This window comes from Amphiura filiformis, chromosome 12 (assembly GCF_039555335.1).
Source record: "Amphiura filiformis chromosome 12, Afil_fr2py, whole genome shotgun sequence".
NCBI lineage: Eukaryota > Metazoa > Echinodermata > Ophiuroidea > Amphilepidida > Amphiuridae > Amphiura > Amphiura filiformis.
In genome coordinates this window covers 42,753,046-42,824,681 of record NC_092639.1, presented here as the reverse complement: position 1 = coordinate 42,824,681, position 71,636 = coordinate 42,753,046, and the positions used below count along the sequence as shown (strand labels likewise).

The window sequence follows — 71,636 nt, the reverse complement described above, 5'->3', positions numbered from 1 at the left end:
TTAGAAAATCGATATCCCGACTGATGATGATGATGATGATGATGATGATGATGATGATGATGATGACGATGTGTCATTAAATTACTATTACCCACAAACATCAGATATATGTATACATAACTTTACCTTAATCATAGCATTCATATCATACGGGTGATCAAAGTAATTCGGATCAATAGATAGCGGTGTCATTGGATCAGTACTGGCTAGTTTGACATCGCCAGTACTCTTTGGATGTAAGAAGGTAGGGAAGATGGTGAATCCTTCCTTTAACAGACGCTCCTCGTGTGGCATGTCTTGAGATAGGATGGGGTAGAACCTGACAAAGAAGATTTATGAAAAAAACTAGTTTTTTGGTTGGCAAATGATAGTGTTCTTGTTCATTACGAACTTCAGCGTTACATCCCGTGATCATGTGTTCTGAATGACATGAAATCACAAAAGAGATTTCGGGCTCTTAATTTCTTCCGTAAGTTTTAAAGTACATGCGGTTCTATTGTAAAACATAAATCGCAATGAGGTATACAGCGTATTTGGCTATGGTGAGAGAACAGGACAGCGTCTGCGGAGAAATGATTGGTTGGAGGAAAAGAACCAGAAAACAAAATCTGAGCAAATTTTCAGAACATAAATGTGCTTCTTGAGTACGCGAACCAAGAATTTCACACCACAAACACAACAATCATATCAAATATAGAGCGCCCTTACGTACTTTCGATCTTTTAGAACGTGAACCTTGACGTCCTCATATTGCCCAAATGGAAAGAATCCTTCGTTGTAGATGAATTGCATATCAGGAGAATCCACCTCTGGCTGTAAAATATAGGACATGATTAAATCAATTTAGTCCTCCCCTCGTCTCCTCAAATATAACTTGACAATAGATATTTAGATACTATACTATAATTATCCTTGTTCTGTTACGTATTCCTTTTCTTATCCATGCTCGTGCAACTCTGCTGAAATAGAAGACATTGGACTATTCCGTTTAACATCCATACACCCCATATGGAAGCTCGGCTTAATCTCCCACACGGGGGTGTAAAGATTCTAAATAGAGTCACCCATTCAGGTAACACCATTTGAAATCCACACTCCCTGTGTAGAATATCATAAGTTATATCTTCCATAGAGCTGTATGGATTGTAAATGGAAGAGCCCATTCCTGCCTACCTCTTCCAGCCCAGTTTTAATGAAGCCAGCTGCCTCTCCACCATTTGTATCAACAGGGGACTGAAAATTAACAAATTAATGAAAAATCAATATAGTTCTTTAATCTTATCCCAGTGTTTGGCACATAGTTAATTCTAACCTGGAAGAGTGCTGTCATACGATTACAAAAGGGAAACCGATAATACTTTCTGCAAGTTTTAAATTTTCAGTTTGTAACCAAGGATAGAGAACAAATATATTGGCAAGACCTTCATCCGAGAGATTAGCTACTAGAGTGGGAAATCACGTGACCAAAACCATAACTAAACCAGAAACTTGAAAAGGCCAAGTGTGGACAAGCTCAAGTTATACTGTCCCATACCAAGCAGAAATTTGCAGTTGTTTAGTTTAATAAAATGTAGCCGATGACAGACTAGCTACATGCAAAGCCATAGCCAGGGGAGAGTGGGTCTACTATGGATATTATAGGCATCCGACTCGTATCCGAAAGGTCAGGGGTTCGAGTCCCGTACGTCTCGGCACTTTCACTTGCATTTTTTAGTTTGGTTGTGCGACGATCAGGATTTTGTTTAAATGCTGTCCAGTTTAACGGTATTTTGAGGTAAATTATCCAGTAAGCTCTCGTTCCCCAATGTGTTCTTGTGCAGGATGCGTAGCCTCATTACCTAATAATAAGACACATAGGCATATAGGATGTATAAAACGGAGGAGGAGCCACTCACATTTGACAGTGTGTTTACTTCAGATCCAGGTTCGACAGATACCATCATCTGAGTAGCTATATGGTCCTGAAAACAAAAGAAATGTGGACTATGAAATAACTATTTTTCATTTCAATATTTTACAATCTTACTACTACAATGAAACATAATTGATTTCAATATTGAGATTCTATTTGGCAAGAAAATTGATCCCCTCGGTAAAAATTAAAGTCATGCAAACTTTGTTGGGCGAGAATGTGATTGGTGTTTCCAGCACGTCCCCATAATGGTTATTTTACACGCATCTGCTAAAACAATAGGTGTCATTAACATGACTTAGTTCGATATCCGGGTTTATACCTGTAGGTTCTGTCCGACAGGTAGATCAGCCACACATTCAATACCAAACTCTTCCAGATGACTCTTGGGTCCTACACCAGACAACAACAGGAGCTGAATAGGGATAGGAAGAGACAAATTGTAATGCTGAAATGAAGCTAGCAGTGCTGATGTTCACAATAATAAAGTTGTAGTTGTTGTTGCTGCGGTTGTTCTTGTACTTTTCAAAAACTGTATTAATAAGACTAAGTAAACAGTTAAAACAGTTATTTCTCGCTTGTGCAAAGGGCTTGTTTTATGTCAAGGCTAATCAAAGCATTAACGGCAGTAATTTATTAATAAGTAATGCTGACAAGTTGTCGCCATAGTGGTTTATCTCTCAGCTCTCTACATATTCTGGTCAGACAGAATTATGTTCAGGAAGGGCATTCCATATCGTGGCAGAAAAGAAGTTCGATATCGAGTTGTTGATGAATATTCTGGTAGAATCAACAGCTCAAGCCATTTGACGTACCTGAGGTGAGTTAACGGCTCCACCAGACACAATGACCTCCTTGTTGACAGCGACACGTTTCTCACCATCGTCAGTACGAAAGCAAACTCCAACAGCTTTCTTGTCTTTGATGTCAATCTGTTGATGGGCAAATCACACAAAGAATGGTTTTTTGCTTTTGAAATTCTTGAATTATACACAATCATAACAATGGGAAGGGGCAATTCTCATGCGTTATAGAACCACCCAGATACAGACCTCGATATCTTGGATGTAAAGCTTAAAGATGAATTGGTAACTAAAATAAATTGTTGCCTTTATTTGAATGTAATAGTATTAAGGGTATAATATATATATACCTTAGTAACATGCGCATTACATAATACGGTAAAATTGTTTCGTTTCATTGCAGGATGGACGTATGCCCTGGCTGTGCTGGCTCGCTTTCCATCAGCGTCAATACTTGCTGGTAAATCCCCAAAACCAATCTGATAAGAACGAATGATGAAATAACATATTAAGCACTTTAATAGATTTAAATGTATGCCTAAGAGAACCGTCCATTAATCGTTGGTGAGATGCGGCATTAATTCAGAAATCAGTAGTTATAGTAAAATGAAAATGAATTTGTATAAATAAAATTAATTATTTAATTAAATGTAACTGATAGCTTTCAACTTAAGATTACTTACAATATCCCCGCTCATAACGTCAACATTCTTGTATCCAAGTTCGATTCCTAATATTCGATGGATGATTTAATAGAAATAAAAATAAAAATGTCTAATTTAAAAACTTGAATTGCATTATAATGATAATGGTGTTCGCATGCTAGTAAATTAGCACATAATAGCATGTAACAGAAAAGCACTATTTTTAATGATAACTGAAAACAACGTTTTATTTTATAGCTAAGAGTTAGAAAATTGTGAAAAGGCCGTTTTTGGAATTTTAAATTTAGCTCTTTTCAGCAATAAGTTGGATTCTGACGGTGAACAAACATTTTCATATTTGTCCTTATTATTATGAAAATAATAGTATCATAGTATTAAAAAGGGGTGTCACGATTATAATGAACTTGTTCACTATGTTATGTATTTCATCCGACCTGTACTAACAACCATTTAAGATGGCTGTACACCAATTTTCACTTTAAAAGTTACTTTACTCTACCAGCTTCTATAAAAGCTGAAGACACCATAGTAGGGCGATGAGGTTTAGACACCGTTACTGGCCCACCAACGTTATGGAATTCAGAACCGGCAAAGCTGGAACTGTCAATAAGAAAAACGTAAACGTTTATAATATATGACCTGTAGATGGAATAGGACAGTTTAATAGTTTGCGTGCATTTTGTCGTTGCGATAAACGTTATTGCCCAATTGAGTAGTTTGTCGCAGCGACATACACAGTACAGATTTTGCCGCAGCTGTACCACCATAGGTTTTCAGCATACATTCTAGAAATAACTTTTTCTTAGTATTAGTTACAAAATTAATTTTCAGAACAACATACTAAAACTTGTACCATTAATTAGAATTGTCAACAGAGAACATTCATACCTCACCTATCTGCTAATGTAAAAGTTTTGGTGGCCAAGAAAAGAGTCGTTCACAGAAGACCACCCCTTGTCAACAGAGAAAGTAAATAGGTGGTGGCTCTTAAAATTTACTTGTAAGAGCCTAACCCATAATTTAACTAGAATTACTTATTTCAATTTTTGCCAGCATTATTTAGTTTTTCCAGTTATTACAACTTTCTGTCCCTTACGCCATTTTAAGGAGTCATTATAAAGACACGTAAAGTTGGGTGAATGACCTTTGACAAAATCGGGGTTTTTTTTTTCAAAAAAAGGCTTCTATACGTGTACGTGAACAAAATGCAGGTTGGCACTGAAATAGCCATTGATATACTGTATTATATACAATTCTATACAATAATCAATTGAAATAATTATAACAGGGTCTTAACCAATTTCCATCAACTTATAATTATTTTTGGTCTAAGGGTATAATAATCAGATGATTGGAATTATTCTTTCATAGAATTATTTGGAGGAGTAATTTGTTTAAAGTGTTTATTCGGTTTACATTCATATCATAATGATTGCACATGCGCATAAAAATGTTTTCATGTTTAAATCATTTCTAATATTCAATACTTGGTGGACAAGGGAATTCAGTCAATTAAAAAAATCATGTGGCAAAAGCTAAATATTGAGTCTATAATTATACGGACCCCTTTGGCCACTTGTTGAATCAGCGTTTGTAAAACTTTTTACTCAATGAATTTGAAGCAAAAAGTTATTTTAAGTTAATTAAGTGCGTTCAACAAATTAGTGCTGATTGATTTATAATCATAATATTGATAATGTTGGTTCTCATAAGGGGATTCAGGCATATCCCATGATGTTAGCACAGATTAGTGCAAAGGATATAACGGTAAGTGACATCCCTGCGCTTACCTTATTCCATTTTCGGCTTTGAGGAAATACGGCAAAACGTCTTTCCAGCTCCAGCCGTCGCATCCTAACATGGTCCACGAATCATAGTCAGCGGCTGAACATCGCGTGAACAACATGGAGTTATTACTACTGCACCCACCGAGTACCTATAGGGGACATGTGTGACGTAAGTCTTAGATAAAGTTCCAAATGTCTTACTTTCATACAGAGCCAAAGCTTAAACGCGTATCTAGTGTATAAGATTTCACACCACCAAATGGTATATATGGTTGTGCGCCCTTGAATTTCACTTCTCAGAAAAACCCATTGATTGTGAATTTAAGCATTAAAATAAGCAGAAATTTGCATAATTTTAGCCAAATTTGGATTGGTCATGATTAGTAATATTAATTCCTGCAAGTGTACCACAGATGGGAGAGATCGAATAACTTTTAATGATTTTAAGCAGCCTTTTCTTTACAGAAACACCGGCATGGTTTTGCCTGCAAAATAGACATCGTAGACTTTGAGGGCCAGTCGTAAAAAATAATGACGGTCAACCTATATTTTTTCCCAGCCAGAGGGATCAGGCAAGGGCTGATTTCAACCATCATAGCTGTCGCTTAAAACTGAGTCGCTCCTGTGAAGAAAAAATGACGTTTTCTTAAGGCAAATTTAGCACATATCTCTGATCTCTGGGACTCTGATTTGGTGGTGTGAGATCATAAAGCACGGATGTCTGAAATCTAGTGTATGCCTAAGCACGGTACGTAAATGAGACTTACTGTTTACTGTCACTTTACATTGTATTGATCCCAGCAAACACAAAACGTTTTCGACATCATTCGCAAAAGGTTATAAAAGATTGTCAGAACACGTTTAAATGTCGGGTTATATAAAGGGTACCTTAATGGTATAAAACGTTTTCATAACATTAAATAACATTTGTTGGTAATTTACTGCACAGCAAACACAAATATTTTACAGAAAACATTTAAATGTCGGGTTATATAAAGGGTATAAAAAGGTTTTAATAACATTCCAAAAACATTTGTGAAAACTTGGTACAAATCATTCTAAACAGAATGTTATTTTGGGGTTGAAAAAATATTTTGCAAAAAATGTTTGGCCAAAATATTTACAATAACGTTTTTAAAATGGTTTCACGACCCGACATTTAAATGTTATTAAAACGTTTTGTAAAAACATTTTAAGAACATTTCTGTGTTTGCTGGGTGCAAATATTTTAACATAATGTTATTTAAGTGTTGACAAAATATTTGGCCAAAAATGTTTGCAAAAATAGTTTTGAATAACATTTCGAAAACATTTTTAAAATATTGTTGTAGTGTGTTTTCATACAAAAACGATTTCATGACCTTTATATAACCCGACATTTTAATGTTATTAAAACGTTTTTACATGAACCAAAACCCAAAATATAACTTATTTAAAACGTTTTAAAAACGTTTTTGTGTTTGCTGGGATGTCACATGATATGAGTTTGCTCCTGTCGAGTATATATTAGGGAGTTTTCGATTTCCACGACGGATGATTCAGCGACGGTAAACCCTCAAACGTTGTAGTCGTAGATTTTGTAATGCGTCGTCGTCCAAAATCTACAACACGCAAAGAGTCTGACAACCGTCGTGGTGACGACGATAAAGTTTGGTGTTTTATCGTTGCTAAACCATCCGTCGTGGAAATCGAAAACTCCCTATTGTCTCATGCATCACATCGTGATTCAGATCAGCTGAAAAATCTTCATGACTTCATGATGAGGCGAATAAGAAGTCGCCGAACTGACATTTGAACTAGCCAGTATCGATAGCTGTGTCGACAGTGGTCGTGAGTTAATGTAATTATTATTCTCATTAATGGAGCAAATATTTTAGAACGAAATATTTAAATGTGAATTATTATGCTTTATTTGCCTGTTAGAATTTAGCGTATTTGTCACGTTCCCAGGGGCAAATTTTCCACTGGGTTGTCAAAGGTGAGAGATACAACTTACCCGGGTGTGGATTTTTGTTTTACCAAATTCTGCTGGAACAAGTATGCAAGTTTGCCTATTATGTGCTAGACAATTTGTTATAAATATAATTATTTGTTATAAATATGATTATTATCATTAAATATTAATAACTTTAAAGTTATTTAAAAATAAATGCTAGTATTTTGTGCCATTTCGATATTTCAAACCTGTGGGATTACTTTCTTTTTAGAGTATTTTTATTGATATGTACTTCGGTTTTCGTTTGTAGGTTTGTTTTGTACAGGCAGTCTCATGCCACAATCAATATTTGTATCCCGGGATTTGTATATAGACGATTTCCGTAATTGACCACTTCGTCGCCGTTGGCGGCGTTTGGCTATGCTAACTCCAGTTTAGCGGAGCAGAAACACTGAAAGCGAGGTCAAAGATCAAATTACATACTCCCAATTATGCAAAGTTAATTTGCTAAATAACTATAAGGACTATCTAGCTGAAACTTGGTACATAATGTAGTATAAGTAAAATAGAAGTATATTACGTTTAGCATTTTGCTAATTTTAATCTGCATAATTAATTAGAGTTCATTTTATTTTTTCAAGAAATTAACCCTAATTAATAATTTCAAACAAAAACATCATGTACAACCAAATTGTAGGCTTAAACAGCTAAAAGTGATATCATGCTAATGTATAATGCTTTTGAGACGTTCTCAACTTTAATTTCCCCTCTTTTACAAAATTATTCACTTTTATTCTAATTTTTAAAGCTTTTCGGATATAAAATGCATCTATTAATGACAAAATTGGTGGTGCTATTTAGTTACTGGAAATTACTCTTTCAAGCTTTTAATACAAATAACATGAATAATTCCTTTTATTGTTTGATAAAATATGTTTATAAAATTCCTTGTTGCTTGTTTCACCTATTCAAGCTGTTTTAATGGCAGTATTAATCACCTAAACCTTGCAAATAAAGAAATATGCAGACGATGGTGGACTACATTATTCACTGTGGCAACAGCCAATATCGTAAACAAAACAGACAATATGACGGCAACACTGCCTGGACATTGGACGCCCCGTGCTGAGTTGTGTTTTTAGCTCTATTGGCCCCGTTACAGAAAAAAAATGCACAAAATATATTTCTCAGTGAATGTATAAATTTTCACATAAAAATAAATATTTTTGGATTCAAAATAAATGTGAAGAAAAAAAAATTATAGCCGGGAGTGAGCGGGACTCAATCTCGGGACCCTATGCACCGCAGGCGAGACCCGTTACCATTAGACCAAGCGAACCGTGATACACAATGGGGGAAATTTTAGGTATATATCATAAACATACCGTGCGTTATTCATACAAAACATTCAAAAAACAGTACTTACAATGAGGTTCACTGGCGAACCTCAACGGATTTAGACTGATAAAATAGTGCTTAATAACATACGTACAGTTTTGGAATAATTTGAGACATTTTTGTGTTTACGTGTAAAACCAATGACAACGTCAAAATTCAGCCAATCTTGGCCGGCCCCCCCCTGGAAATATGATTTAGGATAAATAGCGCCATCTATAGTTTGCATTTAGTTAATAATGAAGCCAATTCTATATACATCAAACAGTCGTGTTTTAAATTCTTGTGCAAAAACATATCGTTTCTACTTTGTTTTTCATTGTTTCACACACTATTAGACGATAAGCGAGTGTTTAAGATAGCTTACTGTACCTTGCCACGAGGCCATGTGACATCTTCGTATGCGAGATAGGAATTCTCTTGTATCTTGCACTGGAATACAAAATAAATTTTAATATACTTAATCATCAACAACAGGTCTTAGTGCAGTTATGTCGACGGCAAATTCACCGTTACCTTTCCAGCCATAAACCCGCTTAGTGAAGATTAAACCGATATATGCAGTACTAAACCATTATAGTAATCTATTGTCCAATGCAAATTTATTACCACGTGATAATATTTACCCAATGGGCGATCGAATTGTCCGCTACAGTCGACTAATCCAATGATTATCGATAAGTGTCGCTATTAACATGTACGGACGGAGCTCCACTGACCGAGTTTTGGGGTATTTTTCACTGGTTTGCTGTCATTTACTCATCAAGGCGGTCCCCCGTTATTATAAGGACTATGCTAATGATTTCAAGATTGACATGTAGAGAATAAACCATACTTGATTCACAGAAAGTATTCACTAAATTTGTACCTATTACGGTTTCGTGACACCAATCTTCCAAATACGACCAAGCCAGGGCTGCCCGGTGAAGCAAAATGTGCATTGGAATAACACGGGAGCTTGGACAGATGGTAGGATTTCTTTCTCATACAAATGTATGGTATCCCGTTATTAAAGCTTGTACCGGGTTGAAAATTCAGATATTTTGAAAAGAATAAGGGGTGGTGCAATAATTATGTGTACCCCCGGGGGGGGGGGTGAATTATAGGGGGGCAAAGATCTTTTGGCAGGCCGGAAGGGGGGGGCAAGCATTTTTGGCAGGTCAAAGGGGGGTCAAGCGATTTTTGGCAGGTCGAAAGGGGGGGCAAGCAATTTTGGCACAGATATTTTGGGTACCGTTTCTATATTACGCCCCAAAAAGGCGTAGGAACACATTATATGCAAAATTTCCTGCTCGCTGTGCTCGCATTATATGATAAGACAAGTTAAAGTTTTAAATTCGGGTTCCCCAAAATCTTGCATGTGTAAGGGGGGGAAAGATTTTTGGCACGTCAAAAGGGGGCAAAGGTTTTTGGCACGTCGAAAGGGGGGGGCAAAGATTTTTGGCATGGCCAAAGGGGGGGCAAGCGTTTTTGGCAGACCAGGGGTACACATAATTATTGCACCACCCCTAAGTAATTGAAACATAGAGCAAGTACTAAAATCATAGCGTTTATACTTTATGATATATGACGCTAACTAGTTCATCGCCTATACAATGAATCTACAAAACAGCGCTACCAGTAGGGTTCAATTGCCTATTGTGAGTGCCCCTGTGTTGTGTGCATACATGTAGTTATAATAACTGCATGATGTTATACTTGAAACGTTAGTATATACATAAATCAATTTAAACTATGTTTGATTCAAATTCATGCGTGATTCTGTGTTATTAGCATTCATAACATTATTTAAAACAAATTTAAATATGGTGACATTGCAGTCTCGAACACACTTCAACATGTTCATGACTTATGTTTGTATTATATTCTTTAACATTAACATATTATAGATAATTACGAATATAATACATTAACGATCCAGTTCACCAACATGAAAGCATTATTTGTTACGAGAACAGAACTATTGTCAGAGTAGTTTGTTAAAATAGTTGGTATACCTTTAACTTCCTAGCGTGGATCAAGCTTAGGCTCTGTGCTATCAGAGCTGTGCTATAGACAGCACGAACTGACACATGTCAATAGTTCATATACAATGTAATGTACATGTATAATGTACATGGACATGAACATGGTAAATAGTACATTCAAAATCATGCTATGTATGATTTGTCATTATTACATGACTGTATTGTATAGCTGCAGGCCCGGACCATGACATTAAAAGTTGAACCCAAAATTGCTATGAGTTTTTACAAAATACATGTTTCAGATTTCTTTTAATCAAGCCGAGGAATAGCCCTATGTTCAGCTGTATGTTGAGCCCAGTTTTGTAAAAATCGGCAATTTGACCTTGACTTTAAACCAGTTTAATATGTTTAAATATTCATCCTAGGCTACAGGCTACAGCAACATGATTGACAATTTGACATTTGGACACCATAGGACTATGTGCCAAGAAATTCACCAGATTTCACCAAACACAGAACGCCTTACCTTATAATCCCAATCTATCTTAGTTCTCTGTAATGAAATCCCTTTTGACGGGGTATGTGTGTCGATCCAGTCAAGATCCGACGGTCCTGCTTCAAGAAGTAACACGCTACGATTAGGATCCTCAGATAATCGGGAAGCTACGACGCATCCTGCGCTACCACCACCACAAACAATATAATCGTAGGAATCTTGCAAATTAGTCATTATCGGGAGTGTAAATGTGTTATTCTCAATTTTCTGTTTTGACCTGTCGCTACCAGCAGTTTACTGTTTTAGAGGTTTTTAGCTCAGCTTAGCTCAGAGCTGGCCTATATTGTTCATAAATCCACCGATTTATACACGCCTGGTATTACACCGCAAAGCATAAATTCCATGTAATTTTGTGCATTGGTGAGCGTGACCGTATAATTCGCACGTATTATGAGTTATCATGGTAAATGGTAATAGTAATGTTTATCCACTAAGGGAGTGTTCAGAAATACTCTGGTGTAGGGGGGGGGGGAGCTGGAAAATATTAGGAGTTCTGAATAGGGGGGGGGGTGTTGTTCAAAAGGTTTTGGGTGTATGCAGAGGGGGGTTAAAAAGTTTTTTGGCAAGTAGGGGGCTGCAAATGTTCCAATAAAACCAGAACAAAATTACATTTGATCAGGTGTTTTATGTATTTTGATAAGTCATTCAATATAGTCATTATGAAGTGGTAGAAATTGTCTTAATATCTGTAACTTAATTTTGAGGTTTGTGTCAGTTCCTTCTGGTCTCCTCTTTAAGGGGAGGCATAGGACTTGAAGCTGATTTTCTAAATTAAACACTCAATCACATCCAAATTTGGATAGGTTATGTATATTTACCTTGCGATTCATTTTAATACGTTTTTATCTGCGCTGCGTCGTTCGTTGCCATGGCAACGGCGGCCATATTGGAGTTTTCAAGGTTGTTGAACGCGCAGTTTTTAAACACTTTCTGAAATTATTTTTACTTCATTTTTGGCATGCATGTACTTCAAAGTACTTTTGACAATTCTATGAAGAGAAAAATGAAAAGTATGTTCCGCTTCGCGTACCGGGACGCGCATTTTCCAGAATTACGCAATTCGTCGAAAAATCCCACACAAATGCGTCGTTTCCGAAAAGTAAACAAAAATCATGAAATTGCTCTTCATAGCCTTGCAGATAAATGTATTTTCAACTTTCAGGCCAAATTTTAAGTCAATCGGATGAGTGGTTGTGGGTAAAAAACTGCGCGCAAGGTTTGAAATAACGCGAAACGACAAGTGGCTATAAAGGCATTTTATGTTTAGAAACACTAAATATGTAAATTCAGACGAAATTATGCAAATGAGATTGATACAAAACTTGTTTCTGTTAACCACAACAATTTTAGCCATTAAAGAATAAAAAAATTTGCACCAAAAATATGTTAAATTGTATATCTTATAATATTTAGCTAATTTTCTTAAATATCGCACCTTGAAAAACAATAAAATACAAAAGAAATACAACGCACGCATTAGTATAGGAGAAAAATAATTTCGCCTAATTTCTTTCGGTTAAAACAGTCATAACTTTTGATCTAAATGTCCGATTAAAGTCAAATAAAAAACATATTAAGGCTCAAAATATGCACAATTTGAAATTCAAAAGAAACTAAAATGGTCAAAATAGCCATTTTTCCACTTTCCATGTCCTATGTGCAATATATCTTTGCTCTTCTTTAGTGTTGAAAATTTTTACAATAATGTTGCATTACAGTTGCATTACATTTATAGGCGGAGGAAGCTTGGAGAACCGGGGTACACGCCCTCCCTAATTTTTTTCCATGGGGAACATATCCCCTAAAAAATCCTAATAGAAGAAAAAAACTTTTTTAACACATCGCAAAGCACAGGCCCGTAGGGGGGGGGGTGCGGCCGCACCTCCCGAAATTTGCAAAAGTATACAAAAAGTCTCAAAATTGTAGAATTCGCGAACGTAGCGAGCCAGAAAAAAAGTCAAAATTTTGGGAAGAAAGTCCACTTTTCACAAAATCGCACCCCTTGGAAAAAAATCCACTTTTTTCAAAATCAGCACCCCATACTGCAGTTACTGTCCGTTTTCCTATACACAATACACAGTGCTCTCACCATTGACGCGTGACCTCTACAAACAGTGTATGTTATAGGTATATGGGCATTGCCTGAGTTAACATCACTGTGTGAAAAATAACCGGCCAATATTTTAACTATTCTCCAAACTTCTAGCAAATATATTTCTCTAACATGACCTAAAATTACAGCTAGGTTAGATGTTCAGAAGGGGTCGCACTTTCGTAGAATATGAGTGAGGGCAAAGCATAGCTAGCTCATAGCTAGCCAACTCCCCGTGTTAAATATTGAATGGAGATTTGACCGAAAATATTGAGCTATATTGGTAACGGACCGCTCCGTTCTGAAGGATGCCACAAAAAAACGGTACAAGCTACATTTAAACTATTCTAAATAGGTTCTAGAAAATATAGTTTTGTAACATGTCCTAAATTTTTAGCTAATTTAGATGTTTGGAGAGGGTCGCACTTTTGTGTTTTAGGAAGGATATGTAAACGACAGATAACACCAAAAATATGAAGAAATTATTTCCAAACCGTGTTAAGTCAACAATCATTATGTTGCTCATTTTGAAGAATGCTGGTTAACAAAAAGCAGGCCATTGTCTCATTTCGTGAACAAAGGTACACATACCATTGTTTCCTTTCGTTTCCTTTATAATCGGTTACCCAACTGAAGCTATAATACCAGCTTTATTGCGATGTCGCACATGTAAAACAGACACTTGTGCACAACCAGAGAAGATCTGATTTAATCAGTTGAGCTGCTTCAATGAGTGTTATCTTGGTTTAATAGCTTTTAATGGGGTTTAAGTCCTGCAAAGGTCGAGATGAATTCTACTGTACACATGACTGCATCATGCCTCCAAAGAAATTCTGCGTTCGGGCCTGGAAAAGCACCATGTTTGGGAATCCCCTCTTCTAAAATGTTCATTGTGCTGCACAATTGGGGAAATCCCCAAGATTGAAAAGTGAATATGGCATCGTGTTGGGAAAACTCCACAGGAGTGGTGTAATGTGAAAGGTTAATGTTTATAATTATTCTTGGGGATTTAACAGATTACATCATATGTTGTGAAGTTGTGAATGAAGTAATTCAGGGAGGTAAATAACATGTTAACTGAGTGGGCATTTGCCCACCCAGTAAATTATTTTACCCACCCAGTAAATTCAACTTGCCCATTGCCCAAAAATGCCCACCCAGTAAATTATTTTTCCCACAAAAAATTGGGCACCATATTATAATAATTACCATCTAATTTGACTGCTTTTATTTACGTAGGAGTAATGGTGAGTGATAATTAGTATAAGATTTCTAAATAACCAAAGTGAAATATAATATGATATACAATTGTTGCTACAAAAGTTGCTACATGAATATTCTAAAAATAGGCAGAAGATGCATGTATTTAAGGGGAGGGTAAGGTCCACTTTTTACAACAATGAGCCAAATTGTACGCAAAAACAGGTCTACATTTCCGAAAAATCCAAACTCCTGGATACCATTAATTATCGCTGCCCACCCAGTAAATTATTTTCCATTATTTGAGGGCAAAAATAAATTAAATTGCCCACCCAGTAAATTATCCTTATTTACCTCCCTGAAGTAATTGGCTATTAATAGAATGGGACTTTTGTGTTCGGTGTATAAGCAAATGTATAAACATAATTCTAGACAGTTCCGTGTTGCTGTGGACTAGCTGGTGTGCGGCCAGTCTATTTCCTTCAAAGAAATATTTTATGTAATCAAGGTACTACTATTTAGCCAGTGATATCGGTGAAGATCTAGAATACGTTAATGTGTGCGGACCTCTTCCAAGAGAAGAATATATTTTTCTGCCGACTTACTGCAGTCTGGTTTATGAAACAACACATCTGTCAATGTAAGTGGAAACAGGGGGACAACTGCTGAATGCAGGCCTGTTTTCCGTTAGAAATCGTGTGGTAGGAGAAAATAGCACCATTTTGGAGATAGTCAACTGTGCGAGGATTTTATGCAAAGAATATTAAAGTCTTCAGTGGACTTTGCTGAACAGTGATCTTCGCAGAAGTGAATTATTATACATTGAGCAATAGAACTTTACAATCAACAACAAGAAGAAGGCTGCTGGAGAAATTGATTGTATTGAGTGTATGATTGATTGTACGTGTTTATGTTGACTTGCACAATTGTTAAACCATACTTTTCTTTTGATTAAAAGATTCAGATATTGTTCAGTTAATTAATCAGTGTGTTTTGTTGTGCATTCTGAAGTGAATTTGGGAAAAGGTGTTTTTGGCCTTGAGTCATTAAGCGACTCGTAACAATACAAACTCATAATCGATAGATTTTCACATGTTCTTGTTTATTAGCTTTCCAAGTGGACTACTGATAAAACAATATCATGTTTGGTTTATTATATAATTCATTCGTGGCTCGATTTCTGCTATTTCACCTAGGACGGTATCACCAACTCAACCGTCTCCAGCGAATTCAATATTGTGCTATCCGTCTTATTGTCAAGAAAGGATAGACATAGTATGCCACTGATCCTTATTACTTCACTGGCTGCCCATCGAATAACGTATAAGTGTAATATATCACCGTGTTTGACACTGAAAATCACACTGAAAACCATTTTCAGCGTTACTCTAGCCATTTCCATTGTTACTCTGGGTATTTTCAGTGTGGCTATTGTCTAGGTATTATTTTTCATAACAATAGCATGACCCATTTCAGCGTGACTAGGACCACTTCAGTGGGATTAATGAATGACCACTCATTTTCAAAAGTGTTGCGGTCAATTTTCAGTGTAACTATAGACATTAATCTGTTAACAAAAGAACTCTTTTCAGTGCTATTTCAGTTGTTCTATTGTATAATTTTTCAGCGTTACAGTTTCAGTGTGATTTTCAGTCTCAATATGATCAATATCTCATATGAGACCACTTTCATTTACTGAATACATATTCACAGTGCTATCATACGTAAACATGGATTGTCACAAAAAACGGGGTGAAAGGGTTGCGCCAATGCGTTATTTAACATGCTTAAAAACGACATCAAAGATATTCAAAGCTAGATGGGAACAAAACCAGTTTCTCATTGTTGGTCAAACACCGCTTATTCGTTCTGTAGATTATGTTCGTAATATTGGTATTGTCATGCATGAAGGGAGTTTATTTTGTTATTATTACAAAAACACCTCATTCTTAAAATGAAGGTGAAATCCATCTTGCCCCTGTTATTTGCCTCCATTGATGATCAAATCAGCCCCCTTCTCTCCAATCATAATACATGGTGCGTTTGTATTCCCGGAAGTCACATTGGGCATGATGGACGCATCAATAACACGAAGACCTTCAATTCCTCGCACCCTGTGGAAATGGGAAAATGGAAAGGATATTGGTTATCAACGACAATCTAAAACGAAAATGTGAAGCTTATTATTTAAGAAGTTTGCTTCAAAAAGATTATCCTTTTGATTTTTGTTACTTCAAGGGTGAAGAACTGCTCTCTCACTGTGTCTCAGATTCTGTCTCTGCCTGCAGTCGCTCCCCTCTCCATTCCCCTCGCTTTTTCAAACCCACTATAGGGGGTCATAACAAAATAAACTGACTCCGGGTCACTGATATATTCATGGCCCCTCCAAAGAAAATGACACCCCTTCGCAACCTTAATTAAGTTACTAGACATAATGACGAGTAGTGGCGTGCATATGCCTCTCAGGTTCTTATCAAGCCTACATACCCACCCCCACACTCCAATACACTTGCCTGAGTTGAGGGTCAACCACAGCAGTAGAGTCATCCTTAGCGCCCATTTTACAAGAGGACGTAGGATGGAATAATGTATAGGCATAATGACGTGCATAGGCCTCTAGGTTTTCATCAGACCATTCATCATGTTTACTGTCAGGCATCTTCAGACAATTCAATTTACACCTGCAAGGAAGGGTACGGTATTAAACTTTTGGGAAAATTGCGTTCCAATCGACCAGTTTGTTAAATCGAATATGATAAATTTGAATCGTTTGTTTGCCAAGCAGTATTTAGAGAGCATGGCTCTCAAAGAGACCTCCACACTGGTCCCGCAGGGTCGAGTAGGGGGCAACAATCAAGGGTCGCAACTCACTGGCTGAGAACCCCGGACATATTATGCAGTTGGTTTCATTCAAGTGGATAAACATTATCCCTATTAAATACTTACTCAAATGGTGTCATAGCTTTGGTATTAAACTTTTGGGAAAATTGCGTTCCAATCGACCAGTTTGTTAAATCGAATATGATAAATTTGAATCGTTTGTTTGCCAAGCAGTATTTAGAGAGCATGACCTTCAAAGAGACCTCCACACTGGTCCCGCAGGGTCGAGTAGGGGCAACAATCAAGGGTCGCAACTCACTGGCTGAGAACCCCGGACATGCAGTTGCTTTCATTCAAGTGGATAAACATTATCCCTATTAAATACTTACTCAAATGGTGTCATAGCTTTGGTTTCCAAAATTTCTTTAGCAACACGAATTCCCTAAATATGATTAAAGAAGAAATATTTTGTAAGTTTTGTTCATCCAGTTATCAAATACTTAATTTTATGAGCAACTCAAGCAAACCAAGTCGTTTTCTTTTTTGGGGGTGGGGGGGGGTTGAGTATTTGGGACAATTGTTTCATGTGAACCTGTATTATTACAGTTTAAATAGCAGTTACGGCTTATTTTCTAAGCAAATAATATTCGCCAAAGGGTTCGCCTCATTGTTCTACTTAAAATAATTATGTTGTCGGTGTTATATGAGCTAATAGATATGCAACAACCGCTAAAAACAATACATTTATTTTCTAAACGTAACTTTACCTTTAGCATAGCCTTCATATCATAAGGGTGATCAAAGTAGTTTGGATCAATAATTGGCGGTGCCATCGGATCAGCGCTGGATAGTTTGATCTCACCAGTGCTTTTCGGGTGTAAAAAGGTAGGAGCGATAGTGAATCCTTTCATTTCCATACGCTCTTTGCGTGGCATGTCTTGAGATAGGATAGGGTAGAACCTGAAAAACAGAGTATTATACTTTCTTACAAAAATATTTCATGGCATTATAAATGAGGAAAATGTTAGTCTATATTTCGACTTTGACAAATACTTCCCAACGCTATTATTATTAATATTATTACGTACTTTGGATCCTTTAGCGCTAGAAACTTATCTTCATCGATTCCATATGGATAGAACCCTCCAACGTAGTGGAATTGCATATCAGGAGAATCCATTTCTGGCTGTAAAATGACAAGAGCATGATTAAATCAAGTGGGCCTGCACATGATATTATTTAATAATAGGTATTAACATTATGCTCTTTATAACCCATTCGATCTAGGGACCTACCGCTATGCAACCAAAACCTTTTTAAAAAAACGTATACAATGTAGATGACTTTCCAACATCCATAATAGTACCTCTTCCAGCCCAGTTTTAATGAAACCAGCAGCTTCCACGCCATTTGTATTCATGGGAGTCTGAAAGTTTCAAAGCGAAACAAAGCAATGTTAGCATTTTATAGGCCTAGTAGTTCTTGACTTGTGATTGCTAGATAGCTATGAGAGTACATTTTAATGACAGAAAGTCATGTGATCCTGGATATAGTACGTGTCGATGCATAAAACTACGTGGTGAAAGTTAGACAGACGTAACAGTGTGGAACAAGCTCATTTATTCCAAGCTATACAATTCCATGACTCTGCAAAATTATCAGTTTCAAAAGATTGTGACACAGGCTATCTATCTATAGTTTTATACCTAATCGTCGTCATGGTTTTCGCATATTGACCCCCCGGGGGAAGGGGTACTTCCACTTTGGAGGTGACGCATTATGTAGGGCTGTTAAGACCCCCATTTTCAGCACCGCTGTCGCTCAAAGACCCCATATATTTTATAATCACATGCTCTGTCACCTAAAGATCCCTTATTTTCCTTTCGATCTGTCACCCAAAGACCCTTATATATATATATATACATTTGAACATTTGAAGTCAATTAAAACTAGAAATTCTATTTTCGAGGCCCTCACCTAAAGACCCAATATTTTAGAAAAGATCATATTCTTACCCAATGCCCTCATACTTTAGATCATAACGGTCCCAAATTCCCCTGTGCAGTACGCATTGTGATAAGTCGCGCACGGGCAGCGACAATGCAAAAGCGGCTATGCAACCGCGCACGAAATCGATAACATCACCCTCTGTTATAGTCATTAAACCGAAATGTGGGTACTTTTAATTGCAGATAGGATGTGTAAAAGAAGACACTCACATTTGACACTGTGTTTACTTGTGATCCGGGTTTGACAGATACTTTCATCTGAATAGCTAAATGATCCTGAAAACAATGTGGATAAAATTCATAATTACATTTCGGTTTTATATAAACTTACCTCTCAAGAACTTCAGTGGTCCTTCATTACCCGTCCCGAAAAAAAAATTCTATGCCGTCTCTAGCTAAATGTTAATGCAACATTACCATAATTATTTGAGTGGAAAACTGGTGTTTGTAAATTGAAAGAAATATTTATATCAATGCTATTATATTAACTATAACATTTAAAACATGATAATTCTTACAAAGATGTAATAGTTATTTGTCATGTGTTCTTGATCAGCACTTCCATTTAAGTTATATAGTTTGAAATGTTTAACAAAGTTTTCTATCCGGGGTTGTATACCTGTAGATTCTGTCCTACTGGTAGATCAGCCACGCATTCAATATCAAACTCTTGCAGATGACTCTTTGGGCCCACCCCAGACAACAACAACAGCTAAATAGAAAAATAAGAAAAATCGTAATTATGTAATTAAGATTTGTGACTGTTCAAAATATTCTTAGTGGGAGCGATTTTGATGAAAATTCTGGCATAATCGAAAGTTCAAAGCACTTGACGTACCTGAGGTGAATTGACGGTTCCACCAGACACAATGACCTCCTTGTTGACAGCGACACGTTTGTCACCATCGTCAGTACGAAAGAAAACTCCAACAGCTTTCTTATCTTGAATGTCAACCTGGACACAACAATTCACATTAGTAAACGGTTTTGGTTTTGCTTGAAGGCTTTTATAATGGCATGATTTTACCGATCCTATCTAGGACCAAATTTTTTTTAAATGCGAAAGATTTGAGAACTTGTGATTTACGGCCACTAACATAACTATCTTGTTTTCAATCTATACTTAAGTATTACCTTAGTAACATGCGCATTACATAATACAGTAAAATTGCTTCGTTTCATGGCAGGATGGACGTATGCCCTGGCAGTGCTGGCTCTCTTTCCATCAGCGTCAATACTTGCTGGTAAATCCCCGAAACCGATCTGATAAAAGCAATTGGCATAACATATTAAACCTTTGCATTAAAGTTAGCAACTATTTCAAACTGTTACGATTTATATGATCGTAGTTAGTTCACAGCATTTTGTGGCTTTTTATCGGGTTCGCTGTCAGACAAGTTTAGAACTGTCAAGCTTTCGTCAGGAGTAGCTCTGGCTTCTCCAGGAAAAAGTACCTAAGAATGAGACATAGAAGCGATTGTCACAAAGGGTGCGGCGTAAGTAAATGTTACTTTACTGAAGTTGGCAAAATGGATTAATATATCTACATTTTTGTTTTGATATTTTCATTTATCAGTTTGTTAGTTCAGTAATAAGTAAGTAAGCAATAACGAGCCTACTTACGATATCTCCGCTCATAACATCGACATTTTTGTATCCCAGTTCAAGTCCTAATAAGCAAAGGGAACAGAGAAACGTTATTGGAAATGAAATTAAAATGAATAAATAAATCATCCATACATTATCGTTGTTAAGATACGAATATAATACAGCAATTTTCACTTTGAAAGTCAATCTACCTGCTTCTATAAAGGCCGAAGACACCGTAGTAGGGCGATGAGGTTTGGATATCGTTACAGGCCCACCAACGTTATGGAATTCAGAACCGGCAAAACTGGGACTGTCAAGAAGAAAATCAAAAAGATTGCATGCATGTCAATAAACATGATCATGATTTATAATATGCGAGTAATATTATCGAAATGCAATTATCCTATAGGTTTTGCCTTTGATATACACGTTGTCGTCAAATTGCAAGTGTTTTTTGCAAACGTTGTGTCAATTTCCTTGCAGTATTTTTGCTATCTTACCTATTCTACAACTTGAACTAACGCTCTTGTCTGCTATATGTAATTGCACTCTAATTACATACAATAGTACTGAAAAGTCGCTGTGTATGTTAAAAAGTGTCAAATTGTTTAATCAAAGTGGGATTCACCTAAGAAAAGGTATATACTTATTATCAGTACAATATACTGTACTATAGGCTACTATTCATTCTCTTATTACCATATCCCATTTTCGGCTTTGAGGAAATACGGCAAAACATCTTTCCAGCTCCAGCCCTCACAACCCAACCTGACCCACGAATCATAGTCAGCGGCTGAACATCGCGTGAACACCATATAATTATGACTGCTACATCCACCGAGTACCTATAGAAGAAATCATAATTAGATATATGGAAGTCCAAAATGCCGTTGACAATCATAAACATAATGTTAAAACATTAGCTGGCAGTTATAGGCATGTAAATGTAACTTATTATTAGTTTCTCATTAATAGAATTATGAACATATCGATTGTTAAGGCCCGCAGCAGAACCGAGGGCATTAATAATGACCCCATTCATAAAGATCATGCGGTGATTTTATTTAATTAATATTCAACATTAAAGATATGTATTTTTCCAATCTCATGATTCGCCATGCTAAGTAGCCGTCCATCTGGCCAGCTCTTATAATCATAATCATACGCGCCGTTTAGATTGATGCGCGAGTTTTACCGCTTACCTTGCCACGACTCCATGTTAAATCTTCGTAAGCGAGATATGAATTCTCTTGTATCTTGCACTGAAATATATACATAAAGTTAATAATTATTATGAAGACAAAATCATTCTGACGTCAACACTACAATTAATAGGCATTTGAAGCATAAAATAGTGCGCTACGAACAGGCATAAACCCGTAAGCCTCAGTACACTTGACAGAAATTCGCTGGGTCAAGGCAGCCATGAAAACCATCTAGCAACAATCCATGACATGCAGCTAAACCATCACAACCAGGCTCAGCCCCCCGAGTTCTCGTACGGGTAACCGGGACAATAAGATTCTTCAGGAAAATAAGGACACGCATCATTATCTTCGATGAACTTCTGGTAAGAGCATTAAGAAAGACCATGATATATCACACAATATGTGCCATCTGGTACGTGCTTCTCATCCGCTGCCTTCAGCTTCCGACAAACTTGGTATCAACATGTAACGAAAATACACGTGCCCCTATGTAACCTTAAAAACAGTTGGAAAGATCCCGTTTCTTGATACACTCGTCGTTTATGGCAATGTCAAGCTGCTGGTGCATCGTAAGGGAACGCACATCAACCAAAATCTGAAATTGGGCGTGATAAGAACTTTGGTCAGGAAAGATAAGATCATCACAGAACACACAGAAAAGGAAGAGGGGGAAGCTAACTTCAAGACAGCGGGATTTTGAATATCGCGTGTTGAGATATGGTTGTTTGTATTCGTTTTTATGGTTAATATGAGTTTGTTTAAAATAAAATCATGTAATTCGTGCTTGATAATTATTTTTCTAACATATAAGACATAGTGTTGTGATTGCCGTACACTTCCTTTAACCTTTGGTTGTGATGCATTTCTGGTAGCTCGAGTTCTTACTGTTGCCCCGCATTCCCGCGCCGAAATTTTCGGCAGAGTGCTATACTATCGTAAGTGCAATAGAATGTTATAGCTGCCATTTGCAACATTTCAATAAAATAAAATGTACTTATTTTTTAACCAATAACACTAGAAAAAGTCTAGAAAAACACCCAACTACATGTAAAGGTGATATCTTGGGGTTAGCTTAGTGGCCATCAGGCAAGTAAAACTTTACAATGAGCATGATGAGGGGATTGTGCTGCAAACAATAGGCGTTTTACAAAAGGCAGCTATTACATTCTACTGCACTTACGATAGTGTAGCACTCTGCCGACGTCGTCATGGTTGTTTGTGCTCATTTGTCGTCAGGCTTCATAGAATTATTGGGACGTCATTGTTTAAAACCATGTGATTCGTGCTTGATAATGATTTTTCTAACATATAAGACATAATGTTGTGATTGCCGTTCACTTCCTTTAATAAATCGGCCATCACAGACCATGAAGTATGATCTTAGATTGGGAGCCTGGAGGAGGCTAAGGTGTTAGGCAAGGAAGCTGACAGATATAAACGATGGATTCAGATCAGGAAGACAACAGTGAACAGATACGAGGGGCAATACAATCTTATTCATGCATTTGAGGATCTTTTTGGAAACCGAAATGGCAACCGTTGAGCAACCAGTATCATTTGCAGTAAACAGAAGATCGTCACAACATTAATAGCTTTGTTTAGATGTGAAATTTCTTCTACTATCATAGTTTCTAAAAACATCTTCTACTTAAGGGGCTATCATTCTTCGGAGAAGGGTGGGTCCCAAATTTACAAAAAGTTGGCGTCAATAAAATTGCCCCCCCCACCGATACACCTCACTCCTAAACAGGCTCAAATTGTATTGAAATCAGTCTTTTTTGAATAAAATAAACACACTATCTGTAGTTATCTTGTCATTCCCAACATTTCGGTCATCAAACATTGTATGACCCCCCCTCCAGTATATTTGGGACCCCCACCCCTACCAAGGAAAATATGAATATGATAAGTATAGAGTTTTGATAGATGAGACAAACAAGAAGATGATCATGAGTAATTGTAGGTTGATATATTCATGGCTTTATTCTACACTAGGCAAAGCATCCCTGATTCCATGTTTCTGTGCTACGTGGCCAGTGGGCCAGGGTGAACTTGAACTGAACTTGAACTGAACTTGTAATTTAATATGTATGTGTGCAGTGTGTGTGTGTGCAGTACATATATGCTATAGTATCAAAACATTACACCCCTCCCTTCTTTCAGTTTGTTTTGCAAAGCAGTCTACTTTAATTAAAACGCGATAAGTATATTGTTTATAAGTTCATAATCCGTGGTCAAGCATTCCAAGTTTATCGTCCGTGATTATTATTTCAAAATCCATGTTCGCATTCCGTAATCGTAGTCATAACATATAAAAATCCATATTCGCATTCCGTAATCGTAGTCGTAACGTATCTAATATTTTCGCTACTCTGATTGTCCATATCATATAATATAATGCGTTGAAGTACCTCTAGTTTTACGTTTATGGAGCAATGTCGTAGTCATTCAGACGAATGGGGGGACGTCGCTGGCGTGTTGGGTAACGACGAGCGATATTTTCGCCGTCACTAGCTTCCGTGTCACTGTCCTGTAGATTAGTGTCTTCAATGTCCTCCACTACCTTCTTGAAGAAAGAGGAGTTGCGGGTGACAGTGCGGTCTAATCGTTTTGCTGTTATTTGCGATCCTCTCACTCGAATTATCACGTATGGGTGTGGTTCGTATGGGGGTTGTAGTTTCCCGATGCGAGAGTTCTTCAGCAGCGCTTTGTCTCCCACCTGGAAAGTGGATCTTGTAGTGTGTCGTTTTTCATCAGCGTATGCCTTCATTTTGTTCTTTGCATCTTGGTCCTTTTTTCGAAGTTGGTCCGCGTTGGCATGTTCAGATGGTGTGCTTGGCATCTCGGGTAATTGAGTTCGAAAGTTGCGTCCATTGAGGATTTGAGCTGGACTTTTACCGGTCGTTGAGTGTGGTGTTGAGCGATATTGTCTTAAAAATGTCCAGAGTTCCTGTCGCCAAGGTTTGCCTTCTATTTGCGCTGCCTGTATTGACTTCTTGAGCGTCCTCATGAATCGCTCGACTTCCCCGTTGCCTTCGGGCCATAAGGGTGTTATTCGCTGGTGCTTAAACCCGAGATATTGAGCAAAGCGTTGAAAATTGTGGCTTTGAAAAGGCGTGCCATTGTCCGTTTTCAGGACCTCAGGAATTCCATGTTCAGCGAAGATCTTGTCAAACAGGGGTATCGCAGATATAGCGGATGTTGAAGTTGTGATTTCTACCGCAGGATATCGAGAGTACTCGTCATAAACTACTAACAGATAGTGTCCTGACGGAAAAGGACCGCAGAAATCTGCACTGACTTTACTCCACTTTGTCGCTGGGAGGTCGGACATAATCAATGGTTCTCTTTTCTGTTGAGGTACGGTGGCTTGACAAGGAATACAGCGCTTAACGGCCGTTTCTACTTTATTGTCTATGTTGGGAAACCACACCTTGCTTCTTATCAGTTCTTTTGTTTTGACGATTCCTTGGTGTCCCAAATGTGCTAATGATATTGCCTCATCTTGCAACTTCTCTGGAATGATGATTCTGTTTCCACGAAGCACTATCTTGTTGTCTAAGACCGTAATTTCGTCTCGTACATTCCAAAGTGAGCGATGGTCATGTTTGATAAGATGCCATTGATTATTATGATAACACTCAATGACAGTTTGAAGTGTAGGGTCCTTTATTGTCTCTTGTTCTATCATTTGAAGTGTCATCGCTTTCGGAGTCGCGTGTGTGGCAATAAAGCATACATACTCGTCTGAATCATTCAGTTCTTCAGCACACTCGGATAAGGGGTGTCGCGACATGAAATCAGCTGGGTTGGTCTTGCCCTCTTGATAGTCTACTGTCATGTCATATGGCTGAAGTTTGAGTAGCCATCGCTGTATGCGACTTGATGGACTGGATCGCGCTTTCCCGAAGATCGGTATGAGTGGCTTATGATCAGTTTTCACTGTAAATCCGCGTCCAAATAGATACAGGTGAAAGCGTTTCTCTACAGCCCATGTTATAGCTAGTGCCTCGCGTTCTATTTGGCTATATCGTTGCTCTGTTTCCGTAAGTGAGCGACTTGCATAGCAGATGTTCCGTTTATTCCCGTCGTTATCCATTTGTACAAGGATTGCACCCAGTCCCACAGGACTGGCGTCTACCCAGACTTCAGTATCTAGATTAGGGTCAAAGAATGCTGTCACTGTTTCGCTTGATAGAGAATTCTTAAGTTCTTGGAATGCAGTCTCATGTTTGGATTGCCATTGGAATGCATGTCCTTTCTGAGTCAGCTCTCGTAATGGTTGCGTTATTGTAGCTAGGTTCGGTATGAATCTTGCGCTGAAGGTTGCCATTCCCAATAAGCTGCTCACCTCAGCGGCACTTTGTGGTGTTGGGGCATTTTTGATAGCATTGACTTTCTTTGGATCTGCGGATACGCCTTCAGCACTGAAAACTAGTCCAAAGAAGTCAAGAGTGGTTTGGTTGAGTTCACATTTTGCTTTGTTTAATGTGAGCCCATTGTCCTGAAGACGCTGAAGTGCTGCTGACAGTCTTTTGTCATGTTCAGTACGTGTTGGAGCGTGTATTAGAATGTCATCCGAAATGTTTAGGACTCCAGGAATGCCTTCCAGGGTTTGTCTGATTGTGTTCTGGAAGACTTCCGATGCGCTGCTGATGCCAAAGTTCAGACGTTTATAGCGCTTAAGTCCAACATGGGTCGCGAACGTAGTGATGTAGCGACATTCTGGTTTTAACTCTAATTGGTGGTATCCAGAGTTGAGATCAAGTTTAGAAAAGTGACGTGATCCACTTAGCTCAGCGGTGATCTCTTCAATGGTCGGCATATCATGACGTTCGCGAGTTATAGCTTTATTAGCCTCCCGCATGTCAATACAAATGCGCACATCCTCGGGATTGTTTGGTTTTGGTATAACGACCATTGGCGACACCCACGGTGTTGGCCCTGTCGCATCTTCAATAATATCATTGTCCTCCAGCTCTTTGAGTTTCCTTTCAATCTTCTGGCGCAGATGGAAGGGGGTCTTCCGATACCTTTGGGCCACAGGGGGGTACTTTTCCGTCAATGTGTAGCGTCACTTGCGTATCTTTCAGTTTCCCTATGCCCTGGAATACCTTGGGGAATTTATCTAAGATAGTGTCAGGTTGCGAAACATTGTTGACAGTATTTAACTCCAAAAGCTTGAGTGCTATGGAGGTTTTGCGGCTAAGCAGGCAGTTGTTGGCTTTTCCAGAGCGATTAACATATACCTCACTTACTGTAGTGAGCTCGGGTGTTTCTATCTCTGCCATGAATTTACCTATGATGTTTAATGGCTTCTTAGAACAGAACGGCAGAAGTCTAATTTTGGTTTGCTTTAGCTTCAAGTTACTATTGTTTTGTTTAATGAATTTGAATGTTGCCTCGTCTATGATGTCGTAAGGGCACCCTGAGTCGACGCACACTTCAACAGGTACTCTTTCTATGTACACTGTGGTTAACGTTGCATCGACTTCGGTTGCCGGCTGTGTGTTTTCTGTACATTTGCCTACCTGATCTTGGGTGATTGTGTATACATACTCTTCACCCGTGTTTATACTACTATTAAAGTCATCAGTGTCCTCGACGACTGCCTTTACACGCTTAGCATCCGCGCTTTTATTCTGTTGTGATTGACAGACGCGTGCATAATGATTTAGCTTTCCGCAATTGTTACATGTCTGTCCTTTTGCCGGGCATTCTTGTTCATGTGGGTATACTTGCCTCCACATAAGTAGCACTGTTTATTGTTGCTTCGTTGTTCACGATTGCGACGCTGATCGCGGTTGCGTGGATGCTCGGTGGGGTTGACCATGTTGACGGTAGAGCTGGAGTTATCATGCATGCGATTTTCGACTCCCTTGGCACGATCATTAGAAAGTTCAATGGACCGTGCTAAGTCTAGAAATGAGCTTAGTGTTACTTCTGGCACCTTTTCCAATGCCCGTCTTCGCAAGACGTGAGATGTGCATGTGTCCAGAACTTGTGTGAGGATTTCTCTGTCCATATCGTGGAATTCACATCCCTTGCCAAGTTCTCTGAGTCGTGTACAGAATTGATCTATTATTGTTTCCCCTTGTTGTTGTTTACTGCGACGGAAAATAATTGTTTCATATATTTTGTTTTTCTTTGGGGTGAAATATGCGGTAAGGGCATCGACTGCCTTTTTATAATCCCCAACTTCTCCAGTATTTGGTAACGACTTGAAGATATCAGTCAATGCTTCCCCACCGAAATGGAGCAGAAGTGCCCGTTTGCGTTGGGCGGTTGTTATGCTAAATCCAATCATTGCATTTTCGAATCGTTCATGCCACTTTTCCCATCTAACTGCAAGCGTGGCAGGATCAGCATGTGGGTCAAATGAGGCCAACTGTGGCATACTAGCCATGGTTAAAAACCAGAGTATTACCAAACTGATGAGCATACTATACAATCATGTAAATGTTGTAGCACCTTTTGCCACAAATATTGAATAAGAATCACAGTTAAAAGAATATGTGTGTCTTCTTTATCCTCGTCGCCATTATAGAGTTTTGATAGATGAGACCAACAAGAAGATGATCATGAGTAATTGTAGGTTGATATATTCATGGCTTTATTCTACACTAGGCAAAACATCCCTGATTCCATGTTTCTGTGCTACGTGGCCAGTGGGCCAGGGTGAACTTGAACTGAACTTGAACTGAACTTGTAATTTAATATGTATGTGTGCAGTGTGTGTGTGCAGTACATATATGCTATAGTATCAAAACATTACAATAAGCATGGGATACAATAATCTTACCTTATAATCCCAATCTATCTTAGTCCTATGTAATGATGTCACTAGTCCTGGGCTATGTGTATCGATCCAGTCAAAATCAGACGGTCCTGCTTCGAGAAGTAATACGCTACGATTTGGATCCTCAGATAGTCGAGAAGCTACAACGCAACCTGCACTACCAGCACCACAAACAACATAATCGTAGGAATCTTGCAAATTGGCCATAATTCGGTGTAGATATAAATATGTTCAATCGACGAAACTGTTTTTGTTTTGACGCCTGTACATGTACCTTGACATGTACCTTGGCATAAATATGCAGCTCGTTGGACTTTGTTTACTTGACAGGAATAAAACAAAAATAATCATCCCATGTACGTGTGCATTCACTGAGGAGAATTCGTGTTTGATCTTTAACCCCAATGTTAATCTGTTCAATCCCAGCAAACACAAAACGTTTTCGACATCATTCGCAAAAGGTTATAAAAGGTTGTCAGAATACGTTTAAATGACGGGTTATATATAGGGTATATTAAGAGTATAAAACGTTTTCATAACCTTAAAAAACATTTTTTTTATAATCTACTTCTTAGCAATCAAAAATGTTTTACAAAAAACGTTTAAATATTGGGTTATGGTTATATAAAGGGTATAAATATGTTTTAATAACATTCCAAAAACATTCTTGAAAACTTGATAGAAAACATTCTAAACAGAATGTTATTTTAGGGTTGAAAAAATATTTTGCGAAAAATGTTTGCCCAAAATATTTTAAATAACGTTTTAAAAATGTTTTCATGACCTTTATATAACCCGACATTTAAATGTTATTAAAAGGTTTTGAAAAAACATTTTAAGAACATTTCTGTGTTTGCTGGGTTCAAATATTTTAACATAATGTTATTTAAGTATTGACACAACATTTGGCAAAAATGTTTGCAAAAATAGTTTACAATAACATTTTTTGAAAACATTTAAAAATATTGTTGTAGTGTGTTTTCATACAAAACGTTTTAAAACGTTATCATGACCTTTATATAACCCGACATTCTAATGTTATTAAAACGTTTTTACCTAAACCAAAAGCAAAAATATAACTTATTTACGTTTTTGTGTTTGCTGGGATGTTACTATTATCTGATAGGCTATTAATATCTCTTATAATTTAAGGGGCTGTGCAATAATTATGAACACACAGGGGGTAAAATTTCCATTCCAAACCGCTCGCCAAAAGTCGCTTCCCCCTCTCGTCCCCTCCAGAAATCGATTGTCCCCCCCTCTCGACCCGCCAAAAATCTTTGCCACCTTTGAACATGCCAAATTTTTGGGATCCCAATTTGCAAACCTTTAAATGGTAGCCGATGGATGTATGCGAGCGCAGGGAGCAGGAAAATGTGCATATTTAAGCGTTTCGTACTGTTTTCCTATTAAAGCCTTTTTCGAGCGTTTAATTAAAAAGGCCTCCCATGAATATGTGCCAAAAATCGGCGTGCCAAAAATTGCTCCCTCGAGGGGGGGGGGGCAAGCAATTTTTGGCAAGCCGAGAGGGGGCCAGTGATTTTGGGCACACATTCTTGGGGTGCCTTTTAAAACGCTCTAAAAAGGCCTAGGAAAACCATACGAAAACGCTTTTAAAAATATGCAAATTTTCCTGCTCGCTGCGCTCACAACATGTATATAGACCATTTAAGGTTTGGAAATTGGGATTCCAAAGATTTGGCATGTGCAAGGGACACATTCATGGGCACCTTTTAAATAAGACGCTAAAAAGGCTTGGGAATACAGTACGGAAACACTTTAAGGCCTGTGCAATAATTATGAGCCCTGGTTGGAGGGTAAAGTTGGGGTGGGGACATTTTTTGTGAGCCGAAATGGGGGGGGGGGGGGGGCAATTTTTGGCAAGCGGGGAGGGGGAAGCGATTTTTGGTACATATTCATGGGTGCAGTTTAAATAAGACGCTCTAAAAAGGCTAACAAAAACAGTACAAAACGCTTTCCAATTTTCATGCTCTCTGTGCTCGCAACATGTATATCTAGGCCATTTAAAGGAAGCCTCCGGCAATCACAACATTTTGCTTTATATGTTAGAAAAATAATTATGAATAACGTGATTTTATTTTAAACAAACTCACATGGTGCAATGACGTCCCTGTAATACAATGAAGGCTGGCGACAATTGAGCAAAAATAACCATATATGTCATTGCACTAGAAAATTTCGGCACGGGAATTTTGAATATCGCGTGTTGATGTTGAAATCCGGCGCTACTGTTTTATGGTCGAAATGAACTTGTTTTTTAATAAAACCATGCGATTCGTGCTTGATTATTATTTTTATAACAATTAAGGCACAATGTTATGATATAGCCGGAGACCTCTAAGGTTTGCAAATTTCGATCCCAAAAACTTGAGCCAAAGCGATTTTTGGCGGGAGCAGTTTTTGGCATGGAATTTGGAAATTCCCCCTGGGGCTTTATGATAATTGCACACCCCTTAAATATTCAAATTTTCCATTTTAGGGTTGGGATGCCAAAATGTTGGCGGCGTCCCGGGGGGGCATGCGATTTTTAGCGGACGGTTTGGAAATTTTACCTTTACCCCCGAGGCTTATAATTATTGCACAGCCCCCCCCCCCCCCTTTCCACCAAACCCCGGCATATCCCCCTTACTAGTGTTAAGGTTTGTCACATGTTTCTCGCCCCCCCCCCCCTCACTAGGCTGGAATCAGTTCATATTGTAGGCCTTGGCTATATTAAATTTAATTAGACAATATCAATCACTTTCAAGTATGGCCTTCTAATAGTAGACTAGGGTCTATCCCCATCACAATTTTCAAATAAAAAAGGCCCTCGTCGTTTTATGCTTTGCGCGGCTTTTTGCGAACTACCCCCCCCTCGCCCCTACTATGACTATAAACTTTAAAATTCTGATCTGCAGTAATGGGGTCAATAATGTTTTTGACGGACAAGTGCCACATTCTCCGACACCACCCCCAAGTATTTCTGAACACTCCCTTAGTTCCCTGCAATGGCAAGGCTGCAATGATTCGCACACATGCACCGAGTTTGCTGCCAAGATAGGCTTTTGTAATAAATAACTGCTACCTTGTGTTGCTATCCTAACGGTTCAAGAGGATCCATCGATAGAATATCCCCTTGGAGGTGAATCACGCAAAAAAATACACAAACCATCAAATTTACATATTGTAATCAGTGCATCAGCTGTTTTTAACGAGATCACGTACATAAACCGAGAAACCTATTAAAATATTTCTAGATTTAAATTTATCTCTTGAATAAAATAGACTAATAGGCATATTTCATTTCATGAGAGATTACGAGAGAATGTGAGGTGTAATAAAGTTTTGCATAATTTGCATAGCCAATAAATGTGGCTGGCTAGTGAAGAAAATGTTATATAACATTTGTGATCCTAAATTAATGGATTTAATACAAACACTGATAGAAATACCTCCCTCATGGATGAATATTTGATCAGATTACTATAAGGAAGAGGGCATGAATAAGTCCCGGACAGTGTCAATCCTTGTTATTTTGTAATATCAATTGTTCTAGTTTGTTGTGGAGCTATAATTTGTATTTTAACAAAATTGATAAAGGGTGAGGCGTTCAGCAATCTAAAGAGATGTCTAAAAAGGGATTTTTTTAGAAAAAAACCCTATCATTTGCACATCCCCATGTTTTACTGCATCATATCAATTTGTAAGCGCTCGATCTTTACAGTCTGGCCACATAGAAGCACAGACCAAATCTGTGGCATCGGGGGTCGATGCTTTGCATCACACGCACTGCGTGTTAAAAAGAACGTGGTGCGCTCAGCAAGTACAAATCGCGCAGCAGCTGGCACGCCAAAAAAGCATTTACACACGCATTGCACTGAAATGTTTATTCTCATACCTACAGTTTCCGAGGTCTATTTCCTTTGTACTTCTGTGTGGACAGACTGTAGCAAAGTCATAGTTCATTGAATTTACAACCGAATGACAAAACGGGCGAAAATAGCAACTTTTTGTACTAGATTTGCATTTTAAAGAGAATTAGCCATTGCTCATTAAAATGAGGCTAGTATACATGGTATATGGACAATATAGGTGTGCTCTTTCATTTAATGACATAAAATTTGAAACATATTGTAAGGAACACTTAAGGGATCTGGAATGAGCGTTTTGACAGTATTTTTGTGAGACATGAGAGCACATCAGACATATCAAATTGCATTCTGAATACGAATAATGTCTTTCTGATATCAAATAATTTTAATTTTTTGAAATTCACGATATAATACAAATTTTATGAGAAATTATTAAAATTTGATATTTTTCACATTTTTGATATATAACAGTCCTCGAAGTAAATTTTATAAATCTAATGATATATTCTTAAAGTGTATGTAGCTGGGAGGAAAAGCCGACGATCAATTGAAAATTATGACCTTTCATGTTGAAGATATGTATTTTTTCCCCAACTTTTGGGTGTATCTTCAATACGAAAGGTCAAAATTTTCAATTTGCCGTCGGCTTTTAATCCCACCTACATACACTTTAAGTATAAATCATCATTTATAAAGTTTACTTCGAGTACTATTAAATATCAAAAATATCAATTTTAATCATTTGCCATAAAATGTGTATTACATTGCGAATTTCAAAAATGAAAATTATTTGATATCAGAAGGACATTCTTCGTATTCAGAATGCAATTCGATATGTCTGATGTGCTCTAATGTCCCACAATAAATACTGTCCAAACGTTCATACCCTACCCCTTAAGTTTTTGACTTTTAAAACCTAACTTTTGGTCAAAAATTGTGCTAGGATAGGTCGTTGTCAACAGATTTACCACATTCGCCTTGCTATATAAACATTGAATTGCATTATCTGTTGAGCTAATGAGAAAAGTGCTTTAGGGGAAGTGTTAGCTTTCATTTGATATTTAAAAAAATGGATGAAGGGTACACTTGAGGTTTTGACAAAAACCAATCACAGAAGCCTATTTTCCACTAGATCTCACACAGCTCTTATGATGCTATGTACTCAACCGTGTAGTATAACCCCATACTGCGTAGAGACTAGACTTGCTGTGCTTGGAAATTTCTGTGTGCTCGGGTGTATCGAGGTGGAAACTGTGCGTATATGCATTATAAGAGAATCATTTTTGTAGTCAAACCTTTTCATAATTTTATGTTTTAATTTGTTCTTATTTAAAATTGTTCAATAAGAGTTAAAATTTTCACATTATACGATGTTTATTTTATGTTTCTGTTTTGACGCCTGTACATGAACCTTGAAAGCAATTCACACAATGACTGGAATAAAACAAAGATAACTGTGCATGCACTGAGGAGAATTCATGTTTCACCTTTAACCCCAAAGCCAGTGTTAATCTGTTCAATGTTACTATTATCTGACTATTAATATCTCTTATAATTTAAACTTTTGTCACTTAAACATTAAAAATTGTAACCAATTAAATTACCAAATAAGGGTCAAACTGATATGACTGTTAGGGGCTGTGCAATAATTATGAGCCCTAGGGCGGGTAAAATTGGGGAGGCAAGATTTTTGGCCACCCAAAACGGAAACACTAAGGGACTGTGCAATGCTTTTGATAATCAAAATTCTCTTAAATTCATCCCTATACCAAAAGCAGATAAGCTGGTTCTCTTGATTCTTTCAAGATGGGTTTGTGAGAATCAATTTTCATGATTTTGATTCATGCAAAGTTCGAAGAATGGCACCGATGTCAAATCCCACACATTCCATAGACTTACGTGTGGACAAACTTAATGTTGACTATTTGACGTAAAGCTGGCGCCACTTCTTTTATTTGAATTCTTTTTCATTCATATTTTCACCAATTCTCTTAGAGAACTGGTCTTTCAAAATATGCAACAACAGTTTGAAACAGACTTTTAAACTTTGAGGAATAAACCTTTGAGATTGGGTAAAGTCGTTTTTGGACCAACCTGCACTCCAGCAAATACCAAAATTTTACAACAAGGTTTAAATATCATTTTTGAAAATGTGATGCAAACCATACTTAGGGATGAAATCAAGACTCGACATTTTACAATGACGTTTTAAAAACGTATTCATTTTGTTTGTTATTTCGCAGGTTGCCATACCATCTTCGCGGTGAAAATATTTGCTCATATTTTTTGTTGCATGAAATATATTGACTGCAGGGTGAAGTTCTGGAACCTCTCCCCTCAGTCCAGGGCTCTCATTATTATCGCTGTTATCTGATCTTCTATCATTTGAATTTGTCACAACAATATCATTGACTTTGTATATGAACAGTATTTATTGTGTATTAATGTTGTCAATTATTTTGTTTGCCATTTTGTTGTATTAATCAAAAGAAGAAAAAAAAAACAGTGTGTAATTTCTGCTTAGAATAATTTTGTGCAATCCTGTGCTGCAATGTATGTCGTTATGTTTTTTGCTCACTTTGTGATCCATTAAAGATCACATGCGACACACTGTGCGGCATGGACCTAAATATTTGTTTTGTATTTTCATTGCTGTATATTTCACATGTTAATCTGTCCTTTTTTTTCGCCACTGATGTGGACTTTCACACATCTTTATAACTGTGCAATATACATAAACTTTTTTTTACCTCAGTCATTTTTATGAAGCTGGTTTATATTTGATTATGTATATTAGACATTGCTGCCATGTGTTTATGCTCTTATGTTTGTTTTTGTAAAGCGATATGAAAACCAGTTTTTACTATGTAAATTTTGCATGCAAGTAATTAATTTTATCGATTCAGTTGATTTTGTTGTTTTTTGTATAGGTTAAATTTATGAATTTCCTCTGTCAAAGCCTACTATGCGTATTCCACGTTTGTTGTTTTGTTCTTTTGTGCTTTAAAGCACTCCATTTCTGTGCAATATGCATTGTATGTTTTCCAATTCCTTGCCTCTTGCACTTGTGCCTATTTCACATTTTCATTTTGCTGCTTCTGCGTGTGCCTTTTTTTTGTTTTGCTCCTTGTGAAATATGCACCTTGTGTTCTTTTGGCTTTGATTTGCATGTTTTTGTTGTATATTTCACATGCTACTGTCCTCCTTTGCTCGCCTCTGACGTAACTGTGCAATATACATCAACTTATTTCTTTATTAATTATAGAATGTTAGTTCGTATCTTAATGCTGTATATTTATATATTGTTGCCCTGTGTTTATGCTTTTATGTATGCTTTGTAAAGCGCATTGAGATTTGTTTGTAACGCGCTATATAAGATTAAATTATTATTATTATTATTATTATCTTTATAGAACCAGGCATTTAAATGTTATTAAAAGTACGTACGTGTTGAATAAAAATTATTTTTGAGAACATGTTGTGTTTACTGGGACTGTCACAGAGCGCTATGTTTAAAATCATGTGCCATTTCCTAAAGAAAGTCAACTTTTACGTTTTTAGCGACCCATTAGATCGTCTAGTATTCCATGATAAAATTGTGATACACTATAGTGACGTCACCAGCAAAAGCCTCATACTCCACAACTTGAGGTCATATTTGAAGCTAGGTGGTTTAATGAGGGTTATTGAACTTACGCTATACAATTCCAAATAAAATTGACACCGTTCCCCATCGCACCAGTTCTAGCCCAATATGTCTGCATAATAATGACCCTTGAATATTTCAAAATTTGAGGTCAAATTTGAGGAATGATTGGTATAATCATAGACCATTTAGGTCTATGGTATAATGCTGGTGGACAATATTAGTAGCTTTACAGAGATGGTGTCACCACTGGTCACTGTACCAATGATAATGATGAAGTTTACAATACAAAGTCATGTTACTGACTCAGTCAACACTAATTATATTTGCACTTGACTGCGCTAGTAACCTTCCGCTAGTAAATCCTGAGCGTTGCGTAATTTCTTGTCGTAGCACAGACCCTAAATAGTCAACCACATTTGCACGGTAATTTTTGTTGGACCTGAGAGCACATCTGGCACACCAATTTGTACGAACAATGTCCTTCAAACATCGTCTGGTCCCAATAGACATTCAGATAATATTTGAATTATATATCCTTCAAATTAATCAAAGAAGATTTCAGTTTATGGAAACGCCAGTACCTACGCCAGCAGTAAAGGTATTATTATTACTGACGACCATTCTTGATGAGATCAGCACCTTTTTCCCCAATCATTATTGTTGGCGCATTCGTGTTTCCGGATGTAACATTTGGCATAATGGAAGCGTCCACAACTCGCAGACCTTGGATGCCGAGAACCCTAGTAAACAAAGAGGAACGGAGAAGAAGAAGATGATGATAATAGAGATGACATTAAAGAAAGATAAGGAAGAAAGTCATTGTTTTAAAGGTCATGTGTCTTGAACTCGCCACCCAAAAAAGGTGGAGATGTTACGCTTTTCCAAATGTGAATCAACTTAATTGATGATATCTCTGCCTAGCAAGAAGGTATTGCCAAGCTTTTTTTTTCATTTTATAGCTAAATATAATGTACTTTCAGCCCTGTAAAAAGTATTTCTTTAGCCTTATAATACTGACACTGTGCTTCACAGAATTCAGAATATGCAGAGTACGGAGGTGGGGGATGTGGAGGTGGGGAATGTGAAGGTGGAGTATGTGGTACACACGAACTCTATGGGATTGATTTTTAGTGTATAATTTGCATAACACTGCTTCTGCAAAGACTGTGATTTTGACTCTATTTACCATCTAAAAGACACATGACCTTACAGCTAAACAATTCTACTAATTGTTTTTAATCATATATAATTAGTTTATTCTGGGAAAGTGAAATTCATGGGGTCAAAATCAACAAATTTGCAAAAAGTGGACATTTTCGTAATTTTGAGTTTTTAACTGGGGGAAACCGGGTGGGGCGGGTTTTTTTTTTGGGGGGCAAGAGTTCTGACCCCGCCATGCACCTCCCTCCATGGCGCCGCCACTGCGTGTAGTAAAGGGTCGGTTTTGAACAGTTGCAATAGCCCCTATACAAAGGACCCTGTATAGATTTCTGGAAATGTATCCAATGAGGTACTTGCTTTATCGCGCGCACCTTTTTCAGTCAAATCAAGGATTTTCATGATATTGCCGCATGGTTAATAAATCGACAAAAAGCAAATGTAATCAATGTCAATAGGGAATCAATATGGATTCGCATCAAGTACTACAGTAACCATCCCTTGCAGAAATAAATGTGAACATTCAAGAAGCAGTGAATCTCGGGTTTCGATGGTGGAATTAAGCAAACGTCAAAGAGGACGGATCATTGGGACTGGGACAGTCCGTCGAGTTGGGACTTAACCAATCGTAGAGAGATGGAGACAGGTATGAAGATATAGGAAACGTTGATGACCATCCCTGTAGTGGCCGTCCGAGAATTACACCTGGGTGCTCCTTAAAAGTCCGCGTTTCTCTCTGATGAATTATGTTGTGCTTGATGTAAGTGATTATTGTTCCCCACTGAGATCAGTTTTTCTTATTTTATGAAAACGGCACACAATGAAGAGAATAACGTATTAGATACCCATCCAGAGAATTATGCAGGATCCTTCGCATGTGGGCAACTACAACCTTTGAAATCTTTTGACCCTTTACCATTCAAAGGTTTTAACTTTTTTTCAACGAGATCGCAGAGCAACAAGTGACGTGTTCAAATTGAGTATAAACTGCTGCTTCCAGTAAATTTTTTAATTTGCTCAATGCCCTTTTAGGTTTTAAGAGCAGTTTATTATATTAGACTAAGTTCTAAAAAAAAGGTATCTGGATATGTACTCCATCATCGTCTCCACGGATTACGTATTATTATGAACTTGATAAAAAGTATTGCAAAATATTAACCTAAGCTGAGGATCCACCACTGCGGTCTTGTCTTCGGCAGCTCCCATCTTACATGTACCCGAGGGGTGGAATAGCGTCCAGGCATAGTGGCGGACAACGTCCTCAAGATTCTCATCGGACCACTCATCATACGTACTATCTGGCATCTTGAAACAGTTCATCTTACATCTAAATAAATTAATTGCATTTGTTAAGTAATTTAAATTAGGGAAATTGAACAGAACAAACGGCTTTTGAGAGCTAAGGCTACGCCCTTGACGTTGATGTAAGCATCGTGCCACAACGGTATTTTCTAATTGCCAAAGAGGGCGCTTTTCACTTTGAGACAGGCTGTACTCGTAATAAATAGTTACTTACTCAAATGGTGCCATAGCCTTAGTTTCCGTGACTTTCTTACCAAGGCGGATTCCCTATTACAAAAACATGATTAAACGAAAATTAAACGAAATCGTATATTTCGATTTTGATAGTCAGAAATATGATGTAAAATGTTTTGCTGGTATATTTGGTTGGATCATTATTAGAAGTCTTCACCCATGGTAGAAAGCTATCAGATCACTTGTACACTTTTAAAGAATTTAATTAAAATACAATTTTAAAAATATAATTGTAAGTTAAAACATAATTTACCAACCTGTATGAGTGCCTTGACGTCATATGGGTTTTCCAAGTAGTTTGGATCTATGATCGGTGGATCCAATGGATCGTTACTTCTCAGTTTGACGGATCCAACGCTCTTTGGATGCAACAAAGTATTGAAAAATGTAAACCCTACTTTGCGCATGCGTTCTTCCCTGGTTGTGTCATAACTTATGAACGGGAAGAACCTGAAACAGGATGGAAAAAAACCCAAAAAGAAACGGAATAAATTTTGGAGAGAGAAAGAAAAAAACATTTATAACGTCAACGTATAGCGGCGCCGAGCTAGTATTTCAAGGTGATTACATAAAGGGAAACTCGGGAAGCTGTAACGGTTATTTGCGTAGGCTGATGTAGTGCTACGAACGATTTTGTTCATAATCCAGATTGCTCTAAAAGAGAACAAAAATCTTTAGATATACTAGTACACTAAATCTCAGTCATAAAACTAAAAATGTTCAAACTCTTAAATAATTTTACACGATAGGTTCTTGTCAAAAGCATATTCAGTGATTTTTTGTACAAAATATCTTATTTAACTGCACCACCGACCGATCAACAAAATATAAACGTCTATTTTATCATGTCTAATTTATAATAAATTTCATAAAACAATCACCCATCACCCCAATCATGCATTTTCCATTTTAGATGTCAGATTTCGTCTTTGCCATTTGTTCGCTTCAGTAGCACACAATGCCTGTTCCAAGTATCTGACTTTGGGTGAATTGTAGGGTGTTCTGGTTCAGTAATTGCTCAAAGCTATTCCATTTAAAATCCACACTACCCCTGTGGAAGATTTAGCTAAAGTCTGTCACAGAGGGAGTATTATTTTTGAATAGAATAGACAATTGGGTAACTTTCATGTGAAATACTCACTCCAGTTGTGGAAGATATATGTAAAGCCATAATACAGGGGGAGTGTGGGTTTCAAAATGATTACTCTGAAAAATTACATTTGAAAAAATTACTCCCCCCGTGGAAGATATTTCTAAAATCTTCCAAAGGGGTAGTGTGGATTTCAACTGGAATAGCCCATTCAACATGGTTTATCTTACTTAGGATCCTTGTACATGTTAAAGTCAAGGGCATCGGGCCCAAATGGATAGAACTCGCTGAGGAAATGGATTTGCATATCTGGTGCGTCACCATCCGGCTGTCGAAAAATAATGGGAAAATCATCATTACCTTAACCTGAAAAAAAAATGTTTCAGTGCTCTCTTGTGAATCTTAAATACCCTTTAGAATCACAATACAACATTTGTAGCACTTTATAAGGAAACGTTTTGGCAACAACTGTGACATTTTATGAATTAAAATTCGATCGACTAAAATCATCTTTATTTTACTGAATTTGACCGTACAATTCACAAAATAATAATATTAATATTAAGACCTATAATTTCCTATTTTATCAATATTTCTATATGATCTTATTTCATATGGTGCACTGAAAATGATTGTTGGGTGACGTCTTTCATTAATTTGTTATTAAAATTTTGAATTTATGACATCGATCAAAGCTCAAACATTGGGAAATACAATACATGATTGCTGAACAGTTGGATGAAATGAAGGTAACAACGTTGAGTGGTTGGGATTTGCCCATCAGTTGGTAAGGATACATATTTCCATAACGTTGGGCAAAAAAAAAACTTTTTGCAGTGAATGTAAATAAAAAACAAACAAACAAAAACAAACAAAAAAGTGAAATTACTGAACGCACTCACCTCCTCCAACCCTGATTTAAAAAACGCAACTCCTTCACAACCATTAGTCCCTGTAGCAAACTGAATTAAAATATAAGCAATATATGATCTTAATCCGAACAGGGTAACTTTCTCGACACAACATATTTTCAATAAAAAAACACATTCTGTCATCTTATTCTGACATTCTGTCATTCTGTTATCTATACCATTTTCCACCCTGATGTGGCAATGACGTCAACGCGTTCACGCAGCTATTTTGTGCGGGCATCTATGCGGCGTATTTAAGCGCGTGCGTGTGTATGCCAGCGCTGTGAGCGAACGCTAGCGATTTGAAACTGCGCCCAATGAAAGACGCATTGACGTCACTGTTACAGGGTGAAAATTATAATATACTAGTTGCTGGATTGTATTTCGGTTGGGTAGTGCTTAATTTACATTAAAATATTCCTTAAACATTGCTTCAGTGAGTTTGTCCGACTTTGTCTCGGCAAAGAACCATACGAACTGAATCCGTTGATCTATAGGAAATTTCAACTGTTTTAAAGTAAAGTTTAATATTGTCAATATATCCTAATTATAATCTAAAACAGCAGTCACGCTTGTCAAGCCATGTAATCCATGAATGTTCATACCTAAATGTAGCGTGTGCAGTGAGTGAACCAACTCTATTGTTCAGGGAAGCACATCATTCTTGAACAAAGAACACATGAGCTTGCTTTTGTGGGTTTGATACACACGTATATACAGTTGCACAGTAAGGTCAATGGGTCATCAATAATGCTGTTTTTGGTATAATTCTAAAAGATCAATCTATGTGAATATGTTCTCCATTTTGGTATGAAGTAGGGAATATTTGAGATATGGCCAATTCACAATGTTAAGTTACTTTTGGGACACGCTGTACTATGGTATATACGTCTCTCGATTGTTCGCCTCTTCCAAGCCCTGTCCTGCTACCACATTATGAGGAACCCAATACCCCTAAATTAGTATCTGGATGTAGGACGTTACAAAACATGCTAAAGTAATAACATCAATCGGTATAAATGTGAACGCAATCAGGCCGAATATAACGGGTAATAGGTTAGGGTTAGGGTATACGTTTCTCCTATTCAAATGTTAACAACGGAAAAAAATATTGCACCCCGGAAATAGTCATGTTCTGCTGTAGGCCTAATAGGCCGTATTGAAATATGTTGAAAATAGGCCTATTGATCCGATGAGATGCACCTGCACGATTAACCACACTGCAATGCTTTCCGATGCTTGCACTGCGCCCGTCAGTACTCCGCGCACTACGCGATAGCGCACCGCGCACTACGCGATAGCGCACCGCGAGCACGCGATACGCACCGCGAGCACGCGTTAGTGAGCCACGCGAACGCGATAGCGCGCGGACAGAGGACGGACGGACACGCCATAATTAGTATTAAGACTAGTTATATGAAATGTTTTGACACTCGCTGATCTTGGGAGCAATGGATACTGAATTATAGAAACGGTATACTGTATACTAGTATATAAGATTATAACATTTAGTGATATATTTGTTTATCTAAATTCAACATCGTTTAATAGCTTGTTTGTTTGCTCTACTCACATGTGCACCTGTGTTGACTTCAGTTCCTTCTTTAACCGACACCTTGACTTGTAGAGCCACATGGTCCTACCAAAATGAGAAAATATTAATTTAAAAAAATACGGATTTGTGATAATCCAGCAATATATTGATTTTAACATATCAGGATATATCAATTTCAACCAATTAATTGAAGATTAATTTATCAATTAATGTCTAGTAACAAAATGGCCTGTATTATAGAAATTGTTTATCATCAGCATGTATGAATCTACATCTACATCTACATCCACATCTCACACACAAAATTATAGTATTATTTTGTAGTGTAATATTGTTATCTCATTCGTACATTATTAGGTATTTGAACATTAATACTAATTCATTCTAAAATTTTTACTCTATATAACATTTTTTTTGTACCTACGTGTGTTGCGCACTGAACTGAACTGAAATTATTGCTTGTATTTAATTACAGGTACAATTTATAGTAAGTCTATTAATTACATGCACTGATAATATGCAGAAAACAAAACAACAACAAAAAAGGATTATCACAATGTATAATGCATAAAATTCATTACAAATTATACAAATTTCAAAATCTATACGATGTCTTGTACTGGAATTGACATCTGGTTGCGCATTTATGAATGAGTAGAACTGGGCCAAGCGAAAAATGACTTGCGGAAGAAAATTTGATGCAACTTTTAACCAAAATCTCCGAATGACACGAAATAAATTTTCTTGTATCGATGATATATGACTAATAATGAAATCGTTTTACGCCAAACTGCTTTAAGTTAAAGAAGACAGTAATTTCTGATTATAAAATTGTCCGTGATATACCCTGTTCTGTAACAAATCAGAGTTTATATTACTTTGCGATTTGACGTCTGATGACGTATTATCGATAGGCATATCTTTAGCAATGTTCAGGTTGCGTCATGCGCAATGTATATGTGCGCATTGATGAACTGCGCAATAAAGAAATGATAACACCATCCAATGCCATCAGGGATCTAATCGGAAATCAATTGACTATCCTGTTAACATGGTAAATTCCTCACCTGTAAGTTCTTTCCAACAGGAAGATCAGCAACACAGTCAATCCCAACATCATTCAGGTGTTCTTTGGGACCAATTCCTGACAACATAAGAATCTACACAGAAGATAGAGAAACGAGAAGAAAATCCGGGAAGAGAACGAATACTTGTTTGTTTGTTCGTGAAACGGTGTGTGTGGCGCATTAGTTCAGAGAACTCCAACTGAACAACACACGGATACAACGAGGACTTCGTGTACAAAGAGGACCTAAACATGCGTCATCAAAACGTAAGTCCTCGGTAAAACGTCCAAAAAGGAGCTCATACTCTGTACCCCATCTATATATGAGATATGAGTCGTACATGTCGTATGAGTGTTAACATGTTCCGGGACGTGTTCGGTATTAACCCCGACATACAGAGGACATTCAGGATTCTTCGGAAATATGCGTAAATGCAAGTATGCAGAGAGGGGGTGTTTGCTTGTCATTTCTTTACATTGGGTATCCCTGTTCTTTTGTATGGCCCGGACGTCTTTTTGTGATAATTATTCGAACATATTTCTTTATTGAAACAAATTCATCAGCTTTGGTAATTAATGAATGAGAGTTCTTCATTTGTCAAAACCAAGTGACGAAACTTTACTATTTTCTTGCTGTCAGTTTCATTAGTGAACCAGGAAGCACGTTGTTGTTGTTGTCGTGGTTGTGATGATCGTTGTTCTGATGATCCAGCAGCTGATGACTGGCTGGAAGTTATGTCACTTCCGGTAGCGATGTTAGTCTTGATAGCAGATTCTAACAGTGGATCTACCAATCTAAGTCACGTGTATGATCCACTGTTGGAGGTTGCTAGTAAAGCTAACATCGCTACCGGAAGTAACATAACTACCCACCGTAGCTATCATCTTAACAACGACAAGCTTGGAAAAAGTTAGTAGTTCACTGACAAAAATGTCAGCAGAATATAGTAATTTGCTTTAATTGGTTTTGACAAATGAACAACTTTTTGATATTTTTTATTCCTATATTATTACATTTTTGCCTTGTCAAATATAAACGTAGTAAACACACATAACATATACTTTGAATTAAAAGCAAAGTGATTGTCAAACATTTTGCTTCCAGAGTAACATGATAAAGTATCTACTATTAGGGTATTTTTTGTTGTATTTAAATCAGTCCGATCCTAAGGTGAAACGCATCATCTCCTGGTAATTACAAAGCAGAACACTACAGGAATACATGAGACAGATATATTTACCTGCGGGGAATTAATGGATCCACCTGACACGATCGCTTCTTTGTTCACTTTAACCACCTTATCGCCTTCCTTGGTACGGAAAGATACACCAACCACTTTCTTATCTTCAATGTTAATCTTGTTGACAAAACATACCAAAAGGTTAGAAATTACAAAATTTTTAAGGAAAAAAAGCATCTGAAAATAGTAATTGTCATCTGGCAAATTCGATATAACTTTGATCCGCATGGCATAGAGTAAACGCATCGTATACGTCTTTGTTAGTCATATGCATACAACACTGTGCTGTACACTAAAAAACGGTTAAATTCTAACAAGTGTTCATTACCTTCGTGACCATAGAATTACATAACACAGTGAGGTTGCTCCTCCCCATGGCAGGATGAATATAAGTACGTGCTACACTGGTTCGTTTGCCGTCTTCATCTATAGTCATTGGGAAATCACCAAACCCAATCTGTGAGAAGGTTTTAAGATAACAATAATAATTATGTCAATGTTTCTACTTGGTTAATATGGAGAAAACAGAGGAAACTGATTTAAGCTCAAAATTTAAAACATTAAATGGCTAAAGTTATAGAGGAAGACTAGAGCAGAGAAGATGTAATGATTACTAGTGTAAGCACAAAAAATAATATATAAACTAGAGATAATTTGCGCTCACAGAGCGCAGACAATCGCAAGGCATGTAACCCTTTAATGGCCGTTTGACCTGACCTTTGACCTTAATGTTTCCCGGGTCACGAGGTTTGTTGTCACCGAAATTAAGCCCCCATACCCCTTACAGACAATGAAATTACGGTATAAGATTTGACCCCAGATAACCTTTGACCTGACCCTGCAAAGTGTTCCAACATATTCTCCCTGGTCATTAAGTTTGTTGTCACCGAGTTTGAGCCTCGTACCTCTTACAGATGTCCAAAAAATGCATTTCTAAAATTTGACCTGACCCCTACAAAATGTTCCCCTGGTCATGAGATTTGTTGTCACTGAGTTTGAGCCCCATATCCCTTACAGGTGTCCAGAGAAGGAAATTGTAAGATTTGACCCAAGATAACCTTTGACCTGACCCCTGCAAAGTGTTCCAAAATATTCCCCTGGTCATTAAGTTTGTTGTCACAGAGTTTGAGTCCCGTACCCATTACAGATGTACAGAAAATGCATTTCTTAAATTTTACCTCTGCATGACCTTTGACCTGACCCCTGTAAAATGTTTCCCTGGTCATGAGATTTGTTGTCACTGAGTTTGAGCCCCATACCCCTTACGGATGTTGAGATAATGCAATTGCAAGATTTTACCCCCTTAATGACCTTTGACCCCAATTCTTTGTACAACTTTTAGACACTGGCTAAAGGCGATGCAGGTATGCAAGTGACGACATTGTGTTATGTAATTTGTGGAAGAAGAAGCATTTTTAGTGAAAATCACATTTTGGTTATAATGACCTTTGGATGACCTTTGACCCCGAGTTGGTCATGTAACATTTGTGCCCACACCCAATGGTCCTTGTGACCAAATATGGTCACATTGGCTTAAAGCATATGGCTACGATGGCTCATTAAAAGTTTGACAGAAGAAAGAAAGAAGAACTGACCAAAAACAGAACACTCGCAAATTGGAAATTTGCGATTGTAATAACAAATCAAGTTGACTATAATGACCGCAAGGCTGCTTTCTTCAATTTGAGGTATCAGTGACGGCAAATGATACAGAAATATCCCATTTATGAAACTAAAATCGATGGAAGGTACAAAATTCAAAACTTGCATTCTTTTCTCTGTGTCAGGTGGCGCTGTGTAGCGCTGCTGTGGTCTTCACAAGAGTACGCCATCTCACTCGATCCGATGCCAAGTGTGTTGCACCTTGCATTCCCTGGTTAGAAACCAGCTTCACGTCATTAGTCCAAGATGTTGGTGGACGTCCTCTTCCTCGTTTGCCTTCCATGGCCCCTTGCAAAATCTGTTTTTCTACACCTCCATGTTTCCTGACAATATGGCCAAAGTACTTCAGCTTTCTCTCCATTATGCCGCTTCTGATGGTTAGACTTGTACCAATCTTGTCAAGGATCCAGGAATTTGTTCTCCTGTCTTTTCATGTCACTCGTAGAAGCATCCTGTAACACCACATCTCAAAAGCATCTACTCTTTTCCTATCATTCTTGGTCATAGCCCAAGACTCGCATCCATAAGTGGCAATGGAAAACACAGTTGCACGAAGTAGGCGTACCTTGAGGTCAATGGATAGGCCTCTGCTTTTCCATATGCTTGACATGCCCTGCACAGTTGTCCTTGCAATAGCCAGTCTTCTCTTAATTTCAGTTGTGCTGTCACCACTGTTGTTAATCATTGAACCCAGATATTCAAATTGCTTCACCTCCTCAATCTGTTGTCCATCTATCACAAACTCATCACTTTTTCTCTCTCTGTCTACAACCATTATTTTTGTCTTCCTTGTGTTCAGGAGAAGGTGTTTTTCTTCACTGGCCTCTTTGATGCGCTTCAAAAGATCAATCAGCTCTACTCTGCTGCTACAAATAAGAGTGGTATCATCGGCGTACCTCAGGTTAGTAATTCTTGTACCGCCAAACTTCACTCCACCTTCAAACCCCTCCAAAGCTGTTCTCATTATGTCTTCAGAGTAGATGTTAAATAGGTTTGGTGATAGCACACAGCCCTGTCGTAAGCCTCTTCCAATCTTGAACCAATCTGTGTCTCCACTACTTGTTCTGACTGCCGATTCTTGGTCTTCATATAAGCAGCTGATCAGATCCACAAGATGACTTGGAAAACCCATCTTTTTCATAGTTTCCCACATCTGAGGGTGGCTAACACAGTCAAAAGCTTTACTGTAATCTATGAAGCACATGTAAAGAGGAAGTCTATGCTCTCTGCATTTCTCAATCACATTCCTGATATTGACAATTTGGTCCCTAGTACCCCTTCCTTCACGAAATCCTGCCTGCTCATCAGATATTTCCTGCTCCATTTTGTTCTTCATTCTCTTGATGATGATCTTCAGAAGCACTTTACTTGCATGACAAATCAGGCTGATGGTCCGGTGATTGGCACACTCTTTCAAATTTCCTTCTTTGGCAGTGGAATAAATACTGCCCTGCACCAGTCTCTCGGCCATTTCTTCTTTTTCCAGATGATACCACATAGACGCCACATTAGGTCTATCCCTTCTTTCCCAGTTGCCTTCCACAACTCAGAAGGTACATTATCAATGCCAGGTGACTTAGCATTTTTCATTTGTTCCATGGCAAGCTCAACTTCAGATCTCAATGGTGGAGGTTCTTCCTCACTCGTTTCACACTGTACATACACCTTGTCATCTTGTGCCTCAAACAGCTGGGAACTATACTGAACCCATCGCCTTTTGATGTCTACACTTTCGGTAAGAGTGTTACCTTTCTCATCATTTATAACATCCATCCTGGGGGTCCACTTCTTGGTAAGTTCTTTGGCAATACCAAAAGCTATTTTTGAGTCACCCTTACATCTTTCCATTTCCACATACTTCCTTTCGATGTAGTTTCTTTTGTCCTCCTTAACACTTTTGGAGACCTCTTTGTTTAAGCGTGCCCATTCTTCCTTTCCTCCATCTGCCTTTGCTCTCTTCCTGTCATCAGCTAGGTTTAAGGTCTGCTGAGAGATCCACGGCTGTTTCCGTTTCATCTTTCTAGGGATGTACTTCTTTGCTGTGCTCTGGACTGCTTCTTTCATGTCTTCCCACAATTCATTTGGGGTCTGCTCCTCTTCATTAACTTTCAGTAACTCATCAAACCTGTTCTTCACATCTACTGAATATTGAGTGGGAATGTTGTCAACATCATACCTGGTAGGTGGTGCATTGTCTCTCTTAGCTCTCAGTTTTAGTTTTACTTTGGCTACAAGTAGCTGATGGTCACTACCACAGTCAGCGCCTGGTCGTGTCCTGACATTTTGGAGTGATGTTCTCCACCTCTTCCTGACCATGATGTAATCGATCTGGTTTCTTGTTCTATCTCCTGGGCTCATCCAAGTCCACAGTCTCCGTGGATGATGCTGAAATAACGTGTTCCCAATGACTAGGTTATTAGCTTCACAAAATTCCTCCAGTCTGTCTCCACGTTCATTTCTGATCCCAAGTCCATATTGGCCTATACACCCAGTTTTCTCCTTCATTTTGCCAATCTTAGCATTCCAATCCCCCAGTACGATGAGTAAGTCTCTTCTAGGTATACTATCCATAACTCCTTGTACCATCTCATAGAAGTCTGTCATCTCACTCTCTGATGCATCTGATGTTGGTGCATACACTTGTATGATAGATATATTTAAAGGATGTCCTTGCAGTCTTACAGTCATCACTCTTTCATTTATTGGATTATATCCCAAAACGCACTTGGCTGTGGTTCTTTCTATTATGAAACCCACACCTCCACGTTTCCTTCCAGTATCTTTTCCAGAATAGATAAACATACTTCCATCATCTGTAGTGAACCTCCCTTGTCCAAGCCACCACAACTCTGTTACTCCTAGGATCTTAATATTGTTTGCAACCATCTCCTTCTCCACAACTTCAATCTTTCCTCCTGACATACTGCGTACATTCCATGTAGCAATATTTATTGGCTTCCTTAAAGGGGTGCTGTTCCTTTCCTTCCTGGGACCGTCAAGAACAGGACTTCCTGTAGCAGGCTTTAATCCTGATCTGTCATCACCAACAGGTGTACTCTGAGCAGCATCTCTCTCTTACACATGTTATTAGGTTGTTAACATCACGCATGCCATAATTGTCCATTATCCGTCAACATTATAGCCAACACTTGCCGTAGCGAAGCCCCGGCACTTAACTCATAAAACTCAACAGGGTTGCAACTTTTGAATATATGCCTTCTATCGGTTTTAGTTTCATAATTTGAGTATTTCTGCATTATTTACCGTCACTGATATCTCAAAATATAGAAAACATGCGCGCAATCATTAAATATGGCTACATTAATTTTCAAAATCGACCCTCACTTTGGCTATAAGGTCATTTACCAAAATATATCACCATTCACTAAGAATAATTATTATGTTTCTTTACAGTTTATATTTACTCAAAGGAGTTTGTACGCTTATTTTAATTCATAAAACACCAAATTGTCGATTCGAAAACAAATGTTCTTGCCATGGGGTTATTATTATACTCACAATGTCACCACTGTTCACATCCACTCGTTTAAATCCAAGTTCAACACCTTTGCGTATATAATAAACAAAAGGACGTTTATCATTCTTATAAAATGGTGCAGTTGTTAGTTTGTTTGAAAGTTTTGATAAATATTAATAGCGATAGTCGCGACTTTCGACTATGACTTGGTATCGTCGATTAATGACGACAATTTAATGTGTACTCAAGATAAGCCAATAATACATAACGTTTGGATAAATTGACACGAACTAATCATTTGACATCCAATAATTTTGCTGACATTGAAAATGGAAGCATTCTGTATTTAGTATAGTATGAACGCACAAGCGTTGGTGTAGATCACAGTTCTTCACTATCAGCTACTATCTATGTTTAGATGTGAACGTAGGTCTACATCCTCATGATGTACATACGTACATGTACGTACGAATGCCCCTTACGGATGAACGACGGTTAGCGGCAAGGCGTATGGTACTGCGCAACTTCTAAACGTAACGCAACGTAACGTTTTAAGCAACGACACGTACTGTATCGTGTTTTCTCAGTAATAATAAGAAATTATATAACAATATCTTATACGAGTACCTGCGTCGACAAAAGCGTCACCTAGTGGTGTTCCTCGGTGAGTTATCGTCAATGGACCTCCGGTGTTGTGGAACGCAGATCCTACAAGCTTCGGACTATCGACGTCATTGTTCACATCAGATCAGGGTACATGTATGATAAAAAAGATAAGAAATTTATTATTACAACCATGGACAAAAGTTGGGAATATATTTTCAACTTCTAACCATGACCTTGTTTAAAACGTGTTCTCAATAATATAACTCCCTAAAACATGTAAAATCAGCTTGGAGAAGGAAAAGGTGACAGGCTGGGAAATAAGTGGGGGCCAGGGGCCATTTAGCCTCTGGTTCATTGAAAATAGCCCCTGGTTCCCTGCAAAACCCTGTGAACCAGGGGCTACGGTATAGTCCCTGGTCCGGCGATTCTTATTTTCCCAGCCTGATTGAGTGAGGTATCAAAATGTACACAACAAATTTCATTGAATAGCCCTGGTTCATTGAAAATAGACACTAGTTTCCTGTAAAATGCTGTGAACCAGGGCAACCAGGGGCTATTTTTTTTTCACAATGTAACCCCTTCTTATTTCCCAGCCTGAAAGGGTATTCGTGATGAGGTGTTGTTCATGATGAGTTCTACAAGAAAGTATACATCGGTTAAACTGTTACAAAACATCTTGTTTTTTGCCCTTTTTTTCATAAAAAGGCACATTTTCCCCAAACTTCTATTTTTACTATTTAGGTTTATAATCCGAAGGGCCATAAGTCCGAAAAAGGTTCAAGGTTAAAGGTTACTTTATGGCATTTCAGGTTAGGATTGTAATGGTTAGATTCATGGTTAGGATTAGGGCTTAGGTTATAGGTTAGGATTAGGAAGAATAGGGTTGGGGTAAGAATTAGGGTTTAAACTAAGTTATTTGGTTTATCAGCCTGTAACTCTTGGTAAGCCATCTTGAACCCCGAACCCAGTATTGAAAAAAAGTAGAAGTAAAATTAGTAATCTAATACCATTTGCAGTTTTCTGTTTTTAGAAAGTACGGTAGCAGTTCTTTCCAGCTCCAACCAGTGCAGCCAGCCTTAGCCCAGGAATCGTAATCAGCAGATGAACATCTTGTAAATGACATATAATTATGTGAGCTACATCCACCTAAAACCTGAAAGAAAACGATCGACGATCAGTGGCGTGCGCAGGATTTCATGAATTGGGCAGATATACCGTGTTCCCCCGAATGACCAAAAAGTAAAGCATGCCGGTTATCCTGGCGCGAAGGGCATTTCGTAGGCGTAGCTAGGGTTTGTGATTGCCGGGCACACCCTTCTTAATCGTGGAATCAGCCGACCTGAAACCATAATGAATCTTCGTAAACAAATTAGAAATTTGCCAAAATATGACTCGATTGCTCGTGATCAAGGTGTTAACATTTACCATTAGGAGTGGACGCTGAATTATGTATTAGCCTATAGAAATCGGTCATTTACCAATTTAAATTTCAAAATTTCAAAATTAATAATAATTAATTTAAAAAACGCAACATTTATCAATATTAATAATTTAAAAAAAGTATGTTTTCTAGGTGTTGATCTTTTCAATATCTGGTCAATTTAGATCTTAATCGAACCTTGTGTTACTGAGCATGCTGAGTTACGCCCCAAACATACTCATATTTGGAAATGTAACACAACGTACCTTTCCACGAGAACAGAGACAGGTTGTGTAAGCTTTGTAGGCATTGGCTTGGGGTTCACACTAAAATGAAAAGAACAATATGTAAATAATAATAATAATAATTAATAATAATAATAATTCGTCAATTATCAAAAGCTGTGTTTGCACCGAACACAAGACCTCGGACTTATTCTTTGTAGAACCAAATAGAATTAGAACCAAATTAAATAGCTTTCGTTTGCACGACTTATTAAAATAAATCAGGCCTAATATTTGTGAGAAAAAATGGAAAATGAAACTGTTTGCATAACATGCTTAACTTAAGCAATTATGTTTATTGTTTTGATTTATTGGCTACATCACCTTTAACATGTTTAAAGACATAATGTCGATGAATATGCATTTGTACAAGTGTCTTTCATGATAATGAAGAGCTAATTTATGCAAAAATTTAAAATATTGTCGATTACTACTTTTGTCTTTCCAATGCTTTTCGGGTTTTTTTTACTATAGGCAAAGTTATATTCTTTTGATTTAGCTACCGCACACTTAGAGCGAATAATTATTTTGGTATTCTTACCGCAGGTCTCTTGATGAAAAGATAATTTAGGACAAAATCTCAGATTGCTAAAAAAATATAGACTTATGACTTTGGCAATTGAGCTAGTATAAGGTGACGATATCAAAATCCATTTTTTTCTTTAAAGTGGAACAACACGCAAATTAACAACACGCAAATCATGCAAATCGGGACCAAATACATGCCTTTTGTATCGTAACAAAATATTCTGAAGCTTTTTCAAAATACCAATTTTATTTTACATAAACATGATAAATATAAAACATTTGAGGAAGAAAACAAAAGCTCACCTTAAAATTCCAGTCAATGACTGTCTTTTGTAAAGTAGCCGCCTCTGCAGGAATATGCGTGGAGGGCCACTCCATATCGGAGGGACCTGCTTCCAGAAGCAGAACTGAGATGTTGTCATCTTCAGATAGTCTTACTGCGACCACTCCTCCAGCGCTTCCTGATCCACAAACTACGTAGTCATAGGAACTAGCAAGGGTAGCCATGATTTTCGGATTCGATGTTGACGTGCGTTTTGTGTAGCAGACCCGATTACCTGAAGCTAGGGATTGTTCAGAATATTAGGAGGGAGGGGTACTATGTTTTTAAGTCTTCTTTTTTCAAGTATTGTAAGCCAATTGGAGTAAAAAATTCAAATGATTTTCAACTTCACCTTTTCCCGCACCGTCTACACTGTGACCTTGTCTGTTTGAGACAAGCCCCAGTCTATACATGTAGTAGCAGCTAGTAGGGTCCGAGTTACATGTATTTTGGCCCATTTTAGCAGGTTTTAACTTGCTAAAATGGGCCAAAATACATGTAAGATACATGCTGGGGCTTTAAAAAGCCCCAGCTTAATTTTGGAGCAGCCGGTTAGCGTAGCAGAATGTCCACCCAGACAACTTTACCGTGTTGGCAAGTTCCATCTACGAGACAGAAATCGTCAAGAATTGCCAAGTGAACCTTTTTTTTCTTCTTCTTCTTCCTATTTTTTAGTCAGTAAATACAGCTTGATTTGGGGCTAAAAATAGTGTAAAATTGCAAATTGCCAGTATCAGTATTAAAAGACACTATTTTAGTAGGCCTACCTTGAATACAGTTAACCAAGTACATATTAGAAGTTCGTACATTATGACTTTAAGTTGATACACGTGTGGGGAATTGATTCTTTTCAATATTCTGTATTAAGGTCATTTTATGACAGGGAACCAGACACCCGACGCAAAGCTACCCAAGTATTTATTTATGAACACTCCCTTAGCCTACAATCATATTGATACCTCCCTGCAATAAAAACCCTGGATTAAAACTTGCGATTTACAGCGCCGTACCTGCTACCCTCTGTTGCTATCCTAAAGGTTCATGGTAGCTCATGGTGGGCGATTGAAGATCCCCCTTAGCGGTGAATCACACAAAATGACACACAAACCAACAAATCTTCATAAGCTTTCATATTTTGAATCAGTTCATCAGCTGTATATTTACAATATTTAATGAGATCGTGTACCTTACATTACAGTATCATACAAGAAACGGAGAGATATATTTAAAATGTTTCTAGATCTAAATTTATATCTTAAATAGAATATACTAATATGTCTATTTCATTTGATGTATGAAACTGAAAGTGATGTGTGATAAAGATGTAAACAATTTGCATAGGCAATAAATGTTGCGGGCAAATGAAGACATTATACATACATAAAGAAAAAATTATTTGATTTAATAGAAACACTGGCATGGGATACCGCCGTCATTGATGAACATCTGATCATATAACTAGATGACAGAGGGCATGAATCAATGCTGGTGGATAGTGCCAGGCAGGGTTAAACTTTGTGTTATTTTGCAATACCAATTTTTATACTCATGTATATTCTATGTCGCAACTATTATAGTATTGTGTGTACATGTGGATTGGTATACTAAGTACGCCTAAGTGAATTCATTATTTTTTGTATGGCTGTTTCTATTATTAACTTACTCCCCTCTGGAACCAAGCCTTGAAAAATCCATCGTATACCTTAAATTGCACGGAGATTGCTGCACGTCTCAATGTGTATTTTCTATTAAAAAAACTCGGTCGAGTTTTTGCCAAAGTTTAAAAAAATAATAAGTGAAATTAGCAACGCAACCAGGTTTATTTACCCAAAGTCTACTTCCACTGCCAATCTATTATGCCGCCATATTCTTGATGCAGGAAATCACTCAAATTTTCTCCGGCGTTTCGCAATTATAAACACTAAGATGCTCCAACACTCTTACAATTATAGACTTATACGTGCTTTTTATATCATATCAACAAATTGTAAAACAAACTAAAACTTCTAAATTGAAAATATATTGACCATTAAAAATATAATTATACGCAAAAACACCCTCTATACTTCACAAGTTCAATTGTTAAAATAATATCGACATACCAGCATCTTAAATGCACACTTCAGAAGTGGCCAATTATGTTCTAAATTGTTGTCATCGCGCCCAAATATCTCATACACCATGTACACGATTGCATTGATTTATTTTGGCTTATTACCGAAAGTTAGAGGTCGTTAAATATGGCAACATCAATCAATATGATCAAACTGAACAGTGGTAAGAAATACAGCATTCTTGAAAATCGAAATCATATTACGAGAGCCAAGAAAAGGTTTCATAGTTTTTCATTCAAAATCTACCGAACCCAGGGCCTGGGGTCACAATAACTTGGGGGATCGAATATCACCCCCCCCCCGCCTTTTTTTTTTAATAATAACACTAAAACCGTTCGGGCAATGTCCGCAATGCCCTGTTGATGCAAATCTTTCCAAGCCTATGCTTGTCGAGTGGACGTATAGTACGTGTGTCAAAGCTTAATTTCGTTTTATATTCAATTGTTATGATGTGGAAAATACAGCATAAATAGTGCCCTCTGTTCATACCTACAGCGGTTTCCGCACCATATCTGAACTGTGGGTTTCAGCTATTAAAGTTTGATAAATATTTGACCCCATAGAATTTAGAAACTAGTATTTTGATATCCAACTGTTCCGGAGGGCTACAAAAAACCACTAACCGGGAAATATGGATATCCAACTAGTTTGCCCCGCACGGCTACAATTAAGAACCACTTACCGCAAAATATGGACATCCAACTAGTTTGCTCCGCCGGGGCTACAAAGAACCATTAACCGCGAAATATGGATATCCAACAACAAAACTATAAATTAGCCCCCGATAGAACAATTTTGGATGATCTTTAAAAAATTATTGCAAATCTCTTTAAGCGCCCCTGCGAAGAAAATAATAAATATAAATGAAAATTATTATTATTATTATTTGTTCCAAAAGGAGCTGCATCCAATGGCAGCCTTTTTAAAATTTTGCATTGGAGAAGTTTTAGGGGACAGAATGATGTTGAAAATTGTTAGAAAATAAGCTAGAGTTACAAACATATCCATTCCAAACGTTAGATGTCATTTAAACTTAAGGTGGTACACCGCTGATAAATTTTGTCACTAATTTTGATTTTTTTTCTCAAAAAATAACTGCACACTGGTAACAAAAGTTATGTATAGGGGCAAGGAATCCAGTTACTTCACTGAAATTTCAGTGATTCAAGACAAGTGGTTAATTATATATATATCTTAAGAAATGAGGTACATTCTATCGGTACCTCTTTTCTTATCATAAATGACGTACCACCTGTCTTGAGTCACTAACATTCCAGTGTAGTAACTGGATCCCTTGACCCTATAATATACATAACTTTTGCTACCAGTGTGTTATTATTTTTTGAGAAAAATGCAAAAATTAGTCACAAATTTATCAAGGGGGTGTAGTACCACCTTAAAGATGTTGGAATATACCAGAAAAATGTGACACAAAACAGCAACTGGATTTAGCGCCACTTTGGAAACAAACTCTTCATATTAATTGTAATTATTTGCGATAAATAGTAGCATGTATTGTTATTCCCTGAGATAGTTCAACCACTGTTGTGCATGTGATTCCCGCATATCGACGAGTTGTCAGCGCCCGTGTCAGTGTCAGCGTCACTTTGTATTACACGATTGTTGGTAGAGCAAGCCGCTGGGCCTATTACGTATTGTGACAACGCGTTGTTTTCGAAAGCAACGCGTTATTTTCAAGATAGCAACGAGTTGCTAAGACAACCAATAGGATGAGATTTTGGGAACACATTGCCTACCAAAACAACTCGTTCTTTGGGTTTCCTATCGAGAGATTTAAACAACGCGTTGCTTTGGAAATCAAGGTGTTGCCAAGAGCTTTCTTTCTATTGGTTGGTTATACAAGGCGTTGCTTATGGAAAGCAAAGCGTTGCTTATTGAAAGCAACGAGTTACCGCATTGGCCCCAATGGCTTGCTAGCTTGTGTATCCTGATATTATGTCTCTAATATAACAGCCATTTTTCAATGTGTTACAAACTGGTACCTTAGCCATCAAGATAACTGTATATAATATCCGACAAATACACCCTTTACATAAAATTATAATAAAAGAAGGTAATTCAGTTTATGGAAACACCACCATATCAAGGTTTAAGTATTACTGACGACCATTCTTGATGAGATCAGCACCCTTTTCGCCAATCATTATTGAGGGCGCATTCGTGTTTCCAGATGTCACGTTTGGCATAATGGAAGCGTCCACAACTCTCAGACCTTGGATACCAAGAACCCTAGTAAACAAAGAGGAAGGGGTGAAGTCAATGAAGAAGATGATGATGCAGAAGAATGAAGAAGATACGAAGGATACAAAATTAATATTGATAATAAAAAAAATTGTCATTATTGTTGTTCTCATCGGATGATTCTGGCGATTGAATTGTAAAATATCTAGATAGGTACTCCGTGGATTAAGTATTTTGTGCTTTTTTAATTTAATACATTTTAATAAAATACCGATGATAATAAAGTATTGCAAAATTGGTTACCTAAGCTGAGGATCCACCACTGCTGTCTTGTCTTCGGCAGCTCCCATCTTACATGTACCCGTTGGATGGTACAGCGTCCAGGCATAGTGGCGGACAATCTCCTCGAGATTCTCATCTGACCACTCATCATGTTTACTATCTGGCATCTTAAAGCTGTTGATTTTACATCTAGTAAAATAAAATGAAGAGAAATGACAATACTTACTGTCATCTGTAGCTGTTTAGTTATGACAATGGAAATATGTGACCCTACAGCACGAATGAGCCGTAAATGTCCTAAATCGTATTCTGAGTTACATGTCATTTTGATAGTCAAACACCTTTTAAACCGATCGATACTGAATCCTATTGTTGAAGAGGATAAGCTTCTACCTTAGATGTCTATAGAATTCTTAATAGCTCTTGGTCTTTGTTTGCTTTGGCTAAATCCTGTTCAAGTGGTGGGTTACAAAGCATTGTATTTTGTCTAGGTATGTATAACCAACAATTAACAATGAGAGGACAATCCTGAACCTCGTTGACTTGGGGATGATTTGAAATGACCGCCAATTATGACTGTTTGATATTTATTACCAGCAATGTGGAAAAAGAGAAACATGTAGAAACGAAAAAAGCTACCATTTTGTTGAAGGAGCAAAGTTCAACAAACCATAAACCCACTTCTGGATATCGGTTGAAGTCAAATGATATACCATTTTAAAGCTTATGATATATATTTTCTAAACACGAACTAAAATCGTGTACGGTCACATATGGATTATAAAGATGATATGGATCGATTATAAAGATAGCAAAATATAGCAATAATTAAAAACAATAAACCAACATAATACTGATAAAAGTGGAGTGTTTTCTTTTCGGACAATACTATTGGTCTCACTATGAGTTTTATGATTGATATTGTGATCGTCTCGCCCTTTATTTTATAAAGCTCGACCAATAATCATTTGTGCGTTGGGCTATAATGCTAATACTCACTCGAATGGTGCCAAAGTCTTAGTTTCAGTGACTTTCTTAGCAAGACGGATTCCCTGTTAATATACAAACAACATGATTCAACGTAAAATTATTGTTGTACTGACATTTTTAAGGGATAAAAATCTTCTATCAAATAACGTCATGATAAATTTTGACTATTTATAAGCTTCCCCTTTTGTTGAAAATATGACATTATTTAGACTAAGTGGTTTTCAGTGTCCATTGTTCGCACCTTTACTTTATGATCACAAATATACTTAGTATATTATGCAAAATTTGTTATCCTTACGCCCATTGTATAGAAAGCAACCAAGTCCCCTGCATCAGTGGCGTAGCCAAGGAAGGGGGGTGGGAAGGGGGACTGCTGCCCCCTGTGAGAAGTCTTGCCCCCTTCTCCCCCACGTGAGATGCTGGCCGCCCTGATATTTACGATTTGGGGCTTTTTTTGTACTTTTAACCCATTTTTGACCATTTTCGTCAACGTCCCCCCCTGTTGCTTGCCCACCTTTGCCCATCCTCTGAAAAAGTGCTGGCTTCTTTAAAATCTAATTGTTACATTTTACAACTAGCATTAAAAATGCTCCACCTGTATGAGTGCCTTGACGTCATATGGGTTTTCCAAGTAATTTGGATCTACGATCGGTGGATCCAAAGGATCGTTACTTCTCAGTTTGACGGATCCAATACTCTTTGGATGCAACAGAGTCGAGTAAAATGTAAACCCTACTTTGCGCATGCGTTCTTCTCTGGTTGTATCATAGCTCATGAACGGGAAGTATCTGAAATGAGATGGAAGAAAAATTATTTCTTATGGAGAGAGAAAGAAAAAATGAGAGAAGGTTTATCCTTTTTCTTAATTTCCAGTCTGGTTTATTATTTATTTCTTGGACTTAGAGGATAAATTAAGTATTTATCCTATACAAAATAATAAAAAATGGCATTTAAACCTAAAACCGAAAGAATGACGACGCTTAATAAATTATGATAATACGATTAACTTTATATCCGTAATTACTACGTTATCGAACATAGCTCGATTGGAGTCGCAACTTCCCAACCCGATCGAGAACATTCTTTTCTGCCTGCTGTTTCTGTTAATAATAACGCCCCTCTGGAATCAAGTACCTGATAAACTCATTGACTAACATGTAGTTTTAATACTTGGTCATACATGGTTTATATCTTACTTAGGATCCTTGTATACGTGTATGTTTGGTGCATCTGGTCCGAATGGATAGAACTCGCCAAGGAAATGGATTTGCATGTCTGGTGCGTCACTATCCGGCTGTTGAAAAACAATGATTTGAATCGATAATTCAGATTTCACACCACCAAATAGAATTATATGGATGTGCGCCCTTAATTTAAATTCTCAGAAAAACCCATGGACAGCTAAATTAAGCATTAAAATGAGCAGAAATTTGCATAATTTTGGCAAAATTTGGATTCGTCATGATTAGTAATTTTAAATACTGCAAGTGTACCACAGATGGAAGAGCTCGAATAATTTTTAATGATTTCAAGCAGCCTTTTCTTTACAGAAACACTGGCAACCATCATAGCTGTCGCTTAAAATTGAGTCGCTCCTGTGAAGAAAAAAATGACGTTTCCTTAAGGCAAATTTAGCACATATCTCTATGGGACTCTGATTTGGTGGTGTGAGATCATAAATGATGCTCAGAATACAGTAAAATCAATTGTATCGTTAAGAGTTTCTCATACTGGCGAATCACATAAATCGTCCGTTTTGCTTATGGCGACGTTATCGACTTTTGTTAACCCCAGAACTAGAACTACGAAGCCATATTTGGTAACACGGACCAAGAAGGGGTGGGGTTGTTAAAAACGTCCTACACCGTTATATGTTATATTACCAGTGTCTCCTCTACCCCAAAATAAGTACAAACATTCCCAACATCATGTCGCTATGACGTCATAATGTGAGCGCAGCGTTGCAAAATAATGGGAAATTCTGGCTATGTACAAAAGTATAGGCAAAACAGATTTTCTGCTGAAAATTATTTAAACACCGAATGTTCTCCTATAAAAGGAAAAGGCTATTTCAAACTAACCAGTAAAAAGTCAATCTCTTTCAATAATTTTACAAGAGCGAAATGAAAATCTTAAAATTTTACAGTAGACACCTTTGGTTGGCCTCACTTCCCGGTCATTTCTGACGGTCGGTTAAGCCATCGAGTAAGGTAATAGGGTAAAATTTTCATCACTGAAATGAGCGCAAAGGATTGCTCTACGATTAGCTTTTAGTTGTTTGGGCGTAAAGATGCGCATTTCCTTAATGACGGATAAAAAAAGATCAGGGAGGTTGGTCTAATCCTTCCCCCTTCGTAGTTCTAGGGTTATACCTCAAAAAATCACGCATACAAGACACTTCATAGGGACGGTCTAATGATTATCTGGTATTAGGTAGTATGCACATATCACAACAAGATAATAAAGAGGCAAAACAAAATACACTCACCTCCTCCAAACCTGTCTTAAAAAACGCACTTCCTTCGACGCCATTAGTCCCTGTAGCAAACTGAAAGAAGTATAATTAATGTTTACTTAGAAAAAAATTACCAAATTTAATTAAGACAATGTAACTAACTTCTGATAATATAATATTTTGATTGTCAGGTAGTTTCCTCAAGATACTCGATATGCTGTAGAATAAAAGAATGGATGAACGAATGAACGAATTTATTTAATTAATTAATTACTTATTTAATTAATTAATTAATTAATTAATTAATTAATTAATTAATTAATTCATTCATTCATTCATTCATTCATTCATTCATTCATTCATTCATTCATTAATTCATTCATTCATTCATTCATTCATTCATTCATTCATTCATTCATTCATTCATTCATATTCATTCATTAATGAACCAAAAAAACTAGTTCAAAATCCAGCTACAGTGACACCTTATTAGTTTCCCTGTACGTTAAGATCTAATAATTATAATAATACTAGCATTTTACTTAGAAAAATCAATATGCTACAGCGATCATTGCTGTACCCTCCAATGAACATCTGAACATTAATCATAAGGCAACATGCGTGAGGTGTCACTGGAATTGGAACAGATAATAGTAATAACTATGTTCTACTCACATTTTCCCCTGTGTTGACTTCAGTTCCTTCTTTGACAGATACCTTGACTTGTAGAGACATATGGTCCTATAAAAGCAGAAAAGCATTTAGTTAAAAAAATACAGGATCTGGTCTGGTTCATACCATTGCGTTGCTCATGTGCAGCAAAGGTAACGCAGGGTAAGGTAAGATTATATTACAGTAAAAATATACCTGTAAGTTCTTTCCAACAGGAAGATCAGCAATACAGTCAATCCCAACGTCATTCAGGTGTTCCTTGGGACCAATCCCAGACAACATCAGAATCTAGAATATTATGAAAGAAACAATGAAGTAAATAAAGTTTTGTTTGTATTTCTTTGATGGGTTGAGTGTTTGCTTAGTGTTTCTCCTCTACGAACCAAAAAAAAATTAGTAAACACAATTTGTGTAATATTGACCAAATTTGAGAAATATTAATAAAAGATAATAAAAAATGCTCAAGTTTGCCTGCTTTTTTCAAATTTCAATATTTGTTTTTGAAGTTGATCAAAACTCAAATAGATAAATAAAAAATGTTTCAAAGATATTTATACCTAGTTGTTATGTTGCCCGAAAATATTTGGGCAAAAAAACCGCTTTTTGTGATTTTCTCTAAAATTGAGCATATTTGACCAATGTCCCCCCTCCCTCCATCACAAGATAAAATGTAGCATCTTCTTGTAATTAACAAAACAAAAACAATAAAGTACTTTACTTGGAAGGATAATATTTACCTGCGGTGAATTGACGGTCCCACCTGACACGATCGCTTCTTTATTCACTTTAACGAACTTGTCGCCTTCCTTGGTACGGAATGACACACCCACGACTTTCTTGTCTTCAATATTTATCTGGTTGTAAACACAATAGTTATTAGGTATCAAAAAAGTACTTCCCGATACTGATTAGCCGTGCAACGTACATAAGTTCACATCATATCAGGACCAGATTTACCTTTTGCTCTGAGTTACCCTGAGTTTGATAACATGATTGGCCCACTGGCTCTCCGAATGAAAGTGTTACCATGGTTACACGGGTTTGAAGCCGGGGTTTGAAGTTCCTGGGACAAATGACCGCGAAAATTTACAATTGTAATACTAAAAGGGGGTAAAAATTAGAACAACCGTGACCTAACTGGGTCAAAGGAAGATGTAGATTATGCATCTTATTCCACTTATTCCAACTTCCTCTACTTTCTTTTATTGTTAATCTTTTTTCCCTCTCAAATTCACCCCCACCCCGGATTGTAGCCCCTGGCCCCGTGCCCATTGTGCCCTGTGGTAAATCCAGCCCTGACTCGACTGTTCACAAGACATACACAGATACATTTTGCTATCGCTAGGCCTATATAACTTTTAAAATCATTTTACATAATATTTTGGCGCGCATGACGCAAGCCTATTTCACCGATATTCAGATTATTGCAAATAGGACCTAAACCAACTCCCGACTGTTCACAAAATAACTGATTGCCAAACTAAACTTGTTCAATGTGTTCAACGCATCATCTGCAGCATTTCTATAATCGGATTGGATCAGCAGAACAAGAACATCGCATCAGAAGTATAAGGGTGAATGAAAAATGAGGAAATGAAGCCATCTTTCATGATCTTTGTCATGTTTATTTTAGAACCAGGTTGATCTTCTTTGCCGCCACTTCCAACTTCACTTTGAAGAGTTGTCTGAAAGCGCAATATCTAATCTAGATCATCATACAGATTTCATTTCAAAAACGATGTAGTCTGGAACGCCATTTGTCACATTACTTCAGACTTTCGATTTTCGGGCAAAAATGTGAAAAAATGATTCGTGTAAGGGTATAGCTTTAGGTCCACAATGTTACAATGATGTTATATGCCATATAATAAAGCAAAACAAAGAAGGGTGTTTTTCTTACCTTCGTGGCCATAGCATTACATAATACAGTGAGGTTGCTCCTCCCCATGGCAGGATGAATGTAAGTACGTGCTACACTGGTTCGTTTACCATCTTCATCTATAGTCATTGGGAAATCACCAAACCCAATCTGCGAGAAAGGTTTTTTTTCAATTTATAATAGCCGGTACTTGAGTTCGTGTTGAAAAATGTGATCTGCTGAACGTTAAGTGCCCAGCAAACACAAAAACGTTTTAAAAACGTTTTAAATAAGTTATATTTTGGCTTTTGGTTTAGGTAAAAAACGTTTTAATAACATTAAAATGTCGGGTTATGTAAAGGTCATGATAACGTTTTAAAACGTTTTGTATGAAAACACACTACAACAATATTTTTAAATGTTTTCAAAAAATGTTATTGTAAACTATTTTTACAAACATTTTTGCCAAATATTGTGTCAATACTTTTAAATATTAACACAATATTTATAATGTTATTTAAAAATAACATTATGTTAAAATGTTTGAACCCAGCAAACACAGAAATGTTCTTAAAATGTGTTTTTTTCAAAACCTTTTAATAACATTTAAATGTCAGGTTATACAAAGGTCATGAAAACGTTTTTAAAACGTTATTGAAAATATTTTGGGCAAACATTTTTCGCAAAATATTTTTTCAACTCTAAAATAACATTCTGTTTAGAATGTTTTGTATCAAGTTTTCAAGAATGTTTTTCGAATGTTATTAAAACGTTTTTATACCCTTTATATAACCCGACATTTAAACGTTTTCTGACAACCTTGTATAACCTTTTGCGAATGATGTCGAAAACATTTTGTGTTTGCTGGGTGGCAAGTTGGAAGTTTCAAGACGTCCTTGCTACTTCATTGATGTTCTTTGTTTCACATGCACCTGCAATTGAAGCCAATAATATATCCGTATGTGGGGCACAATGGGCCATTCACGAAAGGAACTGATGCACGTCAAACAAAGAAGATCAACTCAGCAGCCAGGATATCACGAAACTGCCAATTTGCGACTTTCTTTTTACGACTTGGCATAATTGGCATCAACAGCAGAGACAACAAAAATCATTTAGAAGCTGCTGACGAGGAAGCACCCAGAAAGTGATTAATCTCCCTGCTGAAGTTGGCCCTCGATATAATGGCTGGAATTTGGGCAGGTAGGGAATTCCATAATTGGGCTGTAGATGGTAAAAATGATCTTTCATGGCTGACAAGGTTTGATCTTGGGACTTCCACTGCTAGGTCATGGGATCTCACAGACCGTCGCAACCTGAGGTCATGGACATGGATGTCTGGCATCAGCTGGCATAATAATTCAGGGGCCTCCTTGTAGAACATACGATGGAAGAGGGCATATACGCTCATTTCGTGGTAACAGGTCATAACTTCATAACAAATTGGAATAAGGATATAAGTGACAATAAACAATAGGCCCCAGCAATAGGCCTACACCTAAATTGCTTGACTATATTTACTTACTTCTGAGCAGTTTTTATCATAGTAAAAACATTTCGAATATAAATTATGTTTTTGTCATGGACTTGATACTCACAATGTCACCACTGTTCACATCCACTCTCTTAAATCCAAGTTCAACACCTATAAAACAACAGTAGACTTATTATATTTATCAGATTTCTAAGATTCAAATCCCATGATAATACAGCTATATACAGCGTGAATCTTTGTAACTTAGACTCTCACTCTCTCACTCTTCTAGGAGGGAGCAACACTTGCTTAAGTTTGCTCATTGTTAAGCCAGTAAGTTGCTCCCTCCAAATGCTGCCCTGACAAATCTCTCAATTGCCAGCGAGCACTAGCAGATTTTAAATACCAAATTTGGAGGTGACGCGTATGTAAGGCTAATAAGACCCCCCCCCCCTTAGCACCGCTATCACCCAAAGACCCAATATTTTTTGTCGAAAATATACTCTGTCACCCAAAGACCCCACAATGAATAAGTAGTTTGTGGTTGGTCAATTTGCATCTCTTAATTGCTTTCGATTCTATGTTCCCTAATATTGTTGCCATTGTGAATTATTATATTGTTTCTATCATAATAATGTGAATGATTATTTTGTTTCTTTCATATTTAGTGAATAAAATTCGGCCACTTGGCCGTGACGTTGTGCAAGTTTAATAAAATTATATCATAATCATATCATAACATATCATATCATATCATATCATATCATATCATATCATATCATATCATATCATATAACAGTAAATATAATTTTTAACAAACTAATAATCATAATAATTTTCGTATTAGAGGCAGTGTTTTGATCGTGCAATGTTGTTATGATATCAAGGAACAAGAAAGTGAAATGTAAAAAATGATTACAATAGCGAGGATTATATTTTCGTATGTGGACACGGTACCTGACGTCAAGTTGATGTCATTCAAAGGTGGGCCGTGTGGGTGAGGTAACGTAAAATTGACGTCACGTGTTCACATACCACGTTCACGCATGAAAATCTAATCCTCCCTCTTGTCTCTGACAAGTACCTGCGTCGACGAAAGCGTCACTTAGTGGCGTTCCTCGATGAGTTATCGTCAGCGGACCTCCGGTGTTGTGGAACGCAGACCCAACAAGCTTCGGACTATCAACAGGATTCGCGTTTTCAAATACCCGGGCACATGAAAGGTAAAGAGGTAAAGAAAATTAAAACCAGATCATCAATAGAAATATAATATGAACTAGAGGGCCTTATATAGCTAGCCCTGTCAATCTTTCGCCCAATATGTATGGGTCCATAATATATTACATATATGGGGCTCATGTATTATACTTATAAATATAGATTACCCCTGGAGCTATCAGTGTTCAAACTCAGGGCGCTGAGACTGCATTATTTGATCAGAAACGGTGTGATTTGTATAATATTTTGGCCTCTGACTGAAGCCCGTGACCTTTTACCTCTAGGGCCAAGATGGGCAAAAGGCACATCTACAGAGTAGGGCCCATTAAGTTTACCACATATGGGCCCCAGGTGCCTCTGTAGTTTTAGCGCTAGCCTTGACAGAATGATGTTCATCGCATGCACAGTTTAAGAAGATTGCCAAAGAATATCGTCTGCAAAATAGTGTTTAAAAATCAGATTGTTTATATGAAGTGCTTGATATTAAACAAATTTTTTGAACAGGTCATCTAAACAACTCCGGTTTTTTAAAGGTTCTAAACGGCTCTTTCAGGGTAATAAAAGCTTGATGTAGTTGTGTACTTGACAGCTGTTGACCGACATCGAACCCGTGATAAACCGTAGAAATATGGGATGTTGTAGACTATGCCATAGTCGATTTTTTGATAAATAAATCATTAATCATGATGAAAGGATTCAGTTGAGCTCGAAATTATACTGATATTTATTACATCAAAATACTAGTATAAAATTGTTATGAAAAAGTTTATATAATTATATTAGTGACAGTAAAAGTAAAGTATACGTAGGTTTGTATTATTGAATGCAACATATCATAATGTCATAATTATATTGGCACTTCAATACTGAACAATTCTGATTTTAGAATCTACCAGTTTTATTAATCGCGAACGTCCGGGTTAAAAATCACTTGAGAAGCTAACAAACAGAGGGGGTACGGTGACTGAAAAGATCAGTTGTGAAAATCTATCAATTGTGCACACATTAATTAAATCAGAGTTTTAAGCTTAAATGCAATAACCAGAGTATGCACGATGGACAAGTGGACTACGGAGTAGTCTAGGGATGTTGTTACTACTTCAATTGATTATAAATACCATTTGCAGTTTTCTGTTTTCAGAAAGCATGGTAGCAGCTCTGTCCAGCTCCAACCAGTGCAGCCAGCCTTAGCCCAGGAATCGTAATCAGCAGATGAACATCTTGTAAAGGCCATGTAATTATGTGAGCTACATCCACCCAAAACCTGAAAGAAAACAAACACTAATCAGGAAAAAAAGGATCATTTAAGCTTATAGAAGATGGTTTTATTTCATTTCGAAGAAAGAAACTGGCAACCTTTCATTATTGGTATGATTTGTAAAATAAATAATGAAACTAATTAGTTAAGTCACAGTAAGATATGCTTTAAATCTAAAAATAATACAAAATGAAAAAGAATTTAAATTGGTATAAAAATTGCTAAAGTATGTTCAGAACAGCGAGTCAATTATTATGAGATCTTATGCAAAATGTTCCCGAAGTTGTTAATTTGATTAATTTGACTAATTAAAACCCAATCAGCATTTGAAGTCATTTAAAAAAACTATGTAATTGCAGGAAGTTTCTTAATCGATCACAATCACAGCATGTATGTCATATGTATTGACTGTTAAATGCACTCATGAATCGTACTTCTTGGTATTGACCAGTTTTGACCGGTTTATAAACAAAATCTATGGTTTAAACCAGGTTTCGCCCGATTTTAACCTGGTTTTAATCGCTTTATACAAACATTATAACATGCGCTTCCGCGCCGCAATGCGTAAATTTGTCAAATATTCCCCATTTTTCAAGTGAATTGTGGAACCACATACGCTTCATTGTCCAATATTTTGCCAGGTTACTTTACAAGTTTTTATAACTACACAAAAGTCATATCTAATTTTTTTATTTTTCACTCAAACAGTCAAAGAGTAAATTTTGTTGGCTATGGAAAAGTACCATTGCCCCCCCCCAATAATTGTTAACATCTTCCGGAGCTTCCGGAGCCCTGGTAAAGTGAATTAGTATAATTATTACAATTCATGAGGACATTATTATTATTCATGTACGTGAAAATTCTTTCACCAAATATTCTGCATATTCACTGTGATGGTGATTTCCATATTGCAAGCGTCAAAGTTGTACATGTATTATACGAACTCACTGGATCATATATATTTGATGCCCTGGGAAAGGGGTTAAGTTCAAAGATATCTAGAAAATATATCAAAATGTGTTTACTACTAGAATACTTTCCCGGGAATACTTTATAGCATTGGACACTTTAACGGGAAAAGAAAAGGAAACAATATGAACGTGACCCATAATATAAACTGGAAATTGGGTCGTAAAATTAATATTGACAATAATATTATATAGTCGGCCCTATACAGGGTCATATATAAATGTCGCGCAGTTTTGTAATTTTGTGCAAAATTGGTATATTGTTTGTGGTCTATTTCAACACAATTATTACAACAAACAGTGGAATGTTTAATATCCTACAAAACCAATCCCTGATTTGAAAATAACATACCTTTCCTCGAGGCCAGAGACAATCTATGTAGGCTTTGTAGGCATTAGCTTGGGGTTCACACTAAAAGAAAAAGAAAACAACAACAAAACAAGAACAATAAATAAACAAAACAAATATTTTGAAATGCTAAAAATATAGCGCGGTGCCTTTATGCGCCACGAAGAAGGTAAACAATTTTTGAAAAGCCGACCTAAAAAGATGAAGGGGAGCAGGGGGTCATTTTTGTCATGTCTTATCGGAGTTGAGTTGGTTTTGACACACCATGTTCACTTTTGAATTATATATGACACTTCTCTTGTAAGGGGCTGTGCAATAATTATGGGAGGTAAAATGGGGGGGCGAAAGGGGGGAATTTTGGAAAGCCAAGGGGGCGATTTTCACGTTCATGCGGCGCCTTTTAAATAAAACACTCTAAAAAGGCTTAGGAAAACAGTACGGAAACACTTAAAAATGCACATTTTCCTGCTCGCTGTCACAACATGTTGAGATCTGATTTGTAAACACGTTTAATACGCAAACACCAATTTGTAAAAATATTTAAACCTAAAGATAGTTGTCAAATTAACAGAAATCACATGTTGAATACTAAACCACCAACACTATAGTTTATACAATGTTTATAAATACAAGAAAAGTGATTTTAAGGTGTACCCCTGGGTGGTGAATTATAAAGGGCAAATAGCAAAGATTTCTTGGTATGCCTAAAGTGTGGGGGGAATTATTAATCACATGAGCATTTGTACATGTATGTGCACGGTTTATTTAATTCTGTTCTCAAAAAATCAAATATGAATGTTGATAGATAATATAAATCCTGTTGTTCTGGCAGCTTTCTACATTAGGGCATTGAAGCCTGCAGCTGTTTTCTTGCTTGGTCGACCCTGGTAGTGAACTTGATCTTTAGACCCCGGGCCGTCATTCATTGAACACGTCAAATAGGGGTTTTGTCCCGGGTCTTGCATTTTTGCATTAATACACGTACGTACCAAACACGAAATTATTTATTTTTGTTTGCACGAACCGTGAAACTTTCGTATACATTTTTTTCTATTCCGAGCAAGAGCTTGATTTTATTTTTACATTTAAAATAAGGCCTATATACGTGGTGAGACATCGACATGTCACTGATCGTGCTGATGCAGAGATCACAAGATTGGACACATTTTAGCCAAGTCAGTACAAAGTTGTATGATAATAGAAAAGATTGAAAGTCGCACCTTGTAATTCCAATCGATATCTGTCTTTTGCAAACCTGCTACCTCTGCAGGAATATGCGTGGAGGGCCACTCCATATCGGAAGGACCTGCTTCCAGAAGCAGAACTGAGATGTTGTCATCTTCAGATAGTCTTGCTGCGACCACTCCTCCAGCGCTTCCTGATCCACAAACTACGTAGTCATAGGAACTAGCAAGGGTAGCCATGATTTTCGGATTCGATGTTGACGTGTGTGCGTTTTGTGTTGTTGCAGCGGGTCAACACTCAACCAGATTCATTTGGGCTCAAACAGGTCTCAAAGGGCAGGCTGAGTTTGCTGCCATCTAGGGGTTTTTTTGTAGCTCAAATGGATTTCTACCAAGTTAATAGAGGGTGTTCAACAATCTATATCTACTATCAGGGCCAGGATGCACTGTATAATAATTATGTCGTATGATTTCTCCACTTTTTAATAGGGAACGTTCATAAATACTTTGGTTGGGGCGGGGTTGGTTGTGGCTGGAAAATGTTGATTTCGGTATGTCAAAACTTTTGACCCTCCCCTTCTGTCTGTATGTTAAACTTTTAGACCCCCCCACTCTTTATGGACTTAAAACTTTTGACCCCCCCCTCCCGTCTGTATGTTAAACTTTTAGAATCCCCACTCTTTATGGACTCAAAACTTTTTTGGCCCCCCCTTATTGTATACACCTGAACTTTTTGTACCCACCCCATTCCACCCACCCCCATCCACACACATATTAAATGAATGGCTTTATTGGACGATGTCTTCTTCATCTTCTTCAGGTATTTTTAGCACAGATACCTTTTAATAGGCACCATTTTTGGCATGGCCAACAGGGGCGCAACGTAGCGACGGGGGCAGAGGGAGGCACGTTCCCTGGGCGCCATCCTTAAGGGGGCGCCGAATTGACCAATTCAGCATCGATTGTGCGCCCCTCTTAGCAATGAAAGCATCAATTTAAGACCACCAAAGTTAATGGGTGATAGGCAAATTTTCGCGCGCTCCGCACAGTTCTTGTTTCAGGAATTGGGGAGAGCGCCATTATATATCCTTAGCCCTGGGCGCCACAACCACTAGCTACGCCACTGCACCAATATGTAATCAGTTGTAAAAAAATCCAATATATCCAAAAATGCCGAAATTTTTCCACCACAGCGGCCTTACATCAAACTTTACCCCACCCCAATTTTGACCTACCTCGAAGCACCACCATCCTTAATTATTGCGGTGACCCTGATCCACAAAAATATTGTTTGCACGTTAGGCCCTACTAAAATTGTCTGTCATTTTTATTTGCAATTATTATGTGCAATGGTATAAGTTTACTAACAATTATTTTGACAATATCCCAATATTATGATGAACTCGCAGAGTTCATAGCTATATTACGAGTGGCGACACTACGCCCCCCCAATAAAATTGTTTTCTTGCCCCCCCTAGTTCGGCCCCAGTAAGGC

General features: G+C 37.3%; 5 protein-coding genes across 12 annotated transcripts in view; all 5 read right to left on the bottom strand.

Moving 5' to 3' along the window:
* LOC140166243 (uncharacterized GMC-type oxidoreductase Mb1310-like) overlaps nt 1-11,422 on the bottom strand; it is a 13,313-nt gene extending 1,891 nt beyond the window's left edge. For both annotated transcript variants that reach the window (XM_072189647.1, XM_072189646.1), the window contains exons 1-12: nt 10,992-11,422; nt 8,871-8,930; nt 5,171-5,316; nt 3,880-3,980; nt 3,399-3,445; nt 3,066-3,194; nt 2,728-2,844; nt 2,235-2,327; nt 1,896-1,961; nt 1,174-1,233; nt 713-813; nt 127-319 (exon numbers count right to left, since the gene is read on the bottom strand). In XM_072189647.1, the coding sequence (XP_072045748.1) occupies nt 127-319; nt 713-813; nt 1,174-1,233; nt 1,896-1,961; nt 2,235-2,327; nt 2,728-2,844; nt 3,066-3,194; nt 3,399-3,445; nt 3,880-3,980; nt 5,171-5,316; nt 8,871-8,930; nt 10,992-11,195 (1,317 nt within the window). In that variant the 5' untranslated portion in view covers nt 11,196-11,422. The remainder of the gene's footprint in view (nt 1-126; nt 320-712; nt 814-1,173; nt 1,234-1,895; nt 1,962-2,234; nt 2,328-2,727; nt 2,845-3,065; nt 3,195-3,398; nt 3,446-3,879; nt 3,981-5,170; nt 5,317-8,870; nt 8,931-10,991) is intronic.
* A 3,869-nt stretch (nt 11,423-15,291) lies between these two features.
* Nucleotides 15,292-31,981, bottom strand: LOC140166244 (uncharacterized GMC-type oxidoreductase Mb1310-like). Of its 5 annotated transcripts, none has more exons than XM_072189648.1 (16): nt 31,825-31,979; nt 28,743-29,061; nt 21,935-21,994; nt 21,432-21,577; nt 20,942-21,042; nt 20,766-20,812; nt 20,277-20,405; nt 19,981-20,097; nt 19,762-19,854; nt 19,353-19,418; nt 18,500-18,559; nt 18,222-18,319; nt 17,901-18,093; nt 17,523-17,575; nt 16,827-16,994; nt 15,293-16,427 (listed from the first exon to the last, which is right to left on the bottom strand). In XM_072189648.1, the coding sequence occupies exons 2-16, from the start codon at nt 28,944-28,946 to the stop codon at nt 16,295-16,297; spliced, it is 1,668 nt and encodes a 555-aa protein (XP_072045749.1). In that variant the 5' UTR covers nt 28,947-29,061; nt 31,825-31,979; the 3' UTR covers nt 15,293-16,294. The 5 variants fall into 5 exon arrangements, with proteins under 5 accessions (XP_072045753.1, XP_072045749.1, XP_072045751.1 ...); XM_072189650.1 differs by having other exon boundaries at nt 31,909-31,947; XM_072189651.1 differs by having other exon boundaries at nt 31,921-31,938.
* Nucleotides 31,982-36,396: 4,415 nt separating this feature from the next.
* LOC140166240 (alcohol dehydrogenase [acceptor]-like) lies at nt 36,397-43,813 on the bottom strand. The gene is made up of 8 exons (XM_072189643.1): nt 43,578-43,813; nt 42,529-42,594; nt 40,947-41,006; nt 40,275-40,372; nt 39,212-39,404; nt 38,935-38,987; nt 38,578-38,745; nt 36,397-37,000 (listed from the first exon to the last, which is right to left on the bottom strand). Exons 1-8 carry the CDS (start codon nt 43,662-43,664, stop codon nt 36,868-36,870), a joined length of 858 nt encoding a protein of 285 aa, XP_072045744.1. The 5' UTR covers nt 43,665-43,813; the 3' UTR covers nt 36,397-36,867.
* A 927-nt stretch (nt 43,814-44,740) lies between these two features.
* Nucleotides 44,741-56,022, bottom strand: LOC140166238 (4-pyridoxate dehydrogenase-like). 3 transcript variants are annotated; one of them, XM_072189640.1, is made up of 8 exons: nt 54,304-56,022; nt 53,099-53,358; nt 52,250-52,309; nt 51,571-51,716; nt 50,585-50,679; nt 49,999-50,045; nt 45,146-45,274; nt 44,741-44,934 (listed from the first exon to the last, which is right to left on the bottom strand). In XM_072189640.1, the coding sequence occupies exons 2-8, from the start codon at nt 53,300-53,302 to the stop codon at nt 44,758-44,760; spliced, it is 858 nt and encodes a 285-aa protein (XP_072045741.1). In that variant the 5' UTR covers nt 53,303-53,358; nt 54,304-56,022; the 3' UTR covers nt 44,741-44,757. The 3 variants fall into 3 exon arrangements, with proteins under 3 accessions (XP_072045741.1, XP_072045739.1, XP_072045740.1); XM_072189638.1 differs by lacking the exon at nt 54,304-56,022 and adding an exon at nt 54,128-54,294; XM_072189639.1 differs by lacking the exon at nt 54,304-56,022 and having other exon boundaries at nt 53,099-54,107.
* Nucleotides 56,023-56,079: 57 nt separating this feature from the next.
* Nucleotides 56,080-70,403, bottom strand: LOC140166239 (4-pyridoxate dehydrogenase-like). Its single transcript, XM_072189642.1, has 15 exons — nt 70,178-70,403; nt 68,961-69,020; nt 67,501-67,646; nt 66,249-66,343; nt 65,289-65,335; nt 63,733-63,861; nt 62,570-62,686; nt 62,028-62,120; nt 61,836-61,901; nt 61,194-61,253; nt 59,902-59,999; nt 59,301-59,493; nt 58,715-58,767; nt 57,737-57,904; nt 56,080-57,481 (listed from the first exon to the last, which is right to left on the bottom strand). The coding sequence occupies exons 1-15, from the start codon at nt 70,379-70,381 to the stop codon at nt 57,349-57,351; spliced, it is 1,662 nt and encodes a 553-aa protein (XP_072045743.1). The 5' UTR covers nt 70,382-70,403; the 3' UTR covers nt 56,080-57,348.
* Between the last annotated feature and the right edge of the window lie 1,233 nt (nt 70,404-71,636).

Bases quoted from the DNA above. Each gene is read 5' to 3' on its own strand.
- LOC140166238 (XM_072189640.1), bottom strand. From the start codon at position 53,302: ATGGCTACCCTTGCTAGTTCCTATGACTACGTAGTTTGTGGATCAGGA. The intron at 45,275-49,998 runs GTGAGTATAATA...ACCTTCTCACAG, and splicing joins ATGTGAACAGTGGTGACATT to ATTGGGTTTGGTGATTTCCC. The intron at 44,935-45,145 runs GTAATGAACACT...TTTGTCAACAAG, and splicing joins GTAATTCTATGGTCACGAAG to ATTAACATTGAAGATAAGAA.
- LOC140166239 (XM_072189642.1), bottom strand. From the start codon at position 70,381: ATGGCTACCCTTGCTAGTTCCTATGACTACGTAGTTTGTGGATCAGGA. The intron at 62,121-62,569 runs GTAAATATTATC...ATAATATTCTAG, and splicing joins GGACCGTCAATTCACCGCAG to ATTCTGATGTTGTCTGGGAT. The intron at 60,000-61,193 runs GTGAGTGTATTT...GTTTTTCAACAG, and splicing joins TTAAGACAGGTTTGGAGGAG to CCGGATAGTGACGCACCAGA.
- LOC140166240 (XM_072189643.1), bottom strand. From the start codon at position 43,664: ATGTTGTCAGGAATTGGTCCCAAAGAACACCTGAATGATGTTGGGATT. The intron at 42,595-43,577 runs GTGAGGAATTTA...TCATTTTGGTAG, and splicing joins CTGTTGGAAAGAACTTACAG to GACCATGTGGCTCTACAAGT. The intron at 41,007-42,528 runs GTGAGTAGAGCA...ATTTTAATTCAG, and splicing joins AAGTCAACACAGGTGCACAT to TTTGCTACAGGGACTAATGG.
- LOC140166244 (XM_072189648.1), bottom strand. From the start codon at position 28,946: ATGGCCAATTTGCAAGATTCCTACGATTATGTTGTTTGTGGTGCTGGT. The intron at 20,406-20,765 runs GTAAGTAGGCTC...TGCTTTTATCAG, and splicing joins ATGTTATGAGCGGAGATATC to ATCGGTTTCGGGGATTTACC. The intron at 19,855-19,980 runs GTACGTCAAGTG...TTTTCTATTTAG, and splicing joins GAACCGTCAATTCACCTCAG to CTGTTGTTGTTGTCTGGGGT.